Raw genomic sequence first — 72089 nt, 5'->3', positions numbered from 1 at the left:
AAGTATGAGGAGGCACTGAAGCAGATGACAGTCTTCCAGCAAGAGGTTCACACTCTTCGCATAGAGCTGAATGCCTCACAACAGGAAGTCAACAGTGTCCGGATAGAGGTGGACGTATCTCAGAAAGAGGTTCAGACACTCTGCAGAGCACTGGATGCCTCACATCATGAGACCAACAGCTGCCGCACAGACCTGGAAGTTTCCAGAAAGGAACTACACAGTCTCACTGAGAAAGAAACGATTGCCAATCTTAATACAAATCTCCAAGTCTCACAGAAGGAGCTTCAGACCCTCAACCTAGAGAAGGATGTCTCACGCCAGGAGACTGTCGTTCTCAAAGCAGATGTGCGTAAATGGAAGGAGGACTGCAAAGAGGCCCTGAATAGTACAGAGACTGAAAAAGGAGAACATTTAAGATTACAAAGAAAAAACGTCAAACTCAAAGAAGAAAATTTTAATTTGACAAACAACGTCAAGGAAAAGAATGAAAAGCTACACGAGCTTAAAGAAATAGATAGACTTTTGGAAGGTGAGAAGTTTGAAGCAGAGCACCGACTGCAGAACCAACTGCAAGGTCTGTGTACGCACCTCGAGAAGGCTGAGGAGAAGCAGCGAACTCTGCAGGATGACAATCTGCAGGCTGTTAAAGAAATTCAAGTGCTGCAGGAAAGTCTGATGACCCAGTATGTCCCCGCAAAGCAGCATGAGAAACTGAAGGCTACCCTGAGCATCACCAAAGCAACGCTAAAAGCCAAGCTTAGAACCCAGGTGACGCGGCACAAAAGGGAGCACAAGATGGTCCAGAAACTGAAACAAGTAACTGTGGCCCAAGCAAAGAAGTTCATAGTGCTTCACAATGCAATAAAAATGTGGAAGCAAGCTCAGAGAAAGCAAAGCATGCAGATAAATTACCTGAGAAGAGACTTGCAAGACGCACTCAAAAAACAGGGATCTCTCGCGGATGAGATTACAGTCCTACAAGGACAAGTATTGACCCTGACTAAGCGTCAGTATCCCACACCCTCAAAAACCCATGAAGACAAGGGTACAGTGAGAGCTGGGAATACCGCTCATCTGAAAGACAAGGTTGCAAAATGTAAACCACCTAAACAAGCACTAGCAAAACCTTCAGCCACCCAGCAGGCAACAAAAGAAGGTACACGTGCTGAATTAAAACCAGAAGAATCCTTAGCTGATGAAGCTGAAAAGATGGGACATTCTCTGGAAGTGGGTGTGGAATTGCAACTTAATCTCAAAGAGGCTGAACTAGCAACCCCATTGAGTGGGAAAAGGGCAGAGAGACAGCTTCAAGAGCAGAAAACTGAAAGGGCTGTTTTTAAACGCTCTGCAACTGCTGCCATACAGTATGCCTACAATAAGACGAGCACCCGACGCGAGGGAAATCTCATGACCGCGCACGTAGAAAAAAGACTATACTTGGAAAAAGTCCTCCTCGAGCGACTGAGGGGTGCTGATCTCAAGCACCTTCAGGAGGAGACACGAATAAACTGGAGAAAGGGCTCCAATCCCAGCAGGACTGAAGGTTCTCTTCCTCCATCCACTCTCATTCAAGTCACTGAGATATCTAGAACGAGTGGAAGGATGGGCTTTGGCCGTGGCAAGCCCGAGCTTCCCACAAACAGGGGAGGTATGTAACAGGGGAGTAATCCCTGTTCAAGTAATGTGCCTTTAATCTAGCAGTGTGGTGGTTAACTGCTGGTAATAAACACCACCTGCCTGATTTAGATTGCTTACAAAAGCCTGTCTTGTGAGACAGGAAATGTGACTCCTTAGCTCACGTGTGAGTTGAACTTTGGAGACAGAGCTGAGGTTCTTGAGTCTCCCAGGAGAGACTGACCAAGAGAACACAGATCTCTGGAGCTGACCATGTCTTGAGCTCTGCCAGAAGACACAGCAGAGCTGCTTCCAAGACACAGGGGAATCTTCTAAACCTGAATGCTGACAAACCCTGAAGAAAAGGTAGCAACCAGGGACAGAGAAGATTTTCCCTCCATACTACAAGGAACAGATACGACTTTTATTACAAGACTTTTTATATCTGTTCATTTCATGCTATGTGTTTGGGGCTGGGAGACATGCTTAACTAAGGGAGTTGTGAATTGCATATTATTTCACTAGAACCACTCCCAAGTGAATAGAAGCTGTGTTTCCGCCTTGTTTGGATGGTTTCCTGATGTTAAGGAAAAGGCACAATAAAGCCTCGTTATAATTTCACCTTATAAAGTCTCCAATTGTGTACCTCTGTGAACGTCCATCTACAGTGCCTCACAGGGGCTGATTGAGCTGTGTCTGGGCAGAACTTGTCTTCTGTGCCTCACATGGGCTGATTGAGCTGTCTGGGCATAACTTGTCTCCTGTGCCTCACACGGGCTGATTGAGCTGTATCTGGGCAGAACTTGTCTTCTGTGCCTCACACGGGCTGATTGAGCTGTGTCTGGGCAGAACGTGTCTTCTGTGCCTCACACGGGCTGATTGAGCTGTGTCTGGGCAGAACTTGAGTCAGGTGACTGGTTAGGCCTACATCGCTAGGGACAGACTAGGGGAGCAGTCGGCACGCAAGTGGGGGCCACATTCTACTAAAGGCTAACTCCGGTCCTAGGGCAGGTAGCGGTCCAGTTCTTTTTGCCCCTAGCACAGGGGAACCCCCTTACTCGACCCCAACCGGGTCCGACGGTCGATGGCCATGGGAAAAGGTCACGGCCGCCACACTGCTCGCCGCCATTGACCACAATGGCGGAGGAAAGCCACGAGGCGGTGAAAAACCCTAAGTGTAAAACTGCATAAACTGGGAACCCATATCACCGGTTCGGTAAGGACTACAGTGCTGGGATTTGGCCACCATGCAGTCACTGCTCTGGCATGATTGCATGGCAATTTCCAACCCTCTCCGATCAACCGAACGGAGTATGGTTAATTGTTTAAATTGTGTTTCTGCCATTGACTCCAATGGTGGAGAAATGCAACTTGTGCAACATGAGGTTTTAAAGTCCATTATTGTATCTCCGGTTCGGTGTGTCCCAGCGAGCTGAAACTTGGCCACCATGTAGAGTCCCCTCCGGCATGAGGGGCTGGCAAGTTTTAGCCCACTCGGCCTAACCGAACGGAATATTTTGATATATATAAAATATTGTAAATGTACTGTATTTTATGCCTAGTGTAAAGCCCGCGAAAATTCCTGACCCATACGGTATGTTAATAGTCAGGGGGCGACAGTGTGTCTACACAAAGGTCACTGATGAAAGGCTCATCCCCCCGGTTTGTATATACACGGTGTAGAGAAAGCAGGACATGGCCTTTCACATGAAGTGCCATAATTTACCCCTTTAGTCAGATTTCCCCGGCCCAGAGCCCCATGTGGCAGACTTGGCGACACCAACTCTTTTGAGTGGGGTTAGGAAAATGGGAGCCTGACTAAGGGATTGTGCGCATGTGCAAGCTACCTGGGGGCAGGTACCAAAGTGCTTCCCACGTTAGCTGGCAAAAGGTAATTGGGTACGGATAATTGTTAACCAATATCTGAGACCCAATTTTAGGGAGAGAGCCCAAATCCTATATAACCGATTGTCAGCTCTATGCCCAATGTGGTTCGTGACTTTACCTGACTGATACCTGATGTCTGATGAATTGCTAATCCGAATCCTGATAACTTCATTGTCCCTTCCCTAGGTAAGAGTAAATATCTTATTTGTTATTTGTCCAATATTGTGTGTCCACTTTACTTTTAAGGAATAAAATCTCTTTATGATATCACAGTTGTATTCAATTCAACCCAGTTATTTGGCATATATTATAACCCTGTGAGCTATCATGACAGCCCTTCCCCCCGATATCCGACTAGCCCCATCTCTATCCACCTTTAAGACCCACTTTAAGACACACTTGCTTAAAGAAGCATCCATGGCTAATACTATACACGATACATGAAGCTTGGCCCCCTGCAGATGCAATTACCTGAATGCCCTCCTACTGTCTCTGTATGTTCCTTCTACCAATTAGATTGTAAGCTCCTCGGAGCAGGGACTCCTCTTCCGAAATGTTACTTTTATGACTGAAGCGCTTATTCCCATGATCTGTTATTTGTATTATTTGCTATTTATATGATTGTCACATGTATTACTAATGTGAAGCGCTATGTACATTAATGGCGCTATATAAATAAAGACATACACACATACATACATAATTGTCAGAAGGGCCGCCAGAGTACTTGTCCTGAAGAAGTCCCGAGGATGTCAGTACGACACTATAAAGGTTAGTTTAGTCAGCAGGAATGGTTCATATCAACGTTAATGAGATTGTTAAAATGGAGATTAGGTTTGATATACTTTGGCAATATGAATATACAAACCCTTCACCTGAGCAAAAACATTAGCGAAAGCAATATGTTTGGGGGAAATGAATGATTTAAATGTAAATGCTGTGACAGGGAGTGTGATTTCATATTGTCTTGTTTACCTTTGAAGGAAATGCTGAAAACCCCATTAGTGCGTCTCATAATGTTAAGAAGATTTAAAACAATACAATAAAGGTCACTGAGAGAACATCCCTTACCTGAATCCTTCCTTATATCTGCCCTTCCTAATGCACCACTGATATTAATGTATACAGTGCTTCCTCTTGTTCACCTTGTCTACACATCACTCAGGCGGAGTCCCCTCTGTGTCAGGATGAGCTCACCACAAACGAGGCGGGACCGCGGTGCTGAGGTGGGATAGGATATAACGCCACCCACAGCCACAAGGGCACGTCTTGAGAGTAGAGTGGTCCGGGGGTCCGAGTCGGGGCAGGAGAGGTACGGATGGTAGAGGGTGCTGTTTGCCAAGTTCGGGGTGCCAGAGGTGCGGGTAGTCGTAGAGGAAGCCGGTTCGGTACACGAGGAAGACTGCAAAACAAGACAGGATAGGACAGAACTAGGGAGGCAGAGAGTGATGAGACCCACTGGTTCTATGCTCAGCCGATGAGTTAATGAAGTTGCAGGGTATATATAGGCAAGAGGGTCCAATGGCCGAGTAGCAAGTTGGGGGTGTGTGAATGGGCCAGACTGAGGCAGGGATAGGTCCAGAGGAACTCCTGGAGGAGGGAGTAGATGAACGGATGCATTTGATTGCAGCATTACAAATGGGAGATATGCATTTAAGAGGCTGGCGCTCCTCTATGTGGGCGTGCCCCCGTGTGGCCGTCCCTGCGGGTGCGTGACCGGACACACGCCCAGACCCAACACTAGAAGGGAAGTGCTGGCGTGCGTGCGTCTAGGCAAGATGGCGACCGGCGTCCTGGAGGGAGGATCGCTACGAGGCGCTGGAGAGCCGGGAGGGACCGCGGGTAAGTGAGGAGCACGCCGAGGGCGGCGTGACTCCCAGGTCGTGACAGTACCCCCCCCCCCCCCTTCAGGGGCGACCTCTGGGCGTCCATGACAAGGCTTGGAGGGATTCTTACGATGGAAAGCCTGGACGAGTCGAAGTGCGTGAAGATCCCGGTGGGGAATCCATGAACGTTCTTCTGGTCCGAACCCCCTCCAGTGGACCAGGTATTTTACTCCTCCACTGGAAATCCTAGAATCCAGGATATACTGAACCTCGTACTCCTGTTGACCTTGGATCAGAAGAGGAAGTGGAGGAGAAGTCGTCTTAGAAAAGCGAGGACTCTGCAATGCTGGTTTAAGGAAAGATACATGGAAGACTGAAGGCATCTTCATCGAGGGTGGAAGGCTCAGGCGATAAACCACAGGATTAATCCTCCTGACCACGGGAAAGGGACCAAGGAACTTGGGTGCTAGCTTCATGGTAGGAACCTTTAGTCGGATATTCCTGGAAGAAAGCCAAACCCTGTCTCCTGGGGCATACTCCGGAACCTGGCGTCGAAGGCGATCTGCCTGGAGTTTCTGTCTCCCTGTGGCCACCTTTAAGTTCTCCTGGATCCTAGTCCATAAGTCTTTCAGCCGGGAGATACGTTTGTCAACCGCTGGTACTCCTGAGGATAGAGAGGAGAAAGGTAAATGGGAAGGATGAAAGCCACAATTTATGAAGAAGGGAGATTCCTGAGTGGAGTCATTGTGAAGGGAGTTTAGAGCAAACTCGGCCCAAGGAAGCAGATCCACCCAGTCATCCTGTGTATCGGTTATAAAACATCGGAGGTATTGTTCCAGGTTTTGGTTGGCCCTCTCCGTCTGCCCATTGGTCTGTGGGTGGTATCCCGAGGAGAATTGTAGTGAAATACCCAATTTTCGGGAAAAAGCTCGCCAAAATCTTGACACAAATTGGGACCCCCGATCAGAGACGATGGTTGCAGGCACTCCGTGAAGACGAAAAATGTCCTGAACGAAAACATCCGCAAGCCTGGAGGAATTCGGAAGACCCCTCAAGGGAACAAGGTGCGTCTGTTTGGAAAAACGATCAATTACCACAAGAATCGTATTCATCCCTTTGGAGTTTGGGAGCTCTACGATTAAGTCCATAGAAATATGGTTCCAGGGCCGGTCTGGAATGGGTAAAGGAAGGAGAAGGCCTGCTGGTCTGACTCGGGGTACTTTGTTGCGAGCGCATGTGCCACATGCTTTTACAAACTCCTCCACATCCTTAGCCCTCTCTGGCCACCAGAAGGTACGTTGAACAAGGTCGTTGGTTTTCCGTATCCCTGGATGTCCTGCCGATTTAGAGGAATGGCACCACTCGAGAACTCTCTTGCGGTGTTGGGGTGCTGTGTAGAGTCTTCCCTCCGGAACCTTGAACCCCATCGGAGCCTGTGATTGCTCGGATTGAATCTTGTCCATGATGTCAAAAGAGTTGGCGGACAGAATACATTTAGAGGGAATTATCGTCTCTAGCTGCTCTTCAGACTTGTCCTCTGCAAGGAACTGTCGAGACAGGGCGTCCGCCTCCAGATTCTTGGAGCCTGGAATGAAGGAGATGAGGAAATTGAACCGTGAAAAGAATAGTGCCCAGCGGGCTTGACGAGAGCTCAAACGACGTGCCCCTTCTAAGTAGAGAAGGTTCTTATGGTCTGTGAGTATGGTTATGGGTGTCTCCGTACCTTCTAAGAGGTGTCTCCACTCCTCTAATGCCAACTTGATAGCCAAAAGCTCCCGGTTCCCGGCATCGTAATTCCGTTCTGCGGACGAGAATTTTTTTGAAAAGAAGGCACATGGGTGTAGTCTGGCTAAGGGAGAAGTCCTTTGGGACAGGACAGCCCCAGTCCCGATGTCAGAGGCATCTACCTCCAGGGTAAATGGAAGTTTAGGGTCCGGGTGGATGAGGATAGGGGCAGACACAAAAGTCTCTTTTAGAAGATTAAATGCCCGTATGGCGGTCTCAGACCATGATGAAGGATCTGCACCCTTCTTGGATAGAGCAGTTATGGGAGATACCGTAGAAGAAAAATTGCGAATAAAGCGCCGGTAGTAGTTTGCAAAACCTAGAAAGCGTTGCACGGCTTTGAGGGTGGTCGGGCGGGGCCAGTCCGCAATGGCCTTAAGTTTTTCTGGATCCATATTGAAGCCGGAGTCAGAGATAACATATCCCAAAAATGCCACGGACGTCAGATGGAACTGGCATTTCTCCAATTTCGCAAAGAGATGGTTCTCACGGAGGCGTAACAGCACTTGTTTGCACGTGTTTGATGTGTTCTAGAGTGGATTTAGAAAAAATTAGGATGTCATCTAGGTAGACGATAAGGAATTTGTTAAGAATGTCCCGAAAAATCTCATTGACGAAATCCTGAAAGACTGCTGGTGCGTTGCACAGACCGAACGGCATGACCAGGTATTCATATTGGCCGTCATGGGTGTTAAAAGCAGTCTTCCACTCGTCCCCCTCACGTATCCTTACTAAATTGTAGGCACCTCTTAAATCCAGTTTAGAAAAGATAGTAGCTCCCTGAAGACGGTCGAAGAGTTCCGGTATCAAGGGCAGCGGGTAGCGGTTCTTGCGCGTGATGTTATTCAAACCCCGGTAGTCGATGCACGGATGAAGAGAACCATCCTTCTTTTTTACAAAAAAGAAGCCTGCTCCGACTGGGGAGGAAGACTTTCGGATGAAACCCCTCTCTAAATTCTCTGCAATGTAGGTGTTCATGGCTTTAGTCTCTGGGAGAGAGAGAGGATAGGACCGTCCTCTAGGAAGAGGTGCCCCGGGCAGTAGGTCAATCGGGCAGTCAAAAGGACGGTGCGGAGGTAGAACCTCGAAACGTGCTTTGTCGAACACATCGCGGAATTCCAAATACACAGATGGTAGGGAGTCAACCTTCTCTGGCAGGGTAGTCAACCCACCAACCTTCTGGAAAATCCTGGTACACGTCTTGGCACATGGAACACCCCACTGAATGGGTTCCCGATCCGTCCTGTCGATGCGAGGATTATGGACTTGGAGCCAAGGAAGTCCCAAAATTAGCTCAACAGAGGGAGTGTGGATAGCATCGAGGGTAATGATCTCCGTATGAAGGTCAACGAACTGCAGTAGGAGAGGCACCGTCTGTAGCGTGATGAATGCCGGCTGTAGGGGTCGACCGTCAATGGCCTCCAAACCTACTGGCGTCCTTTTACTGATAAGTTGAATATTGTTCCGTCTAGCAAGGCTTTGATCGATGAAATTGCCTGCGGAACCGGAGTCAATAAATGCCCGTGCTTGAGTCTGAAACCCCTCTCCAGACAGTGTTACTGGCAACAGTATCCTCGTGGGAAGGACATCTTTGATGATGGGAGAAAGGGTCAGTATTCCCAACCAGACTCTCCGGGATCTCATTGGGAGTTGGCATTTCCCAGCTTGTGGGGACACTGGATTACTATGTGACCGGAATTGCCACAATACATGCAGAGGCCGGCATTGCGCCGACGTTGTTTCTCGGCAGAAGACAGCTTGTTACCTCCCAACTGCATTGGTTCTGGAGCGTCCCAGGATGTAGGTGTTGGAGACACGAATGATGGAGCAAGAGGCCTTGAAACCCGCTGACGGTAACTAGAACGTTCAGTCCTCCGCTCCTGCAGACGCTGGTCCACCCGAACACACAGATCGATCAAATCCTCTAGGTCAGTGGGACGTTCCCGCGCCGCGAGCTCATCCTTTAGGGATTCGGACAGACCTTGCCAAAACGCTGAAGATAGTGCTTCATTATTCCATCCCATCTCAGCAGCAAGTGTGCGGAACTCCACAGCGTACCGGGCTACGGAACGATCTGCCTGGGTTATGTGATGAAGAGAAGATGCTGCCGTTAATTGCCGTGCAGGGGTGTCGAAGACTCTTCGGAACTCATGGACGAAGAGGTCGATGTCCTGTGTGATGGGCCCTTGTTGTTCCCAGATGGGAGAAGCCCAGGCCAGCGCCTCGTCGGTGAAAAGAGCCACGATATAGCCGACCTTAGAGACGGAAGAGACGAAACGAGAGGGCGAGTGTCGGAATTGGATGAGGCATTGATTAAGGAAGCCCCTACATCCTTGGGGATCCCCAGCGTAGTGTTTGGGAGCAGGAATACGGGGTTCCAAAGCAAACGGAGGTGCTGGAAAGGCTGTTGCAGCGGCTGTGGGTGAAGGTTCCCGACTGGAAGCTCGGACTTGAATGGTAAGGGAATGAAGACTCTGCTGAAATATATCCATCCGCCAATCAGCTTGTTCCAGATAAGTCTCTAGCCTGGTGAAGAGATTCGTGTGGGAATTTAAAATACGCTCCACCTCAACGGGGTCCATGTTTGTAAGGCTGAGCATAATGTCAGGACGAGCTCACCACAAACGAGGCGGGACCGCGGTGCTGAGGTGGGATAGGATATAACGCAACCCACAGCCACGAGGGCACGTCTTGAGAGTAGAGTGGTCCGGAGGTCCGAGTCGGGGCAGGAGAGGTACGGATGGTAGAGGGTGCTGTTTGCCAAGTCCGGGGTGCCAGAGGTGCGGGTAGTCGTAGAGGAAGCCGGTTCGGTACACGAGGAAGACTGCAAAACAAGACAGGATAGGACAGAACTAGGGAGGCAGAGAGTGATGAGACCAACTGGTTCTATGCTCAGCCAATGAGTTAATGAAGTTGCAGGGTATATATAGGCAAGAGGGTCCAATGGCCGAGTAGCAAGGTGGGGGGGTGTGAATGGGCCAGACTGAGGCAGGGATAGGTCCAGAGGAACTCCTGGAGGAGGGAGTAGACGAACGGATGCATTTGATTGCAGCATTACAAATGGGAGATATGCCTTTAAGAGGCTGGCGCTCCTCTATGTGGGCGCGCCCCCGTGTGGCCGTCCCTGCGGGCGCGTGACCGGACACATGCCCAGACCCTACACTAGAAGGGAAGTGCTGGCGTGCGCGCGCGCGTCTAGGCAAGATGGCGACCGGCGTCCTGGAGGGAGGATCGCTACGAGACGGGGGAGAGCCCGGCGGGACCGCGGGTAAGTGAGGGGCACGCGAGGGCGGCGTGACTCCCAGGTCGTGACACTCTGCTGCTGACCGCTCTATGTGCTTGGCGCCGTTACCTGTTTTAATGTCCACGCTCCCGTGCTCATGTGGGGGCGCGCACGCTCTCCCAAGCTTGGTGCTTGAGGAGACAGGTGAAAGAGAATGTTGAGCTCAGACCAGGGTCACATGGCCCTGCTCTGACCAATGGGAGAAGAGAGAAGCAGGATAGGCTGAGAGAGGGTGGGGGAGGGGTCTGAGATGTGAATGGGGGGGGGGGGAACCAGAGAGATGTGAACGGGGGGAGGGGGGAGCGGAGAGATGGGAAGGGGGGGCGGAGAGATGTGAATGGGGAGAGGGGGGGAGCGGAGAGGTGTGAACGGGGTGAGAGAAAGAGAGGGGGAAAGAGGGGGAGAGGAGGGGAGGGAGAGAGGAGGGAAGGGGGGAGATAATGGAGGGGATAGGGGAAGGAGGGAGAGAGGGAGAGAGGAGGGAAGGGGGGAGATAATGGAGGGGATAGGGGAAGGAGGGAGAGAGGGAGGGATAGAGAGAGAGAGAGAGGGAAGGGAGAGAGGGAAGGGGGAGAGGGAAGGGGAAGAGAGAGAGGAGCGGGGGGGAGGTGAGGGGGAAAGAATGGAGAAAGGAGAGAAGAGGTGGAGATAGAGGTGGGGGGAGGGGAGAATGAATGGGAGAGGGAGAGAATGGAAAGTCACAAACACAGACACACAAAAACAGAGACAGATAGAGACACACACAGCCCCTATCCAGCCAATGACACGCCCCCTCCCTAAGTAGCCACGCCCCCTGTTCCTGCTCTAAAATGATTGCAGGACACCCGATCGCTCAGCTCGGAGAGATGGTGACGTCAGCGCTCTCAAGCATGAGCGCGCTCAGCGGCACAGGGGACTCAGCCTCAGATTGTAAGCGCTTCAGGGCAGGACTCCTTATCCTAGTAAAAAACAGAGAAAATACTGTGCGCTACTATCTAACCCAAAATTTAGAATATAAATATAGTGCAGTGACTAAACCACATAAATAAGTGACCAAGAAATAAATCACAATAACCACAGTGAGGGTGTATATATGAAGAAATTATATCACATAACCGTGTATTTGTAGAGGCGTCTGCTGCTATAAACACATAGGGTGGCTCAGCACCCCCCACACTTTAAGAAATGGAAACAAAAGAAACAGCGCACAAAGCCAAATAGTGAAGCAAGTAATGCTATATATTAGTAATTACAGGGTAATAAATCTGCGTACATCAAAACAGTGGAATAGGTGCATTTAGTGTGTTTCACACAAGTTACCACTCAGCAACTGTTGTCAGAAGAGTCTGGAGCTTGCTTCTCTCAGCGGGGGCGCTACGTTGGTTCAGGAGCAGGATTAATGTCCAAAGCCCCTCATCCCGCAGTACATCGCTCCCAAGGGGAATTTCCCTTTACAGCAACCACGCTCCGTTGCAGGTATTGGTGCTTGGTGGGACCGCTCGCGCTTCCAAGCCGTCTGGTGCAGCTCGTGTAGCTCAGCGAGCAGATCCACTGTGCGGGGGTGAGACCTCAGCTCTGCAAGGGTACACTCGGCGTGCCACGTTGTCGCTCCGTCACGGGATACTGCGTGATGACGTCACAGTCTCCGCAGCAGCGAGGGAACCGGCAGGGAGGCAGTCAAAGTCTCTCAAAGTCTCTCAAAGTCTCTCATATGCCCAAAATTACCACTGGGAGTAATACTAGCAGGGTGAAGCCAATGGAGGCAATGGCAATATTAAGGCACTAGATAAAAATCATCCAACATGTTTCGTAGAATAAACCCCCTGAAGAACCTTGTACCTCCCGCTTATTATTTATTTTATTTATTTATAAAATATTTTACCAGGAAGTAATACATTGAGAGTTGGAATATTCTCTGCCCTACGCCCTGTTCAGAAATAATTGTTTTCCGAGGAAATGGGGATATATTTAACATCTGACCTTTATCTTTGTTGTCGCTGTTTTTCTTTTTCAAGTTATGTACTGAACACAACGGGGATTATTCATGAACCCACAATAGTGCCGATCTGGGCATGGTGACAGAGAAACTGAGGCAGAGTGGGTGTGGTTGGTTAATTGGCTGGCCTAACACACCTGCAGTGGGTGGGGTTAGTTAATTGATAACCTAACACACCTGGTGGGTGTCCCTATTTAAACAGAGGCTTCTAACGAACCCTGAGCTTGCGTGTACTGATTGATTTGTGTGGTTGATTGAAGTGCTGGTTGGTTAAAGTGTGTGCAGTTAGAACCAGAAGAAGTTTGAACAAGGAAGCAGTTAAACAAGGTATAGTATAGTGAAGTACAATTTACTGTTAGTACTTATAAACTTCATAGTTGCTAGAATGAGCAGGATTGAAAATGCCACTCAACGCATATCTTGCCACATGTATGTGCACTTGGAGCAGCTGTTCCAAGGAGCATACCGCTGTGAGAGGTGTGAGCGGGGGGTCTCTTTAGAATCAGAGATTGCTGATCTGAAGAGGCAACTTGCAATATTGAGGGACATTGGCAATATTGAAAGGGAATTAGAGCTCACTGAACAGGCCCTTGCTTCAACTAGTGGTGCAGATGGTGGCGCTTTTAGTGAGGAGCAGGTAGGTAGCTTAGTTGCTGTTAGTGAGGAGCAGGTAGGTAGCTGGGTGAAAGTTGAAGGGGAAGCAGGGGCAATAGTGAGAGGCAGGTAATTTCTGAGCTGACACATCTCAATAGATTTGCCATGTTAAGTGAAGATATTGGGAATGTCGGGGCAGAAATGGCAAGGCTGGGGGAGACTAATTCCTCTAGCAGCCAGGGGAATAGTTCCTCCAGCACAGTGGGGACTCAGGATGCTCAGATGCAAAGAAAGATTGTGGTGGTAGGGGACTCCATCATTAGGAAGGTAGATAGGGCAATCTGTTGCCAGGACTGCATGAACCGAACAGTTTGTTGTCTCCCGGGTGCTCGGGTTCTGCACATTGTGGATCTGGTAGACAGATTGGGGGGGGCTGGGATTGACCCGGTGGTCTTGGTACATGTTGGCACCAATGACAAAGTTAGAGAAAGATGAAGGGTCCTAAAAAATGATTACAGGGATCTAGGCCAAAAGCTTAAGGCAAGGACCTCCAAGGTAGTATTTTCTGAAATACTACCAGTGCCATGCGCTACCGCAGAGAGAGAGTCAGAGATCAGGGAGGTTAATGCATGGCTAAGAAAGTGGTGCAGGAAGGAGGGGGTTGGGTTTTTAGAGCACTGGGACTCCTTTTCTGAGAGGTGCCATCTATATTCTAGGGATGGATAGCACCTCAATGAAGAGGGATCTTCTGTGCTAGGGGGGAGAATGCTAAAAAGGTTGGAGGATATTTTAAACTAGGATGGAGGGGTGAGGGGAATGAAACAGATAATGAAATAAATAGAATAGATGAGGAAACAAGGTGGTATGGAGGTAGAATGGGGGCAAGTGCGAGTTTGACAAGCAGTGAGATACCCATAGTAAATAGAGATAATACTAGAAAACTTCTAAAGACTAAACCAAGTGGGAGCAGAAAGGAAGGAGCAGATAAGATAATAGTACAGGCTGAAAAAAAACTTAAATGCATGCTTGCTAATGCAAGAAGCCTGACAGATAAAATGGGGGAGGTTGAATTAATAGCTACAAGGGAGCAGTATGATATCATAGGCATTACTGAAACATGGTGGGATGAAACTCATGACTGGACAGTTAATTTAGAGGGTTATTCTCTTTTTCGGAAGGATCGAACAAATAGAAGGGGAGATGGAGTATGTTTATATGTTAAACCGGATCTAAAACCTATTATAAGGGATGATGTCTATGAAGGGAATGATGAAAATGTAGAGACTTTGTGGATAGAAATTAGCAGTGGAGGTAAAAGTATAAAGAAAATGTTTGTGGGAATATGCTATAAACCACCAAATATCTGTGAGATTGAGGAAGCTAAAATACATTTGCAAATGGAGAAGGCATCAAAACTGGGTCATGTTTGCATAATGGGGGATTTTAATTATCCAGACATAGACTGGGGCAATGAGATTAGCGTTACAACAAAAGGAAACAGGTTTTTGGGGGTGCTTAAAGATAATTATATGACCCAAATTATTGAGGAACCAACCAGGAGAGGGGCAGTTCTGGATTTGGTCATATCAAACAATGTAGAAGTAATAACAAATATTCAAGTCCTGGAACATTTGGGTAACAGTGATCATAACATGGTCTCATTTGAAATAAATGATCAAATAACAGATTACTTGGGTTCAACAAAGACTTTAAACTTTAGAAAGGCAGATTTTAATAAACTGAGGTCTAATCTAGTAGTAATACATTGGGATGATGTTTTTGCAGGGAAAAATGTAGAAGATAAATGGGCAGTCTTTAAAACATTGTTAGAAAAGCACACTTATCAGTGTATACCCTTGGGTAATAAGTATAAAAGAAATAAGTCAAAACCAATGTGGCTAAATAAACAGGTAGGGGAGGAAATGACAAGAAGAGGAAGGCGTTTAGATTCTTTAAGTCAGAAGGAACGGAGACATCGTATCAGAATTATAAGGAATGTAACAAAAATTGCAAAAGGGCAATTAAATGAGCAAAAATGGATAATGAAAAAAGGATTGCAATAGAAAGTAAGGTCAACCCTAAAAATGTTCTTTAAGTACCTTAATAACAAAAAAATGAGAAAAGAAAATATAGGACCCTTTGTTACGCCGGTGCTGCCCGCAGACCAGACCCGTCCCCTGTGCTGAGGTGGGACGTAGGGATACACGCACCCGCAGCAAAGGGAGCGCGTCCGGAGTGTGGTGTTATTGTTGCCAGGCCAGGTATAGTAGTGACGGCAATACTTGCCGGTACCGGTAGTAGAGAAGGAGTGCTTATTGCCGTTGCCAAGATCAGGGATGCCAGAAGTCACGAAGTCCAAGTAGAGCCAAAGTCGAGAGCCAGAGGGGGTAGTCGTCCAATCCGCGTCAATACCTGAGGAGTCACTGATAGAAAAGTCAAATGCTTCCTGTGAGGATTCTGGAGTAGCGCCGCTCACGGCGTGCTCCTCACTTACCTGCAGCTCCGTCTGGGTTCCCCGCGGCTCACATGGACTCCGGAAGCAAGCCGTCGATCCCCATTGCTCCTATGCGCGCGCACGTTTGCTTCCCTCTTCTGCCCTCGGATCAAGGCGTGGGTCCGCGCACGCAGCCACTGGCGCTGCTACATGGAGGCGCGGCCACACAGAGGCGCACCCGCCTCTTAAAGGTACAGCAACCCAAACTATTGCTACGATTAAATGCAGTCAGACTACTGGCCTTTATGGCTCCTCCCCTGGGACTCATGCTGGACCTATCCCTGCTGTAGCCTGGCCCTTCCACACACCCCTACCTTGCTGCACTGCTATTGGACCCTCTCTCCTATATATACCTTGCAGGGTCACTAACTCATTGGCTGAGCATAGAACCAGTTGTTCTCATCACTCTCTGCCTCCCTAGTTCTATTTTGCAGACTTCCTCGTGAACCGAACCGGCTTCCGCTACGTCTTCCTGTACCTCTGGCAACCTGAACTCGGCATACGGCTACACGACTCTCCGCACCTCTGGCATCCCGATCCTGGCTTACGGTAAACGACAACGTCCCTCTCTCTAACCCTGGACTTGGCAAACGGCCTCCACTACCAACCATACCTCTCCTACCCCGATCCGGAACCCCAGACCAATCTACTCTCAAGACGTGTCCTCGTGGCTGTGGGTGGCGTTCTAACCTTTCCCACCTCAGCACCGCGGTCCCGTCTCGTTTGTGGTGAGCACATGCTTACACTTCCATACAGAACTATGTCGAGCGACGAGTGATGGGAAGCACAGGCATAATAAAGCTGGGCAGTCCAATGAGAAAAGGGGGCAGGCCTGGAGGACTGCAAGGAGTCCTCCCTGATAGGAGAGAGGTGTTACAGCCCAGCTGAGTGTAATCATTGATTTGCCTTGAACTGTGTGATGCTTGGGGGCGATGCCTCACTGCAGCAGCAGTGGTTAAAAGTGCTCTGTTAGGCGTGTGCTCTGTAAACTGAGAATGCATGCACATAACGTCTGGGGCTGGCGTGCGTATAGGAGGGCATGGGTGCGACCGGCGCTGAGCAGAGGAATCACCGAGGGGAGTGATCCCGCGATGGCGGCAGGGGCGAGGAGCCGTGGAGACCGGTAAGGCAGGATTGTTTAGTGTGTCCAGGGACTCCTTGCGGAGAGGGAGTGCTTTGTGTGAGAAGCGAGGAGAACGCCGATTCCTGACAGTACCCCCCTCTTCAGGAACGGCCTCAGGATGGTCCAAGAACGGTTTCTCTGGAAACTTTTTCCTGAAGGACTTAAGAAGGGCCGGGGCATGAATGTCCTTTGAAGGTACCCAGGCTCTCTCTTCAGGGCCAAAGCCCTTCCACTGAACCAAGAACTGAAGCTGACCCCTGGATAGGCGAGAATCCAAAAGAGAGTGAACTTCGTATTCCTCGTTATTTTGTACAGTAATGGGATCCGGTTTACGAGTCTGATCCGGAAAGAAGTGACTGGAGATAAATGGTTTTAAGAGGGACACATGGAAGACATTGGGAATCTTCATACTGGGTGGTAGTTGGAGCCGGAATGCCACGGGATTGATTTGTTCACAAATAGGGAAGGGACCCAGGAACTTAGGTGCCCAGTTTAGGAGATGGTCGCTTGAGGTGGATATTCCTAGAGGAGAGCCATACCAAATCCCCTGGTTTGTAACTGGGCGCCGAACGACGACGACGATCGGCCTGTAGTTTCGATCTGCGGGAGGAGTTGAGAAGGGTAGACTGAATCCTGGACCATGCGGTTTGGAGGGAAGAAATGCGTTCATCTACGGCTGGTACTCCAGAAGGAATGTTGGGGATGGGAAGGCAGGGAGGGTGGAACCCATAATTTATAAAGAAGGGAGACTCCCGGGTAGACTCGTTTTTTGCAGAATTGACAGCATACTCTGCACAAGAGAGGAGTTGAGCCCAATCATCCTGGAAATCGGATATAAAAAATCTCAGGTACTTCTCCAGGGATTGATTGATTCTCACCGTTTGTCCATTGGACTGAGGATGATAGGCGGAGGAGAAGGAAGAAGAGATGCCCAATCTCTTTGTGAAAGCTCTACAAAATTTGGATACGAACTGAGAACCTCTGTCAGAGACAATGGACGAAGGAATCCCATGAATCCGGAAAATCAGCAAGTGTGGGGGAGGTGGGTAATCCTTTAAGTGGAATGAAATGGGACATCTTCGAGAACCTGTCCACGACCACCAAGATAGTGTTCATTCCTCTGGACCTGGGCAACTCCACGATGAAGTCCATAGAAAAATGTGGGACCAGGGGTGGTCGGGAACTGGAAGGGGTAACAGAAAACCCTGAGGCTTTTGACGGAGAGTCTTGCTTTGAGCGCACGTGGGGCATGCGCAGGTAAACTCCAGAATATCTTGAGACATCCTTGGCCACCAGAAATTCCGACGAATGAGATCAGTAGTCTTCTTAAAACCTGGATGACCTGAAGATTTAGAGGAGTGACCCCAAGACAGGACCTCTGGAACAAATTTGGATGGTACAAAGAGTTTGTTGTCGGGAACGACCAAGTCCTTGGGAATGCGTGTCTGGGAGTGCAAAATCTTGTCAAGATTCTTGAAAGTAGACGTGGCGAGAATCCTCTCATGTGGAAGGATAGTCTCCAACGATTCCTCTGGCCTCTCCTCAGAAGAATGTATTCGAGAGAGTGCGTCTGCCTTTACGTTCTTGGTCCCGGGGATATAGGACAAGTGAAAATCGAATCGAGAAAAAAAAAAGGAGCCCAACAAGCCTGTCGTGGACCAAGGCGTCGAGCATGCTCTATGTAAAGAAGATTCTTGTGGTCCGTGAGAATAGTAAACGGCTCTTTCGACCCCTCCAGCAGGTGTCTCCACTCTTAAAGAGCCATCTTCACGGCCAGAAGTTCCCTGTTACCCACGTCATAGTTCCTCTTGGCAGACGAGAATTTCTTGGAAAAATATGCACAGGGATGTAACTTATCTTGGGACGTGGGTCTCTGAGACAGAACGGCACCAGCGCCGCAATCAGAAGCGTCGACCTCCAGTACAAAGGGAAGTTCAATGTCGGGATGACGGAGAATAGGTGCGGATATAAAGGCTTCCTTGAGTGTCTCGAAGGCGGAGATGGCCTCGGATGACCAAGCAGAAGGATCAGCTCCTTTTTTGGTGAGCGCAGTAAGGGGTGCCACAATGGTGGAAAAACTCCGTATAAACTTACGATAGTAATAAGCGAACCCTAAAAAACGTTGTATGGCCTTGAGAGAGTTGGGTCTTGGCCATTCAGTGACCGCTTGAAGTTTACCGGATTCCATCATAAACTCCTCATCGGAAATGATATACCCAAGGAACGGAGTAGAGGTCGTGTGAAAGGTGCACTTCTCCAGTTTAGCGTATAAATGGTGTTCACAGAGACAGGAAAGGACGTAGGAGGTGTGGCGTATATGGTCCTGGAGATCTTTGGAAAAAATCAGGATATCATCCAAGTATACAATAACAAAAATATTGAGTACCTTACGAAAGACATCGTTGATGAAATCCTGGAAGACAGCAGGAGCATTACATAAGTCGAAAGGCATTACCAGATATTCATAGTGTCCACTAAGCGTGTTGAAGGCCGTCTTCCATTCATCCCCCTTCCTGATGCGCACCAGGTTATAGGCACCACGTAGATCCAACTTGGAAAAAATCTTGGCCCCCTGTAATATATCGAACAGTTCGATAATAAGGGGAAGGGGGTAACGATTTTTAATAGTGATGTGGTTTAAACCCCTGTAGTCTATGCAAGGCCTCAACGACCCATCCTTTTTCTTGACGAAGAAAGACCCAGCCCCTGCTGGGGAATTGGAGTGACGAATAAAGCCTTTCTTGAGATTCTCCTGGATATATTCATCCATAGCGTGAGATTCTGGTAACGACAAGGGGTAGGTCTTGGTCTTGGGTAGGGAGTAACCAGGAACTAGATCGATTGGACAATCGTAAGTCCTGTGTGGCGGCAAGAGGTCTGACTGTACCTTATTGAAAACGTCCCGGAATTGATGGTAAACGGAAGGTAGAATAACTTCAGGAACAGAGGTATTGGCCAGCAGTTGATGAGTCTCGCCTGACCTCGGCCTCCAGGAAATGGGAGCGGAGGAAGTCCAGTCAATGAGAGGATTGTTAAGCTGTAGCCAAGGAAGACCAAGGGTGATGGGTATCCCAGGAGCGTGAATGGCATCGAGAACTAAGGTCTCCTTGTGTAGATGTGAAGACAGAAGCAAGGGAGCCGTCTCTAAGGAGATGTGGGCCGGGGTAAGAGGACGTCCATCGATACCGACAAGTGCGATGGGAACCTTCTTTCTCACTAGTGGTATGCGGTTAACCCTGGCGAATTCTAGATCCACAAAGTTTCCTCCAGCTCCTGAGTCAATGAAAGCGGCGGTAGAAGTCTTGAACTTATCGCCTGAAAGGAAGACTGGAAATGTAAGTTTCTTAGGGAGTTCACCTTTAGAAAGGGGACGTGGAGACATTACACCCAGAGAGAGCCCCTCTGTACTCACTGGGTGTTCCCGTTTCCCGGACACAATGGACACTCCCGAACCCGATGTTCCATGGATCCGCAGTAAAAAGACAATCCCCCGGCGTGGCGGAACTGCCGTATCGGTGTGCGGATGCGTTGTACCCCCAATTGCATTGGCTCTGGCAACTCCAGTGCAGGACGAAGAGGTGTGGTAGCACTTGGGGGAGCAGGAGTGCTGCTGAGAGTACTGGAGAACGGAACTTGAAAGTTATGGAAGCGAGCGCGCTGACGCTCTGAGCGGCGTACCTGGATGTGTTGATCCACTCGGATGGCCAAATCAATCAGGACCTCCAGTTGATCCGGCCTGGATTGGCGAGAGAGTTCGTCCTTGATGGGATCTGCCAGGCCTTGCCAGAATACGGAGACGAGAGCCTCTTGTTCCCAGTTAGTCTCGGCTGCAAGAGTCCGGAATTCCACAGCCTACTGCGTCACCGTTCGCCGTCCCTGCGTGATCTGGAGGAGAGAAACAGATGCCATCTCCCGACGAGCGGGGGAATCGAATACCCGTTGAAACTCGGCTTTAAATGCCAGGTAATCTTGGGTAAGGTCAGAACGTCGCTCCCAAACCGGGGAAGCCCAAGCCAGGGCGCTGCCAGTGAGGAGGTTATAAATGTAAGCTACCTTCTTGCGATCAGTATTGTAGAGATGGGGGGTCATTTCAAACTGCACCTCACACTGGTTAAGGAAACCCCTACAATCTTGCGGTTCACCTGCATAAGGCTTGGGGGGAGGAATCCTTACATCTGAGCTGCTAACTGCGCTTGCGGAGTGGGGGCTTACATCTGGCGGGGTCGCGGTCGGTACCCTGTCTGAGAGTACTGCGACCTGGCGTGCAAGTGCCACAATTTGATCCGCCATGGCCTGGTTTTGCTGAAGCAGATTAGAGAGAAACTGCTGTAGTTCGGTCTGGTCTGCGTCTTGTGGGCTCGACATAATGTTACGCCGGTGCTGCCCGCAGACCAGACCCGTCCCCTGTGCTGAGGTGGGACGTAGGGATACACGCACCCGCAGCAAAGGGAGCGTGTCCGGAGTGTGGTGTTAGTGTTGCCAGGCCAGGTATAGTAGTGAAGACAATACTTGCCGGTACCAGTAGTAGAGAAGGAGTAGTTATTGCCGTTGCCAAGATCAGGGATGCCAGAAGTCACGAAGTCCAAGTAGAGCCAAAGTCGAGAGCCAGAGTGGGTAGTCGTCCAATCCGCGTCAATACCTGAGGAGTCACTGATAGAAAAGTCAAATGCTTCCATACAGAACTATGTCGAGCGACGAGTGATGGGAAGCACAGGCATAATAAAGCTGGGCAGGCCAATGGGAAAAGGGGGCAGGCCTGGAGGACTGCAAGGGGTCCTCCCTGATAGGAGGGAGGTGTTACAGCCCAGCTGAGTGTAATCCTTGATTTGCATGGAACTGTGTGATGCTTGGGGGCGACGCCTCACTGCAGGAGCAGTGGTTAAAAGTGCTCTGTTAGGCGTGTGCTCTGTAAACTGAGAATGCATGCACATAACATCTGGGGCTGTCGTGCGTGTAGGAGGGCGTAGGCGCGACCGGCGCTGAGCAGAGGAATCGCCGAGGGGAGTGATCCCGCGACGGCGGCAGGGGCGAGGAGCCGTGGAGACCGGTAAGGCAGGATTGTTTAGTGTGTCCAGGGACTCCTTGCGGAGAGGGAGTGCTTTGTGTGAGATGCGAGGAGAACGCCGATTCCTGACACTCTTTCAGTGTGAGATGGGTAGTCAGATTATTGGAGATAAGGAAAAAGCAGAGGTATTAAACAAATTCTTTGCCTCTGTGTTTACCAGGGAAGAATCAAGTTCAATAGTAGCGCCACAGGAGGAAGCCACAACCTCCATATTAATGACCAATTGGTTAACTGAGGAAGAAGTTCATAAGCGACTTGAAAAAATTAAAGTAAATAAGGCACCTGGCCCCGATGGCATACATCCAAGAGTTCTCAAGGAGTTAAGCTCAGTAATAGCAAAACCATTATATTTAATATTCAAGGACTCCATTTCCACAGATTGGCGTAAAGCAGATGTGGTGCCTATATTTAAAAAGGGAGCTAGATCACAACCGGGGAATTACAGACCTGTAAGCCTGACTTCAATAGTAGGGAAACTACTTGAAGGTTTAATACGGGATAATATTCAGGAATACCTAATGGAAAACAAAATTATTAGTAATAGTCAGCATGGATTTATGAAGGATAGATCTTGCCAAACTAACCTTATTTGTTTCTTTGAGGAGGTAAGTAGGAATTTAGACCAGGGTAATGCAGTTGATGTGGTCTACTTAGATTTTGCAAAGGCTTTTGATACGGTTTCACACAAGAGGTTGGTGTACAAAATAAAGAAAACTGGACTTAGTGATAATATATGCACCTGGATTGAAAACTGGTTAAAGGACAGACAACATAGGGTTGTCATAAATGGAACTTTTTCAGGTTGGGCTAAAGTCGTGAGTGGAGTACCTCAGGGATCGGTACTGGGACCCCTGCTTTTTAACTTGTTTATTTATGACCTTGAGGTTGGAATCGAGAGCAAAGTCTCCATCTTTACTGATGATACTAAATTGTGTAAGGTAATAGAATCAGAACAGGATGTAATTTCTCTTCAGAAGGACTTGGAGAGACTGGAAACGTGGGCAGGTAAATGGCAAATGAGGTTTAATACAGATAAATGTAAGGTTATGCATTTGGGATGCAAGAATAAAAAGGCGACTTACAAATTAAATGGAGATATATTGGGGGAATCCTTGATGGAGAAGGATTTAGGAGTGCTTGTAGACAGCAGGCTTAGCAATAGTGCCCAATGTCATGCAGTAGCTGCAAAGGCAAACAAGATCTTATCTTACATCAAACGGGCAATGGATGGAAGGGAAGTAAACATAATTATGCCCCTTTACAAAGCATTAGTAAGACCACACCTTGAATATGGAGTACAATTTTGGGCACCAATCCTAAGAAAATACATTATTTAGCTAGAGAGCGTACAGAGAAGAGCCACCAAATTAATAAAGGGGATGGACAATCTAACTTATGAGGAGAGGCTAGCTAAATTAGATTTATTTACATTAGAAAAGAGGCGTCTAAGAGGGGATAAAATATATACACTGGCGACACACTTTATTCGAGCTCGGCTAGTCCCACGAATTCGGGTATACCCGGGTGTATTGAGGTTTGTGACTGTTTTCTGCCCGAGTACATTGAGTTATTTTCCAGGCAGGGATTGAAGCATTTTATTCCCGCTGGCTGCAATACTGCACAGTATATATATATATACTGCATTACAATTCATGAATTTATGCCATCTGGTAGACACGCGAAGCATTGCAGCCTATTAAATCCTAATCATTATCATTTAACAGATCAGCCGCCCATCAGCCAGGCATGAACCCAGGCTGGGAAGGCAAATGCAACGGGGCTTGTCAGAGGTGAGGAACGGCGCATTCCAGGTATCTGCCAGGTACATACTGGGTATTTGCTCGAATAAAGTGTGCGCAGCAGTACAGGGACAAAACAAAGAGCTTTCAAAAGAACTATTCATCCCACGGGCAGTACAAAGGACTCAGGGCCATCCCTTAAGGTTGGAGGAAAATAAATTTCACCAGCAACAAAGGAAAGGGTTCTTTACAGTAAGGGCAGTTAAAATGTGGGATTCATTACCCATGGAGACTGTGATGGCAGATACAATAGATTTGTTCAAAAAAAGGTTGGACATCTTTTTAGATGGGAAAGGTATACAGGCATATACCAAATAAGTAAACACGGGAAGAATCTTGATCCAGGGATTAATCCGATTGCCAATTCTTGGAGTCAGGAAGGAATTAATTTTTCCCCTTAATGGGGTTTTTTGTTTGCCTTCCTCTGGATCAATAAGTAAGTATAGATATAGGATAAAGTATTTGTTGTCTAAATTTAGCATAGGTTGAACTTGAGGTTGAAAAAAGACGTACCTCTATCATCTACTATGTAACTATGTAACTATGTAACTATGTAACTATGTAACTATGTAACTCCTATGCAAGTTTTCAGGCAATAGTGCCCCAATCTGCACTGTGGCAATGTAATTAATAACCCCCGATGAGTTCAGATTACAAAGTGTTGGTTCAATAAATACTTTATGACCTGCGTTAGTAACTCAGGCTGAGGCCCCGCTGCGGTCGGCGTCGGCGCGCGCGCCACCAGCCCCTTAGCTGATATGGTATTTGTCCCCGCTGCCTCCTACAGACAGGGCTGACTGCGTGCTGTGACGCGTCAGCCTGCAGGAGCTACCAGCGGCTTGTATTCTGCAGGTCTGACGTGTCACGTGGTGCACGTGTCAGCCAATGAGGAGGAGGGAGGAGGTTGGAGCTATGGGAGGGAAGTCTGTTAGTTAGGCAGCCGTGCATACCGTGCATAGCTCTCCCTCTCCCCCCTCCCGTGCATAGCTCTCCCTCTCCCCCCTCCCATGCATAGCTGTCCCTCTCCCCCCCTCCCGTGCATAGCTCTCCCTCTCCCCCCTCCCGTGCATAGCTGTCCCTCTCCCCCCCTCCCGTGCATAGCTCTCCCTCTCCCCCCTCCCGTGCATAGCTCTCCCTCTCCCCCCTCCCATGCATAGCTCTCCCTCTCCCCCCACTCCCGTGCATAGCTCTCCCTCTCCCCCCTCCCATGCATAGCTCTCCCTCTCCCCCCACTCCCATGCATGGCTCTCCCTCCCCCCCTCCCGTGCATAGCTCTCCCTCTCCCCCCCTCCCGTGCATAGCTCTCCCTCTCCCCCACTCCCGTGCATAGCTCTCCCTCTCCCCCCCTCCTGTGCATAGCTCTCCCTCTCCCCCTCCCATGCATAGCTCTCCCACTCCCCCCACTCCCGTGCATAGCTCTCCCTCTCCCCCCTCCCATGCATAGCTCTCCCTCTCCCCCCACTCCCGTGCATGGCTCTCCCTCCCCCCTCCCGTGCATAGCTCTCCCTCTCCCCCCCTCCCGTGCATAGCTCTCCCTCTCCCCCCCTCCCGTGCATAGCTCTCCCTCTCCCCCCAATCCCGTGCATGGCTCTCCCTCTTCTCCACCCCCATCTCCGTCCGGTGACCGCTTTGCAGCTGCTCCGTGTTTTGACCCGCCCCCCTGGCCCGTTTGACACGCCCCCCTGGCCCGTTTGACACGCCCCCCTGGCCCGTTTGACACGCCCCTGACCCATTTGACAGGCCCCTCCCTGCACCGAAAAAAGTTATCTGCAGACCGCAAATCGCGATGCAGTAACTTGCACGCGACGCCGGCAAGCAAGGCGGCTGTGCGGGCGCGTGCAGCGGGGCCTCGGCCCCATTCTATACAGCATGCGGCCGCGCGTGCCTATGCGAAAGCGCGTGCATGTGCCGCATGCTGTTCGTGTATATACTGTGTGAGTATAGTGTTTATGTGTGTTTGTGTGTGTTTATGTGTATATGTATATGTGTGTATGTGTATGTATATGGGTGTGCGTGTGTGTTTATGTGTATATGTATGTGTGTGTATGTGTATGTATATGGGTGTGCGTGTGTGTTTATGTGTATATGTATGTGTGTGTATGTATGTATATGGGTGTGCGTGTGTGTTTATGTGTATATGTATGTGTGTGTATGTATGTATATGGGTGTGCGTGTGTGTTTATGTGTATATGTATGTGTGTGTATGTATGTATATGGGTGTGCGTGTGTGTTTATGTGTATATGTATGTGTGTGTATGTGTATGTGTATGGGTGTGCGTGTGTGTTTATGTGTATATGTATGTGTGTGTATGTATGTATATGGGTGTGCGTGTGTGTTTATGTGTATATGTATGTGTGTGTATGTGTATGTGTATGGGTGTGCGTGTGTGTTTATGTGTAATTTATTATTTATTAAAAAAAAAACATTAATAACATTTTTATTTTTACCACACTTGTGTAGACACACAAATACATACACACATACACACACACATATACATACATACATACACATGTAAACATATACACACACATACATATACATACATTGAGCACAGGCAGCGGCGCGAAAAGATACATTTCTTCATCTTCACCGCTGTCTGTCGGCTCCCCTCTCCCTGCCGGGCGCGCGCGCGGCCCTTGTATAGAAAGGCTGACTGACGTCAGCCAACTAATAATCCACGCGCGCGCCCGGCACTATAGAACGTGTCTTAGAAGAAAAGAAGACACAGGGACAGTGTCACGGTAGCTAGTGATAGGTTATAATATACACCAAATATCTGGGTTGAATGGAACACGACTTAGATATAATAAATATAGTTTATTCCTTAAAGAAGGAGAACACACAAGATGATAAAAATAACAGACAAGAAATAGCACTTACTTAAGGGTTGGACAATGAAGCAATCAGGTACAGGATTGGCAATTCATTCAGCAATACAGGTTCAAATGAAGACATCATGAAAAGACACTGGGTATAGGGCTTACACTCGTTTATATGGAGTTTCAGCCCCATAACCTAACCTTGGGCGCCTGAAAGTCTACCAGACTTGTATTTAGTCAGGAAACCCTTTTGTCTGTAAGTGTGAATTATGGCACTTACAGACCACTCAGGCTCTGCGTTTCTCCGCCCTATTGTACACAATCAGAGTGGTCAAGTCTTTGATCAGGGGGGCTGTTGTAGACAAAGAGTTGCCCCCCTGAACATTAACATAAAGCAGAGCCAGTAACTTTCCCGGGCTTTTATATCAGCCTTGCAGTATATTCTTTAATATCTACACATATTAAAATAATCCGTTCTGTGGGTCTGAGTGGGCTGAAATTTGCCAGGTCCTCATGCCGGAGGACCCTTGCCACAGTGGCCAAATATCAGCCTTCCACGACCCCCAGAACCGGAGATACAAAAAACAAGTTAAAATCCCCTATTAACTTAAATGCAGGATTCTCCGCTATAAACTAAAAGAAATCTCTGCGTTTCACTCTCCCATTGAAATCAATGGGCTCCACCACTATAGGCTTTTAATTGAGCAACTCTGCCATTGAAGTCAATGGGGAAATCACAATTTTCACATTTGCCCATACTCCGTCTGGTTGATCGGAGAGGGCTGGAAATGGCCATGCTGTCATGCCGGAGCAGTGACTACATGCGACCCAAATCCCAGCCCTCTGGTACTCACAGAACCGGGGATATGGGTTTTACCTTTACACACTTTCTGACTTAGCCGTTTCAAAGCCACGCGGCTTTCCTCCATTAGAATCAATATGGCCGGCGCCTCCATAGGAAATGCATGGGCCGGCGCCACCATAGGATTCAATGGGACCTCCGCTACCATTAGAGTCAATGGCACAACCCTCGTGGCGAGCGCGACCCTTTACGGGGGTCCTTAATTCTTGGACCCGGTGGTGGTCGAGTGTGGTGCTTCCTAGGGTCTAGGGGCAAAAATAATTTTATTCCTGGGTGCCCTAGAACCTAAGTTTCCCATGCAAATTGTATTTGAACTTGACCTAGTGTTATCAAAAGCTCTTTTTTGGATATTGTATCCGCTTCTGCGGTCTGCGGTTTGGATGGCTGCCAACTCGTTCCTGGAGGTCGTCGTCGAGGAATCCCCATTGAACTGAATGGCTCCATTGACTTACAATGGGAGACCGCCGCTCCTCCTCTCGGGCGCCACCTGCAGGTCTTCTATGAGAACGGGCCCAAATCGCCGGAATCTCCATAGGGGTTACATGGGCTGTAATGGCGACCTACCGTATGGAAAGACTGCAAAATGGAGCCTGCAAAGGCGGGAAAAGGGACAAAGGGCCATAAACATAAAATTAACGTTAACCCTTTCCCTCCCGCATAGATCCCAGTGTATGTGTTGGTGCAGAATGTCTTGTTTCATGACACCTACATTTATTTGGTGGGAGGGTTGAGGCTAAATTGGAAGCTCCCCTGGTTTCTGTCCCTCAGATTTTGGATTAAATATGGAAGACGGGTTTAAATTCTTTCAACTCCGAACTAATTGTGTCCAATGGCCGGTTCTGATGTATCCGCTTGGATTTGTTTGTACTTGATCCATGGATTTGGTCTGAAAAATCCAGAAATGGTTACGGGCCAGTTCGCCTACAGTATCTCTAATTATTAGAGAACACTATATATAGAAAAAGGAAACCCAGTTATGGTCACTCTGTCCCTTAAGTGGATGTGTTTATGACATATTTAAAAATAACTCCACTATGCATCTGTGCCAATAAAGTTTTTTGTATCATCCGGGACTTCGAGCAATTCTGTCATGCGCAGTAGCGCCTTCACCAAACACAAACCTACATTCAGAAACTTTGGTCTGTACAGCAGGTGTAAGGTCAGGGGTTGAAAAGTAGATGTGTGTGTCGTCAGCATAGAGGTGATATTTGAACCCAAGAGATGTGAGTAGGTATACGCTCTTTGACAAAGCGCCGTGAGCGTGAAATGCGTCAGAGGTACCCACATGCCACCCTCCATGCTGTCACCCACCTAATAAATTGTTTTTAATCTTCAACATTTGTGCATAGCCCCATATTTGCCTGCAGTGCTCCACTTTTTTCTCCATTTCTGGATCCTCCTCCTTTATTGTGGACGGATCGACACTGTCAATGCATCCACAATAAAGTTTCTATTTTTATATCGAAAAGACATGACATGTTTTTTTCCGCTGCAGGATTCTCCTTACACCAATTACCCCCATGGGGTGTAACCGTGCCCCATGGCATTATTACATGCTGTGAGTGCTCCTACCTCTGCCTGCAATCTCCCTGATTGGGACAGGGGTATAACTACTCCTTGTGACGGGAGGGGGGTAACCAGGCTCTAATAAAGGTCAAGCCCGATTTGGTTACCCCTGTTCCGTTTATAAGGGACGCAGAGAGTCAGCACTTGGACCCAGTAACATTGTATCACTGTGTTATACTGTATGTATTAAAAGTATTTTTCCCTTTCCGGGCGTGCCAGCGAGCAGGGATTGCTAGGGGCTGAGTTTTAAGGGGGGTTTTGAGGAAGAACTGTTGACAGAATGTGCCTTGGAGGTTGGGGTCCGGAGTTGTCGGTTCCCCTATAAATGTACCCGGGAATAATGCTTGATCCTCGGATACATGTAGGCACATTGTCCCAGAAATACCTCTGGAAGGAACCGGGGAACACATCCCTCGCGGCGTGTTCCCTGCTTACCTTCTGCTCCACACACCTGCGCGCCGCTTACAGAGTGCGCGCGCACACAGAGGTTTTCTGACATCTCTGCGGAACTTGGTCCCGCCCCCCGCTCACGTCACGCATCACTCACGCGACAGTCGTGCACAGCTCCCCCATGGGCCATGACTCTGCTCCGCCTCTCATTCTCATTGCTCCAGTCCTCCTATTTAATTCCTGCTTGATCACTCACTCATTGCTGAGCATAGTTCATTGTACCTTGCATTCTCACGTTCCTTGCTTTGCCTTGTTTGTTCCTGCCTTTTCTTACTTTCCAGTTTGACCCTGCGTGTACCGACCCGGCTTGACTATTTGACCCTCTCTGGATAATGATCCCGGCTTGCCTTTGACCACCCGCTCTTCTCCATCCCTGACCACGGATAACGGACACTCTACCAATCTACTGGCTCCAAACCCTGACCATGGCACAACGGACACTGACTACTCTACTGGCTCCTCCCCACGACCTCGGCAAGTATCAGGACTAACCCACTCTCTCCAACCCAGACCCGGCTACGCTGACAATCCACTTTCCAGGCGTGGCTCCGCTGCTCTGGGTGCGCAGTTCTATACTTTCCCACCTCAGTACCGGGGTCCCACCTTGTTCGTGGTGAGCGCCAGCGTTACAACCTCCCCTTAAAAACGCAAGCACAACTCCCCACTAGGGTACCCTGCTTCAGCATAGCCCTGAAAGGAGAATGAGGCACAGGGATAAAACCTGTAATTACATAGTTACATACAGTAGTTACATAGTAAATGAGGTTGAAAAAAGACGTACGTCCATCAAGTTCAACCTATGCTAAATTTAGACGACAGATACTTTATCCTATATCTATACTTACTTATTGATCCAGAGGAAGCAAACAAAAAACCCCAGAGTCATATCATCCAATGATATCTCATAAGGGGAAAAATAAATTCTTTCCTGACTCCAAGAATTGGCAATCGGATTAATCCCTGGATCAGCATCCTTCCCATGTATATTTATTTGGTATATCCCTGTATACCTTTCCCATCTAAAAAGATGTCCAACCTTTTTTTTAACAAATCTATTGTATCTGCCATCACAGTCTCCATGGGTAATGTATTCCACATTGTAACTGCCCTTACTGTAAAGAACCCTTTCCTTTGTTGCTGGTGAAATTTCCTTTCCTCCAACCTTAAGGGATGCCCCGAGTCCTTTGTACTGCCCGTGGGATGAACAGTTCTTGTGAAAGCTCCTTGTATTGTCCCTGAATATATTTGTATATAGTTATCATATCCCCTCTTAGGCGCCTCTTTTCTAATGTAAATAAATCTAATTTAGCTGCCTCTCCTCATAAGTTAGAATGTCCATCCCCTTTAATAATTGGTCGGCTCTTCTCTGCACTCTCTCTAGTTCCATAATGTCTTTTCTTAGGATTGGTGCCCAAAATTGTATTCCATATTCAAGATGTGGTCTTACTAATGCTTTGTAAAGGGGCATAATTATGTCTACTTCCCTTCCATCCATTGCCCGTTTGATGCCAGATAAGATCTTGTTTGCCTTTGCAGCGACTGATGCAGCCACCAGTATTAGAACACGTACCTGGGAAATTCTGGGAGATTCTGGGGCAGTCTCACAGTAAATGCCTCAACATTGCTGCAACATTTCTGTGAGATTCATAATGGCCCATCGGATTAACACAGTGGGAGGTCCCTGCAGTCCCAGTCAAACTGAATGGGACTGCAGGGACCCCTGCTATGTTAATCCGATAGGACATTTAGAATCTCACAGAAATGTTGAGGCAATTTTGCGACATTTACTGTGAGACTGCCCCAGAATCTCGCAGGCAAGAGTTCTAATACTCGTTGCTGCATCTGTACTGCCTGACTTTGGGCACTATTGCTACGCCTGCTGTCTACCAGCACTCCTAAATCCTTCTCCATCAAGCATTGCCCCATTTTATCCCCATTTAACTTGTAAGTCGCCTTTTTATTCTTGCATCCCAAATGCATAACCTTACATTTATCTGTATTAAACCTCATCTGCCATTTACCTGCCCACGTTTCCAGTCTCTCCAAGTCCTTCTGAAGAGAAATTACATCCTGCTCTAATTCTACTACCTTACACAATTTAATGTGCTTTTTATATTCTGAACCCGATGTCCAAACAGGCTGCCTGGGCTAACCCATAAGCGCCAGTAAGTCTGCTGGACATTGGAGTTCAAAGCAACCAGAGGATGCCCAGAGGTGAGAATAGCATTTGGTCAGCGGGGAAAGGCGGAGTACCAGGTCCGGAGATCATTGGCAGTCCTCCAGGAGTCCCACTTGCTCTGCCAGACCTGGTGTCCCAGCGGGTGGCATTGAGATAGCCAGGGAGAGACGGGGCAGGCTTGCGCATGTCTCTTGGCTATTTCAGATTTCCCGCTGACCGTGCTTTTCTAGCCGACTTGGCTCTGATTGGCTGCTTGGGAAAGTTCCGACGCGTTGATTGGCTGCTCAGTTTTGTGAATGAAACTGAAAATACTATAAGATTCAGATTCGCAGTCTCCGGTAGTAAGAGCGCGGGCAGCTTTTCAAAGCTGCTTCTGTGCAAATAGCAGAGCAACCGGATTCGATTTTGAGTCTGAGAAGCCTGCCCGCCAGAGCCTAAGTCCAGCTTTTTGGGACCAAGTTCTCCTAAACGAATGTAGCGGACGTGGCTGAGATTTTATGCCAATTTGAGTTCCAGGAGATTTGGAGTAACGCGCGGTGGCGTATGGAATTTTATGCCGATTTCGGTTCCAGGAGATTCCGGGCTATGTCCCGGTCAGGGTAAAATGCTCCCATAGAGTTCCCTGCACCTAGGAAGTCTAGTTTTCGACCCCAGTCCCAAAGTAAGGGTGTCCTTTTGTCTGTATTTTGTGTTCCATTGTGTGTCAGCGAATTTATGCTGAATAAATTACAATTTATTTCATAACCTTGTTTTGCTCAATGAATGATCCAGGTAATAAGGTGTAAATAACCTGGTCTCCCGTGACAATCTCCTCCCCAGCCTCAGTTTGATATCCGTGAGAGAGCTCAGTGTTCAGACAGGGGACTTGCAGAGCTTGGTAAAGAGAGAGCAGCTGATAAGGGAATCAGCAGAAAGGGACAGAGGAGACCCAGTGCAGGGGTCTGGAGCATCCGGCTGAGCTGCAGTCTGTATGTGCAGTGTGAACCTGTTTGGAGTGAGAGATTATAGGCGTGAGCCACATCGGTGGGAGACCCCCAGGGAACGATCCCAGCACCAGTGCATAGAAGACCAGCCACCCATCATCACTTGAAGGAATGTATCAAGCTGTGGTGGTCCCTCCCTCCTCCCCCCCCCCCCCCCCCATACCAAGCAAGTAGCCCGGAGGCTATTAGCCACTTCCAGTACTTTGTTCTGTGGAACTGCTGGGAAGATACCCAAGGCTTTGTGGTGTGTTTGGTGGACCTTTCAGGCTCACCTGGCACCATCACAAAGACTGTGATAACTCTTTCTGTGAGTATTTTTTCCCCATGCCATTCCCCTGTATTTTATATCTGAATATAGGGTGTATCTGTATATACAGTAGGGTGTTGGAATCCCTTTTCTTGTGTCCCCATATAATAAACCTAAAACGTATTATACTCCAAGTCTGGCTAGTGTAACCTGTGTATCAGATAGCCCTAAGGGGTATGTATAGGACGGAGCCTCCCCTCAGAGGCTCTGGTGGCAGCAGATACCCAAAGTTCGGGGTACTTATCGGGGACCTCTGGTCGTGAGGCCCCCCTGTTATGTGACATTGGGAGAAAAGGTTAACATCTATCTAAAGGCTGATTGCTATGACGTGCGGATCTGCGATGCTTGTTACTGTATAGCAGGACATGAGTTGTTACCATATAGTGAGTGTATAGCATAGCCCAGATCCAGCAGCCAGTCTGCAGTGATCCCATCGCCCTCTTCCTGAAACGATCTGTCTTTATTCCCATTGCCGAGTTAAGATGCAGAAGGCTTCACACACCGCAGCGAGTGTAGAAAAGCTTTATTATACAGGGTGGCCTTTATACATGGATTAGTTACAGTACATATTTTTACATTCATGTCAGGTTATATATATACATACCATATCAGAGGTGCATACATTGTCCCCACCCCACCCATTCAGTGCGTGCATAAGGATGGAAATGTCCACCAGGAATTGCTATTAAAAAAAACCCTGTTGAGTTTCGATTTTTTTTGTCTGACAGGCAAAGAATTTGATGCAAAAAGCTGTGAATCTAAAGCCTGAGGATGCCAAATGTTTGTAATAATGGAAACCCCCTACTTCGTGGCAGTCGCTGCCAGAAATTCTCATTGAAACAATGTCTGCGCGCAACCTAGAACATACAGCATAGAAACCATCCCGTTATGGAGGCACCATTCTCCATCACAGGAGCTCCCATAAGGCAGAAGACGGGGGATATGGGAGAGGGGAAGTTTGGCTCAAGAAGATGGTTGATGACTGGCACAAGTCACAGGGCTCCGCACAATAGTGGCCCATAAGATATTTACTAAATGCCATGATATTTCTGGGCATCGGCTTTGCCCTACACTCCCACAATTGGCCATGGGAAAAAAAATTTCTTTTGGGCTCCAGCCATGGGACCCCCACCGCAGTAGTTCCATAACTCGAGCTAGAGATAGGCTGAAAGGGACATTAGAATTCCCCAGCAAGAAAGGCACAGGGGCACACGCATGATCCTGACCAAAATAGAAACTTTCCTAATTACTCGTTCCAGTGCAATACATTTCAAGTCGTATCAAAATTATGATATTGGTAAAGCAGCTTTTAAGTCCACATAAGTCTTATAATTTCAATGGTGTGCCATAAGGTCCCATTACCAGACCCCAGCAAACACACATCCATACAGCAATATGTACTTAATAGTTTCAATGCCATTTTGAAGATAAGAGCCTATGAATAATGGTGCGGCCTGGTAATCCTGGACTATGCTGGGACTATACAAATAATGCAGATTTAACCACTCTTATTCCAATAACACAGCTTTGATGCTGATTGAAATGTATTGGACATGGATACATTACAGATACTGTTTTCTCTATCCTGGTCATGATCGTGTCTGTCCCTGGTCATTTGTTGCTGGGGATCAAATGATTCTGGAGACCAAAAGTCTCTGGCGCTCCAGCCACTTGACCCCCGGGGCTCTCAGCAAGTTGTGGGCATCGAGTCTCACACAGCAGTTCTAGTTATGAAACTCTCTTCTCCATGTGCTGTGATCAACCTTCAGTATTTAATTCCGGACAGCACCGAGACAGATCAGCAATGGACCATTTTCCACGCCCGCTTGTTCTTGCAGATGGGGGTATCTTGGAGACCCAAGGAATGTTTGGAGAAGCACATTGAGTTCTGTGTTCCCTCTGTCAGTCTCCGCTGTGTATAACACAGGTGGGCACCTGCGCAGTTTTAGGGGCTGCAGCTCTCAGGAACATTCAATAGCTTTAATATTCAACTAACCCTATTTCAGCCTACGGATAAATCTAATCCCACTCTACAGTGTGTGTGAAGCTCCATCATTTCTAAGACATGTACCACATAACTACAGGTTACAATGAGGGCTAGAACACGCAGATACACAGATATGAGCTCATGGGACAGGATTCCCGCTGAATGTGAGCTGCTCTCTCCGGCACAGCGCACATTAATAATATAATCTGCTCCTCGTGTTCTTCTTGTCTTTATTTTTGCTCTTTGAAGTTGCTCTCTGAAATAATACAAATTCTGCTGGCGCACAATGGAAACTGCTAATCGGTGAGGACTCATTATCTCCTCAGCCCTTTTTGCATTTGTGAGGTCACTGGGACACTCGGTGAGTGTGTGTGTGACACACACACAATCTCGCTGGAAGGCTGCAGTGCATTGAGATTCATTATTTTTTATCATTCAGAATTTGATAAAAGTTTTGTACTTGCACATTTCAAAACAAGTGGCGTACAATATATATATGTTTATGTGTATACCATCACGTTTTATGTTATGGTGGGTGAAAAAGGCAACAAGAAACCTCCACCATATTGCATATAGCAAATAAAAAGACCACTTGTGAGCACATTCACATGTCTTAGGCAGGTCTGCAACCCCCGCCTTTCACCATTGGCCCCTGCAGCAGTGGGAGCTTTGTATGCTACGTGGTAATGGTGAAAGGCGGGTGTGCAGACCTGCCTAAGGCCTGGGACATAGTCATTTTGCCCGTGCGGAGGCGCGCTGAGGCTCAGGGAAAGCGGTGCTTTCCCTGGCCTTACACAGCGTGCCGTCCGTGGGCGTGTCGGGGGCGGGCCAGTGACGTCACGGAGCTGGTTCTCCCTCATTGGGCGAACCGCTCACGTGACCGGCCCTGCGCTCCAGCGAGCGCCAAATCTGAAAACTTGGTGAGACACACGCTTCCCCAAGCGTGCGCACGCGTGCGCGAGCCCCTGCTAAAGCCGCTCTCATTGCGGCTGCAGGGGCTCAGTGCCGAGCGTGAGCGCGGCGCAGCACCACTGAGCCTTGCTCACACTACTATGTCCCAGGCCTAAGACATGTGAACGTGCTCACAAGTGGTCTTTTTATTATATATATATATATATATATATATATAGATTCATGAGTAACTGTAAGAAAGAGAGAAAAAGGCAGGGTACACAACAGAAAAGAGGGGGGGTTGACATTACATTCATATACAGTGAGGTGTATACACATCCACTGTTATATCACTACATATTGGAGGTTTTCAAACAATACAGTACAGTACATTCATGTATACCAGCGTGATATTGCTGATTTCTGATCCCAGATCACGTCAGTAGAGGTTCCCGTGTTCTACAAAGGTTGGACATTGTGACACTAACATAACCTGCCAAACTCTCCACCACAAAATCATCTGGTTTTTAACACTGGTGAAAGTCGAGGGGTGACGCCGCTCCCGAAACCTGATGAGGTCAGCACGGAGTTGATCTGTCTCGAGTTATATGGAGGCCTGACACGCCCATTTCATCTCATTTCAAGTACTACTGTATTCTGGTCCGGCCAGGAGTGCTGTTCAATTCTTACTGATTCAATATAAAGGACCGTCGTGTCGTCTGTTAAAATGTGGTAAATTCTGGAGAAGTCCTTGTGAACACTGGAGAAAAATGTATATTAACGGTCACAGGACTGTAATGTTCTCCAACTATAAATTCCCTCATTAATTTAAGAATAGCTTTAGATGATGAAACCCGTTCGCTAAAACCTGAATTATTTGCCCATCTTTGCATTTAAATCTGTATTAAAACCCCCACAATAAAGGTTGTGCCTGGTCTAAAATCTTCTATAGCTTCAAACAGGGCTTTGAAAAAGAAGTATCCCCTTTTATGTAGCGCGTGTACATTAATTAAGGTGCTAGTTTATTAATCTAGTTTGCATGTTACCATAATGTGTCGACCATTGCTATCCGTCTTAACAGAACTTGTATTTAATGTAAATTCAACACTGTATCAGGATAGCATCTCTGCCATTTTTACTAGGAGCTGAAGCCTGGTATATTTGGAGGAACAACTTGCTTCTGAGATGGTCAGACACCTTTTCTGGGGCGAGCTTAGCTCCTTCACATTCTGGGAAATGATACAAATGGGCATATTAAGGTATATGGAGGTGCAGTGTACTGGGAACCATTAGGGCAATATTCATGTAAGAGCAGTTTGTATAGAAAAAAAACAGTCTAACAGTGTTAGCTGTGTGTTGGTCCACAGCTCTTCATCTCGTTGTATCATCAGGAAAGAACGGGGAGAGAGAGGACCATGTCCCGGCCAGTGGGATTGGTGAAACAGAGGCGTGCATTATGAGAGGGGAACATAACAGCTGCTTGGCACTCAGAAGGGGGCATGTCTAACGTTTTTGTAGGCAACAGATTTACCTTGTAGTGTGATGCTTATATCTGACCAGAAAAACCCGAAGACAAAATACACTTTTTATATAGAACATATATTTGTATACTTAGGTTCCTTTTGGTATCTAGGGGGTTACGGCGCACCCTCGGACCCGGAATGGGGGCGAAACTTCATAACCTTTGGTGTGCTAGTTATTCACCGCGACAGGTTATCCATCTAACTTAAGCTTATGTACACTTTCTCGTCATGAGCCTCAAGATGACCCACGATGAGAAGAATCATATTGACATTAATAACAAGAACAGTACCAGATTCCACATAATAATAAAAAAACAACAACTCAGTATTAAATGGCCATTGGCCAATCCTAGAAAGTGAACGGGGTTTCTACATAACAGGAGGGAGACAATAACATAACAGGACGGAGACAATAACATAACAGGAGGGAGACAATAACATACAGTAACAGGAGGGAGACAATAACATAACTAAACCTGGTATACATTTTATAGTTTACGAACTGTCCTTCAGGGATTGGGGCAGCGTCTTTTTGTGGTGTGGGGTGTCTTGTGCTGTGCTGTCTCCCTTCTCTCCCCATGCTATGGCCCAGTCAGCACATGGTGGCAGAGGCCACTGCCCAGGTTTCCGGTTTCCCAGGCTCAGGGATCAGTAGGTTAAGACCTTTTTGCAGTCGCTGATCCTCCTCAAATGTTGCCACTGACCGATTAACCCCATTCTAGAGGGTTAGAATTCTGCAGGGAAGTCCTCACCGATAACGGATCTGATGATCTCCCAGGACTTTAGTGATTGCACTCAGGCGTCATTTCTTCCATAAGGTAGCTGGGGAAAGGTCGGTAAATATCTGCAGCACTGCATCGTTGATCGTTGTAGCTTCTCTGGCAGCCTTTAGAATTGTCTCCTTGCTTTTATAGAAGTGTAGCCACATAATGACACTGTGACACCATATCGGGATTTTAGAGCTCTGTACCCTATCTATAGCTAGGAGTTCTACCTTTAACTTTGGCGTTGGGTCTTGGAAGAGACGGGGGAAGTAGTCCTCGATCTGTGCTGGAGAGACCGATTCCAGGATATGTTTAATTCTTCAATGATTTTTCCTTGCTCAGTTCTTGGCATACTCCGCTTTCTTTACCAGATAGTCGAACGTTTGGCTCCTGATCTGGTACGGCTTGAAACGGCATCACCTCATCAAGGCCCCGTTCACATGATATCCTCTCTCCCAACGAGGTAAGCAAATGCTTTTAATGAGTCCATCAATCTTCGTAATTCTCTGCGGAAGGTATCCTTTACATCTTGGACAACCCAGGACAGGTCTCTTTGTGAGTATGGACCCTTGGGAAGCCACCTCCACGTTCAGAAGGTAGGACCGCTTTGAATGGAGTAACCTCCTGCGAATTGCGTTATTCTCCTTTAGGCTTCATGGCCAGCTACTTGAACACTGAATTGTTCAGTTAGGTCTGACTTGTGTATGGTTTCAGGTCTATTTTCATATAGATTTTCCCAGCGGGACCGAGCTCATCGTTTCTGCGTCCATGCTCACTAGCACCGCGCCTGCGATATTCATTATTAATCTTCTCTCTCTTCTTGCACAGACCTGCACATTTCCTTAACCCATCCACCCTTCCTCCTATGGTTTAATTAGCAGCACAGGTAATGGTAGAGGTGGCTTAAAATAAATTAGTACTGTGATACCAAAAATGTCTAATTATATGAAACACTGTGGAATACCTCAAACTGCCTTAGAGAGATTTTCCACAAAATGTATGCTATAAAAACAGAAAGGGAGAGATTATCTAAAAATACATCTTATTTTCTGTACAAGGAAAGTAGAACCAAGCAAATAAGAAGTAGTTGGAGTTCGAGTGATAAGTAATGAATCTCACTGCATTGCAGCCTTCAAGTGTCAGTAATAAAGTCACAATAACGCTGCCTCCACAACTGTGACCAGACAAAATGTCAGTGTGTTATTTTACAGGTCATTCTGTGAAACTTTTAGAACAAACTCAATGATCAACATTCCCGCCACTTTGATACTGACACGGCCTTCTTATCCTGTGATTACTTCCTGGTGTTTAAAGGGGATTTACATGGCTGTCCAATAGGACGCCACAACCGATGATGTGGCGGTTTCCTATTGGCCTGATATTTGGCAGCAATTTTGTTTCCCATTGGTGTGTATCTCGGAAACCAGGGGGGGCGGGGGGACGAGAGGGTCTCTGGAGCTGAAAATAGCATGGTGCCAAGGGACCCCATCCGGAAAACACAATGGGGGGGGGAGGGGAGGGGATTATTGCTTAAGGTTTGCTCCCCACTCTTCGGATCTCTTATGAGAACAATGCCATTGAGTCGCACTGAGAGTGAGTCATAACAACCCCCCACAAAGCGCAGAACCGCGGGGAACCAGGCTTCCGTCATGAATAAAAGTACAATGATGTATTTATACAGAGCCATCAACCCCCAAATCACCTTACAATTCTAGGTATACATGCAGGCACCTCTGGGGTGGAGTCCTGGAAGCACGTTTGCGGCATTCCCATCTGTACGGCAGCTGCCCAAGTCGAGTGGGCAGAAAGGGACAATTATATTATTATTGCCCCTTTAGAGGTGGGTAACTGGAGTGAGCATAAATGGTTGAAACTGGAATGAAACCCCCGTACATTTGAGTATTCAACACCCACACTGTGTTTATTACATCATAGCAGGAATCGCAGAGAATTGCATTACTGGCCCTTCTGTCAGTGAAAGTGTTAATGCAACAGTGCACCTAAAAGTTGGGTTATCATTAAGTAATACTATCTGCACTGTTACCACCGTCCCAGCAGTGAGGTGATGCAGCCCCTTCTGTTTTCTTAATGCATTTAAAACCGCTGCGGGGTGGACAGAATCAGATGCTGCTTCTTATGTGACGGATCCTGAGATAAGTGGAAGACCGCTTGCATTACTTGGCAGAAATCCCGTCCTGTACGGCTTGCACGTGGCTCATTGTGTTGTACCCACTGGTGGCATCCCGCTGGGCTGGGTGAGGCACAGGGTCTGAAGAAGCCGATCAGTGAGAATCTTGCAAGTGATGGGAAGCAGACCGATGGGTCTGTAGTTCTTGAGGTCTTCTTTCTTGCGGATGAGGATGACTTTGGCATTGCTCCATTGTTCTGACATCTTCTGTTCTTCAAGCAACATGTAAAGAGATTCGTAAGGATTTTTTCTACGACTTCCCCAACTTGTATTAAAATGTCAGTTGTAACTCCATCTTCCTCGGGAGCCTTCCCATTCTTCATGGATTTTATTGCTTTGACTTCTTCTAGAAGGAGCGTGGTATATCGTGGGCAGTTTCTTCTCACTATATACAGGACACACGTAGATATCGGGATAGAATTGGATTCTGTCGGCTGGTTTAAATGGGTTAAGAAGATCAAATGTTGAAGACGGGTGTGTTACTCTTATAAGGAACATTTACGAGAATGCCATTTCCTCCATTAGATGAAGATACAAGTAAGAATCAGCAACACCCGAACAATGACAGAGAACTCCGGCTGCTTCTGGGAAGGGCCTGTGCCGGGGCCCAGGGAATAAAGCCAGCAAAGGGACTGGGATAGGAAGCCACTTTTACGTCTCTTCGAGACAGAAAACTGCAGGAGGATTTTACACGGGATCAGGTGACCAGGATGGGAGCGAATAAAGAGACGCGGCGTGTACAACACTTCTTACCGGCGCCGGCGGCGGCAGCCAGGTGAGCCAGCATCTTTCTCCCTGAGAATCATGGCTGCCCAGATCATGTGCTTTGTGTTCTCTCGCGCTCTCTCTCCTGTCACCGGCTGGGGCTTTCTTCCCCTCCCTCTCATCACCCTATTTCCATCTCCTTCCTCCTCTTCCATGAACTTGTGTTTTGTGGTGTACATGTCCACCCCTCTCTCCTCCTCACTCCTCTTGTCCTGCACTTGTCTCTTATACGCACGCGCTCTATAACACTACTCTTCCTTTCTCCACTGCCTCTCTCCTCTCTTCTTGCATTCATCCGTCATACCCACTCCCTCTGTATAACACTACACCTCTTTACTACCTTGCTCCTGTCTTCATCCTTTGTATACACTAAATCTGTCTTTCTATAGTATATCTCCACGACCCCACCTCTCCTTCACTTTCTCTCTCCTCCCTTCTTGCACTTCTCCTGCCTCAGACATACACTCTACATCATTATAACCTTTCTTTGTCCCTTTCTCATTCCTTCTTTCACTTGCTAATTCCATCCTCCCATTCTCTCTCTCCACCTTCCTGCCTTACTTCCATTATCCCCCCTTTGCCGTTCTCTTCCCCCTCTCTATTCTCTTACTTTCTTCACTCAATGACTCCACTAATTTGTGACGTTTCCACTGTCTCCTTTCATATTTTCCCTTTCTCGTTGCTATATTCCCCTCTTCTCTCCCTCTTTGTTCTCACCACTTATTCTTCCACCTCCCGATGATTTCCAAGTCTCCCCCTCCCTCTATACATTATCTTCTCTCTCCAACTCCCATGTGTGATCTTACGTTTGCCAACATGCGTTCTCTCTCCGTGACTCACACTCTCCTTTACTCACATTTACTCGGATCTGTGAGTGCAGAAGATAATACAAAGAGTTTCCAAACCTCACAGGTCTCTCCTTCCAGCTTACATTGAAAGGTATCACAAACGACACTGGTGTCTGTGCGTCACGGCAGAGAACAGTGTATTGTGACGCACAGCGCTGTGTTTTGGACCAGAGCTGCGGGATATGTGAAAACAGATTCGTACGTCTGATATAGAGTTTAAGACTTGCGCCAGATATAAAGGATTATAATGTGCGCACCATGTAACTCTCCCCCTCCCCCCCCCCCCCCAACTCCTCCTACTGACTCTCCCCAAGGTGCAAGCTGGGGCAGACGGGGCTAAATTGGAGCAGAGAACCTGGATGATGAAAATGGGCACATTTTGCGACAAATTTGCCTTGATACACAGACCCCACTATGTGTCCACTTCTCCAAGACCAATGGGGGGGGGGGGCTGCACCTCCATTTTTCAGTTTCCATTCCTATTTATTCTCTTTCCCCTTTATTCACTACCTTTCCTTCTCATTTATTGACACATTAGTCTCCGTCATGTCCTCCCTCCTGTCACTTTCTCTCTCCTCTTCATTCGTTCCTATTATTTTGCATCCATTATCTCCCTCTTGACTCGTGTTCTGTTTCTTCCTCTCGTTTGTTCCCTCACTGCTCTCCTTCACTTTCTCTCCCCCGCATTATCTCCCATTCATTGGCCCCCCATCCCCCTCGCAGTGTTCCCCGCATGCAGGCACCATGTGTTATCGGATTCCAGGTGGGTATAATACACCTGCAGCTGTCCTGTGTGCATGGGCTGTGGCCCCAAATGTCCTGAGTGCTGGTCACTGTTGTGTCCAGTGGCCGATGACTTGTCCGGAGGCAGATTCCAGACACATGGCTGCTAAAACCTGCATGTGATGGGTCAGCTGGCGAGAGAGCTTTCTTCTCCTCTTATCAGGGCTCATGGTGAGCTTAGAGGGTCAGAGGTCAGACAAGGTCATGTAGGGGGTGTCTCAGCGTTCTCTGAAATCCAAACAGCGACAAAGAAAGGTCAGAACAACTAATGCCTCATCTACCTACTAATGAGTTACACGGGGGGCTCAGAGCGCTCTCTGTATGGGGGTGTAGGAGCGCTGGGTGTGGGGGAGATCAGAACTCTGTATGGGGGGTGTAGGAGCGCTGGGTGTGGGGGAGGTCAGAGCTCTGTATGGGGGGTGTAGGAGCGCTGGGTGTGGGGGAGGTCAAAGCGCTGTATGGGGGGGTGTAGGAGCGCTGGGTGTGGGTGAGATCAGAGCACTGTATGGGGGGTGTAGGAGCGCTGGGTGTGAGGGGATCAGAGTTCTGTATGGGGGGGTGTAGGAGTGCTGGGAGTGGGGGAGGTCAGAGCGCTGTATGGGGGGTGTAGGAGCGCTGGGTGTGGGGGAGGTCAGAGTGCTGTATGGGGGGTGTAGGAGCGCTGGGAGTGGGGGAGGTCAGAGCGCTGTATGGGGGGTGTAGGAATGCTGGGTGTGGGGGAGATCAGAGCGCTGTATGGGGGGTGTAGGAGCGCTGGATGTGGGGGAGGTCAGAGCGCTGTATGGGGGGTGTAGGAGCGCTGGGTGTGGGGGAGATCAGAGCGCTGTATGGGGGGTGTAGGAGAGCTGGGTGTGGGGGAGATCAGAGCGCTGTATGGGGGGTGTCGGAGCGCTGGGTGTGGGGGATATCAGAGCGCTGTATGGGGGGGTGTAGGAGCGCTGGGTGTGGAGGAGATCAGATCTCTGTATGGAGGGGTGTAGGAGCACTGGGTGTGGGGGATGTCAGAGCGCTGTATGGGGGGGTGTAGGAGCGCTGGGTGTTGGGGAGATCAGAGCACTGTATGGGGGGGTGTAGGAGCGCTGTGTGTGGGGGAGGTAAGAGCGCTGTATGGGGGGGGGGGGTGTAGGAACGCTGGGTGTGGGGGAGGTCAGAGCACTGTATGGGGGGGTGTAGGAGCGCTGGGTGTGGGGGAGATCAGAGCGCTGTATGGGGGGTGTAGGAGCGCTGGGTGTGGGGGAGGTCAGATCACTGTATGGGGGGTGTAGGAGCGCTGGGTGTGGGGGAGGTCAGAGCGCTGTATGGGGGGGTGTAGGATCGCTGGGTGTGGGGGAGATCAGAGCACTGTATGGGGGGTGTAGGAGCGCTGGGTGTGGGGGAGATCAGAGCGCTGTATGGGGGGGTGTAGGAGCGCTGGGTGTGGGTGAGGTCAGAGCTCTGTATGGGGGGGGGGTGTAGGAGCGCTGGGTGTGGGGGAGATCAGAGCTCTGTATGGGGGGTGTAGGAGCGCTGGGTGTGGGTGAGGTCAGAGCTCTGTATGGGGGGTGTAGGAGCGCTGGGTGTGGGGGGAGATCAGAGCTCTGTATGGGGGGTGTAGGAGCGCTGGGTGTGGGGGAGATCAGAGCGCTGTATGGGGGGGTGTAGGAGCGCTGGGTGTGGGTGAGGTCAGAGCTCTGTATGGGGGGTGTAGGAGCGCTGGGTGTGGGGGAGATCAGAGCTCTGTATGGGGGGTGTAGGAGTGCTGGGTGTGGGGGAGATCAGAGCGCTGTATGGGGGGGGGGGGTGTAGGAACGCTGGGTGTGGGGGAGGTCAGAGCTCTGTATGGGGGGTGTAGGAGCGCTGGGTGTGGGGGAGGTCAGAGCTCTGTATGGGGGGGTGTAGGAGCGCTGGGTGTGGGTGAGATCAGAGCACTGTATGGGGGGTGTAGGAGCGCTGGGTGTGAGGGGATCAGAGCTCTGTATGGGGGGGTGTAGGAGTGCTGGGAGTGGGGGAGGTCAGAGCGCTGTATGGGGGGTGTAGGAGCGCTGGGTGTGGGGGAGGTCAGAGTGCTGTATGGGGGGTGTAGGAGCGCTGGGTGTGGGGGAGGTCAGAGCGCTGTATGGGGGGTGTAGGAATGCTGGGTGTGGGGGAGATCAGAGCGCTGTATGGGGGGTGTAGGAGCGCTGGATGTGGGGGAGGTCAGAGCGCTGTATGGGGGGTGTAGGAGCGCTGGGTGTGGGGGAGATCAGAGCGCTGTATGGGGGGTGTAGGAGAGCTGTGTGTGGGGGAGATCAGAGCGCTGTATGGGGGGTGTAGGAGCACTGGGTGTGGGGGATGTCAGAGCGCTGTATGGGGGGGTGTAGGAGCGCTGGGTGTTGGGGAGATCAGAGCACTGTATGGGGGGGTGTAGGAGCGCTGTGTGTGGGGGAGGTAAGAGCGCTGTATGGGGGGGGGGTGTAGGAACGCTGGGTGTGGGGGAGGTCAGAGCACTGTATGGGGGGGTGTAGGAGCGCTGGGTGTGGGGGAGATCAGAGCGCTGTATGGGGGGTGTAGGAGCGCTGGGTGTGGGGGAGGTCAGATCACTGTATGGGGGGTGTAGGAGCGCTGGGTGTGGGGGAGGTCAGAGCGCTGTATGGGGGGGTGTAGGATCGCTGGGTGTGGGGGAGATCAGAGCACTGTATGGGGGGTGTAGGAGCGCTGGGTGTGGGGGAGATCAGAGCTCTGTATGGGGGGTGTAGGAGCGCTGGGTGTGAGGGGATCAGAGCTCTGTATGGGGGGGTGTAGGAGTGCTGGGAGTGGGGGAGGTCAGAGCGCTGTATGGGGGGTGTAGGAGCGCTGGGTGTGGGGGAGGTCAGAGTGCTGTATGGGGGGTGTAGGAGCGCTGGGAGTGGGGGAGGTCAGAGCGCTGTATGGGGGGTGTAGGAATGCTGGGTGTGGGGGAGATCAGAGCGCTGTATGGGGGGTGTAGGAGCGCTGGATGTGGGGGAGGTCAGATCACTGTATGGGGGGTGTAGGAGCGCTGGGTGTGGGGGAGGTCAGAGCGCTGTATGGGGGGGTGTAGGATCGCTGGGTGTGGGGGAGATCAGAGCACTGTATGGGGGGTGTAGGAGCGCTGGGTGTGGGGGAGATCAGAGCTCTGTATGGGGGGTGTAGGAGCGCTGGGTGTGAGGGGATCAGAGCTCTGTATGGGGGGGTGTAGGAGTGCTGGGAGTGGGGGAGGTCAGAGCGCTGTATGGGGGGTGTAGGAGCGCTGGGTGTGGGGGAGGTCAGAGTGCTGTATGGGGGGTGTAGGAGCGCTGGGAGTGGGGGAGGTCAGAGCGCTGTATGGGGGGTGTAGGAATGCTGGGTGTGGGGGAGATCAGAGCGCTGTATGGGGGGTGTAGGAGCGCTGGATGTGGGGGAGGTCAGAGCGCTGTATGGGGGGTGTAGGAGCGCTGGGTGTGGGGGAGATCAGAGCGCTGTATGGGGGGTGTAGGAGAGCTGGGTGTGGGGGAGATCAGAGTGCTGTATGGGGGGTGTCGGAGCGCTGGGTGTGGGGGATATCAGAGCGCTGTATGGGGGGGTGTAGGAGCGCTGGGTGTGGAGGAGATCAGATCTCTGTATGGAGGGGTGTAGGAGCACTGGGTGTGGGGGATGTCAGAGCGCTGTATGGGGGGGTGTAGGAGCGCTGGGTGTTGGGGAGATCAGAGCACTGTATGGGGGGGTGTAGGAGCGCTGTGTGTGGGGGAGGTAAGAGCGCTGTATGGGGGGTGTAGGAGCGCTGGGTGTGGGGGAGGTCAGAGCGCTGTATGGGGGGTGTAGGAGCGCTGGGTGTGGGGGAGATCAGAGCGCTGTTTGGGGGGTGTAGGAGAGCTGGGTGTGGGGGAGATCAGAGCGCTGTATGGGGGGTGTCGGAGCGCTGGGTGTGGGGGATATCAGAGCGCTGTATGGGGGGGTGTAGGAGCGCTGGGTGTGGAGGAGATCAGATCTCTGTATGGAGGGTTGTAGGAGCACTGGGTGTGGGGGATGTCAGAGCGCTGTATGGGGGGGTGTAGGAGCGCTGGGTGTGGGGGAGGTCAGAGCGCTGTATGGGGGGTGTAGGAGCGTTGGGTGTGGGGGAGATCAGAGCGCTGTATGGGGGGTGTAGGAGCGCTGGGTGTGGGGGAGGTCAGAGCTCTGTATGGGGGGTGTAGGAGCGCTGGGTGTGGGTGAGGTCAGAGCTCTGTATGGGGGGTGTAGGAGCGCTGGGTGTGGGGGGAGATCAGAGCTCTGTATGGGGGGTGTAGGAGCGCTGGGTGTGGGGGAGATCAGAGCGCTGTATGGGGGGGTGTAGGAGCGCTGGGTGTGGGTGAGGTCAGAGCTCTGTATGGGGGGGGTGTAGGAGCGCTGGGTGTGGGGGAGATCAGAGCTCTGTATGGGGGGTGTAGGAGCGCTGGGTGTGGGTGAGGTCAGAGCTCTGTATGGGGGGTGTAGGAGCGCTGGGTGTGGGGGGAGATCAGAGCTCTGTATGGGGGGTGTAGGAGCGCTGGGTGTGGGGGAGATCAGAGCGCTGTATGGGGGGGTGTAGGAGCGCTGGGTGTGGGTGAGGTCAGAGCTCTGTATGGGGGGTGTAGGAGCGCTGGGTGTGGGGGAGATCAGAGCTCTGTATGGGGGGTGTAGGAGTGCTGGGTGTGGGGGAGATCAGAGCGCTGTATGGGGGGTGTAGGAGCGCTGGGAGTGGGGGAGGTCAGAGCGCTGTATGGGGCGGTGTAGGAGTGCTGGGTGTGGGGGAGGTCAGAGCGCTGTATGGGGCGGTGTAGGAGTGCTGGGTGTGGGGGAGGTCAGAGCGCTGTATGGGGGGGTGTAGGAGTGCTGGGTGTAGGGGAGCTATGAGATCTGTATGGGGGGGTGTAGGAGCGCTGGGTGTAGGGGAGCTATGAGATCTGTATGGGGGGGTGTAGGAGTGCTGGGTGTAGGGGAGCTATGAGATCTGTATGGGGGGGTGTAGGAGTGCTGGGTGTAGGGGAGCTATGAGATCTGTATGGGGGGTGTAGGAGTGCTGGGTGTGGGGGAGATCAGAGCGCTGTATGGGGGGTGTAGGAGCGCTGGGTGTGGGGGAGATCAGAGCTCTGTATGGGGGGTGTAGGAGCGCTGGGAGTGGGGGAGGTCAGAGCGCTGTATGGGGCGGTGTAGGAGTGCTGGGTGTAGGGGAGCTATGAGATCTGTATGGGGGGTTGTAGGAGCGCTGGGTGTAGGGGAGCTATGAGCTCTGTATGGGGGGTGTAGGAGCGCTGGGTGTGGGGGGAGATCAGAGCTCTGTATGGGGGGTGTAGGAGCGCTGGGTGTGGGGGAGATCAGAGCGCTGTATGGGGGGGTGTAGAAGCGCTGGGTGTGGGGGAGATCAGAGCGCTGTATGGGGGGGTGTAGGAGCGCTGGGTGTGGGTGAGGTCAGAGCTCTGTATGGGGGGTGTAGGAGCGCTGGGTGTGGGGGAGATCAGAGCTCTGTATGGGGGGTGTAGGAGCGCTGGGTGTGGGGGAGGTCAGAGCGCTGTATGGGGGGTGTAGGGGAGCTATGAGATCTGTATGGGGGGTGTAGGAACGCTGGGTGTAGGGGAGCTATGAGCTCTGTATGGGGGGTGTAGGAGCGCTTATTAACTCACAGCAGTGGGGAATGTCCTGTGTTGTCACTCACCAGTTGAAGTGGATGTTGTGCTGTCATCGGCTGCCGTGAACTTTAACTCCACCACATCGGGAATCAGGGACGTCCTGGATCTGTGGCATCTGTCCCCTGAGCGAGTCCTGCGTAGGATAGTCTGGCATGGAGACAGGCACAGGGAAGAGAAGCAGAGTGACGGGTGGTACCCTACACGTGCCATGTGAAACCCGCGCTGTATACACTGGCACTATACGGGCATGGGCAGATCATGCCTATCCCCCTCTACACATACTGCCCTGCTACACACACAGCCCTATTACAGAGAGACCTCCCCCCCACACACATACACTGCCAAACCCCCACCTTCCTGCTCTGCGGGCTGCTCGGAGCGCAGGTAACCAAGCTCCTATCACATACCTGTCTCCTTCCCGTACTCACCTTCCTGCTCTGCGGGCTGCTCGGAGCGCAGGTAACCAAGCTCCTATCACATACCTGTCTCTCCGTACTCACCTTCCTGCTCTGTGGGCTGCTCAGAGCGCAGGTAACCAAGCTCCTATCACATACCTGTCTCCCCGTACTCACCTTCCTGCTCTGTGCGCTGCTCGTAGCGCAGGTAACCAAGCTCCTATCACATACCTGTCTCCCCGTACTCACCTTCCTGCTCTGCGGGCTGCTCGGAGCGCAGGTAACCAAGCTCCTATCACATACCTGTCTCCTTCCCGTACTCACCTTCCTGCTCTGCGGGCTGCTCGGAGCGCAGGTAACCAAGCTCCTATCACATACCTGTCTCCCCGTACTCACCTTCCTGCTCTGCGGGCTGCTCGGAGCGCAGGTAACCAAGCTCCTATCACATACCTGTCTCCCCGTACTCACCTTCCTGCTCTGCGGGCTGCTCGGAGCGCAGGTAACCAAGCTCCTATCACATACCTGTCTCCCCGTACTCACCTTCCTGCTCTGCGGGCTGCTCGGAGCGCAGGTAACCAAGCTCCTATCACATACCTGTCTCCTTCCCGTACTCACCTTCCTGCTCTGCGGGCTGCTCGGAGCGCAGGTAACCAAGCTCCTATCACATACCTGTCTCCCCGTACTCACCTTCCTGCTCTGTGCGCTGCTCGGAGCGCAGGTAACCAAGCTCCTATCACATACCTGTCTCCCCGTACTCACCTTCCTGCTCTGTGGGCTGCTTGGAGCGCAGGTAACCAAGCTCCTATCACATACCTGTCTCCCCGTACTCACCTTCCTGCTCTGTGGGCTGCTCGGAGCGCAGGTAACCAAGCTCCTATCACATACCTGTCTCCTTCCCGTACTCACCTCCCTGCTCTGTGGGCTGCTCGGAGCGCAGGTAACCAAGCTCCTATCACATACCTGTCTCCCCGTACTCACCTTCCTGCTCTGTGCGCTGCTCGGAGCGCAGGTAACCAAGCTCCTATCACATACCTGTCTCCTTCCCGTACTCACCTTCCTGCTCTGTGGGCTGCTCGGAGCGCAGGTAACCAAGCTCCTATCACATACCTGTCTCCCCCAGTACTCACCTTCCTGCTCTGTGGGCTGCTCGGAGCGCAGGTAACCAAGCTCCTATCACATACCTGTCTCCCCGTACTCACCTTCCTGCTCTGTGGGCTGCTCGGAGCGCAGGTAACCAAGCTCCTATCACATACCTGTCTCCCCGTACTCACATTCTTGCTCTGTGGGCTGCTCGGAGCGCAGGTAACCAAGCTCCTATCACATACCTGTCTCCCCGTACTCACATTCCTGCTCTGTGGGCTGCTCGGAGCGCAGGTAACCAAGCTCCTATCACATACCTGTCTCCCCGTACTCACCTTCCTGCTCTGTGGGCTGCTCGGAGCGCAGGTAACCAAGCTCCTATCACATACCTGTCTCCCCGTACTCACCTTCCTGCTCTGTGGGCTGCTCGGAGCGCAGGTAACCAAGCTCCTATCACATACCTGTCTCCCCGTACTCACCTTCCTGCTCTGTGGGCTGCTCGGAGCGCAGGTAACCAAGCTCCTATCACATACCTGTCTCCCCGTACTCACCTTCCTGCTCTGTGGGCTGCTCGGAGCGCAGGTAACCAAGCTCCTATCACATACCTGTCTCCCCGTACTCACCTTCCTGCTCTGTGCGCTGCTCGGAGCGCAGGTAACCAAGCTCCTATCACATACCTGTCTCCCCCAGTACTCACCTTCCTGCTCTGCGGGCTGCTCGGAGCGCAGGTAACCAAGCTCCTATCACATACCTGTCTCCCCGTACTCACCTTCCTGCTCTGTGGGCTGCTCGGAGCGCAGGTAACCAAGCTCCTATCACATACCTGTCTCCCCCAGTACTCACCTTCCTGCTCTGCGGGCTGCTCGGAGCGCAGGTAACCAAGCTCCTATCACATACCTGTCTCCCCCAGTACTCACCTTCCTGCTCTGTGCACTGCTCGGAGCGCAGGTAACCAAGCTCCTATCACATACCTGTCTCCTTCCCGTACTCACCTTCCTGCTCTGTGCGCTGCTCGGAGCGCAGGTAACCAAGCTCCTATCACATACCTGTCTCCCCCAGTACTCACCTTCCTGCTCTGTGGGCTGCTCGGAGCGCAGGTAACCAAGCTCCTATCACATACCTGTCTCCTTCCCGTACTCACCTTCCTGCTCTGTGCGCTGCTCGGAGCGCAGGTAACCAAGCTCCTATCACATACCTGTCTCCCCGTACTCACCTTCCTGCTCTGTGGGCTGCTCGGAGCGCAGGTAACCAAGCTCCTATCACATACCTGTCTCCCCGTACTCACCTTCCTGCTCTGTGGGCTGCTCGGAGCGCAGGTAACCAAGCTCCTATCACATACCTGTCTCCTTCCCGTACTCACCTTCCTGCTCTGCGGGTTGCTCGGAGCGCAGGTAACCAAGCTCCTATCATATACCTGTCTCCTTCCCGTACTCACCTTCCTGCTCTGCGGGTTGCTCGGAGCGCAGGTAACCAAGCTCCTATCACATACCTGTCTCCTTCCCGTACTCATCTTCCTGCTCTGCGGGCTGCTCGGAGCGCAGGTAACCAAGCTCCTATCACATACCTGTCTCCTTCCCGTACTCACCTTCCTGCTCTGTGGGCTGCTCGGAACGCAGGTAACCAAGCTCCTATCACATACCTGTCTCCTTCCCGTACTCACCTTCCTGCTCTGCGGGCTGCTCGGAGCGCAGGTAACCAAGCTCCTATCACATACCTGTCTCCTTCCCGTACTCACCTTCCTGCTCTGCGGGCTGCTCGGAGAGCAGGTAACCAAGCTCCTATCACATACCTGTCTCCTTCCCGTACTCACCTTCCTGCTCTGTGGGCTGCTCAGAGCGCAGGTAACCAAGCTCCTATCACATACCTGTCTCCTTCCCGTACTCACCTTCCTGCTCTGCGGGCTGCTCGGAGCACAGGTAACCAAGCTCCTATCACATACCTATCTCCTTCCCGTACTCACCTTCCTGCTCTGTGGGCTGCTCGGAACGCAGGTAACCAAGCTCCTATCACATACCTGTCTCCTTCCCGTACTCACCTTCCTACTCTGTGGGCTGCTCGGTGCGCAGGTAACCAAGCTCCTTTCACATACCTGTCTCCTTCCCGTACTCACCTTCCTGCTCTGCGGGCTGCTCGGAGCGCAGGTAACCAAGCTCCTATCACATACCTGTCTCTCCGTACTCACCTTCCTACTCTGTGGGCTGCTCGGTGCGCAGGTAACCAAGCTCCTATCACATACCTGTCTCCTTCCCGTACTCACCTTCCTGCTCTGCGGGCTGCTCGGAGCGCAGGTAACCAAGCTCCTATCACATACCTGTCTCCCCGTACTCACCTTCCTGCTCTGCGGGCTGCTCGGAGCGCAGGTAACCAAGCTCCTATCACATACCTGTCTCTCCGTACTCACCTTCCTGCTCTGCGGGCTGCTCGGAGCGCAGGTAACCAAGCTCCTATCACATACCTGTCTCTCCGTACTCACCTTCCTACTCTGTGCGCTGCTCGGAGCGCAGGTAACCAAGCTCCTATCACATACCTGTCTCCTTCCCGTACTCACCTTCCTGCTCTGCGGGTTGCTCGGAGCGCAGGTAACCAAGCTCCTATCACATACCTGTCTCTCCGTACTCACCTTCCTACTCTGTGCGCTGCTCGGAGCGCAGGTAACCAAGCTCCTATCACATACCTGTCTCCTTCCCGTACTCACCTTCCTGCTCTGCGGGCTGCTCGGAGCGCAGGTAACCAAGCTCCTATCACATACCTGTCTTCCCGTACTCACCTTCCTGCTCTGTGCGCTGCTCAGAGCGCAGGTAACCAAGCTCCTATCACATACCTGTCTCCCCGTACTCACCTTCCTGCTCTGTGGGCTGCTCAGAGCGCAGGTAACCAAGCTCCTATCACATACCTGTCTCCCCGTACTCACCTTCCTGCTCTGTGGGCTGCTCAGAGCGCAGGTAACCAAGCTCCTATCACATACCTGTCTCCCCGTACTCACCTTCCTACTCTGCGGGCTGCTCGGAGCGCAGGTAACCAAGCTCCTATCACATACCTGTCTCCTTCCCGTACTCACCTTCCTGCTCTGCGGGCTGCTCGGAGCGCAGGTAACCAAGCTCCTATCACATACCTGTCTCCCCGTACTCACCTTCCTGCTCTGCGGGCTGCTCGGAGCGCAGGTAACCAAGCTCCTATCACATACCTGTCTCCTTCCCGTACTCACCTTCCTGCTCTGTGGGCTGCTCAGAGCGCAGGTAACCAAGCTCCTATCACATACCTGTCTCCTTCCCGTACTCACCTTCCTGCTCTGCGGGTTGCTCGGAGCGCAGGTAACCAAGCTCCTATCACATACCTGTCTCCTTCCCGTACTCACCTTCCTGCTCTGCGGGCTGCTCGGTGCGCAGGTAACCAAGCTCCTATCACATACCTGTCTCCTTCCTGTACTCACCTTCCTGCTCTGCGGGCTGCTCGGAGTGCAGGTAACCAAGCTCCTATCACATACCTGTCTCCTTCCCGTACTCACCTTCCTGCTCTGTGGGCTGCTCGGAGCGCAGGTAACCAAGCTCCTATCACATACCTGTCTCTCCGTACTCACCTTCCTGCTCTGTGCGCTGCTCGGTGCGCAGGTAACCAAGCTCCTATCACATACCTGTCTCCTTCCCGTACTCACCTTCCTGCTCTGCGGGCTGCTCGGAGAGCAGGTAACCAAGCTCCTATCACATACCTGTCTCTCCGTACTCACCTTCCTGCTCTGTGCGCTGCTCGGAGCGCAGGTAACCAAGCTCCTATCACATACCTGTCTCCTTCCCGTACTCACCTTCCTGCTCTGTGGGCTGCTCAGAGCGCAGGTAACCAAGCTCCTATCACATACCTGTCTCTCCGTACTCACCTTCCTGCTCTGTGCGTTGCTCGGTGCGCAGGTAACCAAGCTCCTATCATATACCTGTCTCCCCGTACTCACCTTCCTGCTCTGTGGGCTGCTCGGAGCGCAGGTAACCAAGCTCCTATCACATACCTGTCTCTCCGTACTCACCTTCCTGCTCTGTGCGCTGCTCGGTGCGCAGGTAACCAAGCTCCTATCATATACCTGTCTCCTTCCCGTACTCACCTTCCTGCTCTGTGGGCTGCTCAGAGCGCAGGTAACCAAGCTCCTATCACATACCTGTCTCCTTCCCGTACTCACCTTCCTGCTCTGCGGGCTGCTCGGAGCGCAGGTAACCAAGCTCCTATCACATACCTGTCTCCCCGTACTCACCTTCCTGCTCTGTGGGCTGCTCGGAGCGCAGGTAACCAAGCTCCTATCACATACCTGTCTCCCCGTACTCACCTTCCTGCTCTGTGCGCTGCTCGGTGCGCAGGTAACCAAGCTCCTATCACATACCTGTCTCCTTCCCGTACTCACCTTCCTGCTCTGTGGGCTGCTCAGAGCGCAGGTAACCAAGCTCCTATCACATACCTGTCTCCTTCCCGTACTCACCTTCCTGCTCTGTGGGCTGCTCAGAGCGCAGGTAACCAAGCTCCTATCATATACCTGTCTCCTTCCCGTACTCACCTTCCTGCTCTGCGGGCTGCTCAGAGCGCAGGTAACCAAGCTCCTATCACATACCTGTCTCCCCGTACTCACCTTCCTGCTCTGTGGGCTGCTCGGTGCGCAGGTAACCAAGCTCCTATCACATACCTGTCTCCTTCCCGTACTCACCTTCCTGCTCTGTGGGCTGCTCGGAGCGCAGGTAACCAAGCTCCTATCACATACCTGTCTCCCCGTACTCACCTTCCTGCTCTGTGGGCTGCTCGGTGCGCAGGTAACCAAGCTCCTATCACATACCTGTCTCCCCGTACTCACCTTCCTGCTCTGCGGGCTGCTCGGAGCGCAGGTAACCAAGCTCCTATCACATACCTGTCTCCCCGTACTCACCTTCCTGCTCTGTGGGCTGCTCGGTGCGCAGGTAACCAAGCTCCTATCACATACCTGTCTCCTTCCCGTACTCACCTTCCTGCTCTGCGGGCTGCTCAGAGCGCAGGTAACCAAGCTCCTATCACATACCTGTCTCCTTCCCGTACTCACCTTCCTGCTCTGTGGGCTGCTCGGAGCGCAGGTAACCAAGCTCCTATCACATACCTGTCTCCCCGTACTCACCTTCCTGCTCTGTGGGCTGCTCGGTGCGCAGGTAACCAAGCTCCTATCACATACCTGTCTCCTTCCCGTACTCACCTTCCTGCTCTGCGGGCTGCTCGGAGCGCAGGTAACCAAGCTCCTATCACATACCTGTCTCCTTCCCGTACTCACCTTCCTGCTCTGCGGGCTGCTCGGAGCGCAGGTAACCAAGCTCCTATCACATACCTGTCTCCTTCCCGTACTCACCTTCCTGCTCTGCGGGCTGCTCGGAGCTGATGCGCTGGTGTAGAGGCTCAGGGTGGAGTTGGACCTGCTGGGTGACATCCCTTTGGCTGTGAGATTGGTCTGGTTTCCGGCGCACTTCAGCGGGGAGGAGAATGAATCCGGGGAGAGGTATTTCTCATTGATTTTGAGGTTGGTCCGGCCTTTCACTGCCACAGAAACACAACGAGGAACATGTATCAAGGCCGCAAATTTACCGCAAAACTGACGCAAACGGCTTCATTCCCATCTTGCTCAAGATTGGGTGAGATGGAAAGGGGAGTGAGCACATGACATATGGGGAGAGAGAGAGAGCAACAAGGGAGAGAAAGAGCGAAATGGGGGGGGAGGGAGAGCATGAGATGGGGGGTGGGAAGAGAGTGTGACATGGGGGAGAGAGAGTGAGAGCGCGACGGGGGGGAGAGAGGGTGCGACATATGAGGAGGGACAGCATGACAATGGGGGGACACAGAGCACGACAACCGGGGGACAGAGAGCGTGACATTTGGGGGGTACAGAGAGTGTGACATATGGGAGGGGGGAGTGAGAACGACATACAGTATGGGGGTGGGAAAGAGTGTCACATGAAGGGGGAGAGAGCGACACAGAGTTGGGAGAGAGCAACATGGGTGGAGAGCGCATGAAAAAAAGTGGAAGAAAGCAGAAGAGTGGAAGAAAGCAGAAGAGTGGAAGAAAGAGAATGAAATGGGGGGGAGAGAGAGCACACGACATGGGGGGAAAGAGAGCGCGACAATGGGGAGAGACATCAGGAAGTAGAGAGTCACATAGGGAGGGAACTTACTGGGGAAAGAGAGCGGCGGGGTGGAGCGAGTGAGACATGAAAAGGGATTGACTAATAATGGGGGAGTGGGTGACATGGAGGGGGCGGTGAGAGATACGTGGTGTGTGGGATACGTGGGGGAGCTACCCCTCTCTCTCCCCGTAGAGGCGCACAGAGGAGACCAGTTCAGGTCCAGAGCTTGTAGGAACTAGAATCTCCCATGAGGCCAGCGGTCATCTTCGCTTAGAGTATATAACCCCCCCCAGCCTGCCAGTTGTTGCTTGTAACTTTGTGTTCCTGGGCGGAAGTCCGGCCATTCTCTTGCCCCCTGCTCTTTTACCGGTCCTTGGCTACTATTCCTCTAGCTCTGCAGACTTTGTACCTTGTTGTCTTGCCTTGCATCCCCCTTGCACTCTTGACCACTGCTCTTTGTCTTTCCCTGGCTACCATTGCTTTTATATGTAGTTCAGCTGATTTCACAGTGTGACGGTGAAGGGGTTAACCAGGCTCACCAATAAAGGTTAAGCCCACTTGGTTACCTCCTGATCCGTGTGTTGAGGTCCGAAAGTGTCAGCTCTTGGACCTAGATGTCAGAAAAGCATTACTGTGACTGTGTGCAAATTATGTGACATTAAAGATTTTTCTGTGTTTTGCCTTTCCTGGGGTGCTGGGACCGGGAGATATCTAGGCTGTAAGTTTCAGGGTGGGTTTGTCAGAGAAAGTCTTTACAGAATGTGTCTATGTATCGGGGTTCCAGAGTTATGGGACACCCCAAAAGTTGTATCCGGGAATCGAGTGAGATTCTCTGATATATCAAAGCGCATTGCTCCGGGCAAACTCCGACCCCGAAAACGTTCTTGCGACTCAACGCCAGGATTCCTGCTGCAGCATCATCCAGACAAGGTAAACAGAGCATGAAGGGGTTAATGTATACCTGCAACTATACAGGGGGTCCCTAGTGTAAGGAGGGATGCCCAGGTACATGCCCAGGTTCCCTGAACCTAGTATAGGGGTTCAGGGGATGCTCCAGCTATATGATAAAGCTGAGAGTGATTGCTTGTGTGTAAAAAGTTTAAAATTTATTTCTAGAGTGTGCCAAGAATGAGGCTAGTGAGTGTAGGCAGTATATCCCCTCACTCCATCCCTGACACCAGAACAGGGACTCACACATTTTATCACACAAGATACAGGACACAGTATATTTTATTAAAGAGTTATATTTAATAGGTGTATGTACTGATAACCTGTGACTGAGCTGTGGGATTTCCATGTCCTGGATTCCGAGGGTCCCGATGGCTCCCAAGCTCGGTGCCTCTGTGTCTGTGCGGAGTCCGGACTTGAAACCCTCAGGGATACCAAGGAGTTAGACAGGAGGGTACTGCAGTTCTGCCTGAGTACCCACGTCCTGGGCTAACACAAGGCTATATGGCAACCATTTGCCAGAGCCCAAACTCTGTGGAGCCTGGACAGCGGGTGGGCTCAGTATGCAAAGAGGCAGAGGGGCCATGTTGGCGCATGCCCCTTTCCAGAATGAGAAAAGGTGCCCACCCGGCTTTACAATACCGGCAAATTGGTGATTGGCTGGCAGGAGAATTCCCACGCTCTGATAGGCTGCCCAAGTTTGTGAATGGGACACTAAAACCCATAAGAAACCTTGCAGCCAATCAGGAGCGCAGATTCTAAGCGCCGAACCAACAGTGGCAAATTCAAAGATGCTCTGTACTGAATGGGAGCGAGCCGGCTTCAGAGATTTTGAGTGAGAACATTTTCTAAGTCCCGCTTTTGAGAACGCAGTGGTCACGGCTGGCATTGCGCCGAAATCAGTTCCAGGTCTTTCATGAGTACCTACCGGTCATTGGAAAGGGCTCCTACAGAGGTCATTTTTGTGAATTTCGTATAAAGGATACTGTACATTTATTATTTACTGTAGCGCCGTTCCCAATGAGTGTTTTAACTGTGTTACATTGTGTGTATGTTTTTTCCTGAAATAAATTACCATTTATTTTACCTCCTTGCTTTGCTCAATGATCCCGGTATAAAAAGGTGTTGATAAACCTGGTCTCCCGTGACACAGACACAGTTTTGTTTAACCACCTTGGTGTGAGCATTAAACACGATCTATTTAACTTATTCCAGTCCAGTTGTTCTTTTGGGGTTTTAGTGTTACCCCAGAGGGTTCCATACTCCTGATATGGCGTTAGCAGGGGGAGACCCCATCTGTGTCACTCTGTCACCCTGAAGTAGGAGAGGGGGACTCCTTTTGTATTTGCGTCACGGTCACCCTGAGAGAAGGGATGGGGGAGAGCGAAAGAGAGAGGAGGGATGGGGGAGAGAGGAGGGATAGGGAGAGAGAAAGGCTCTGGGAGAGTGAGGGATGGGGAGAGAGGAGTGATGGGGAAGAGAGAGAGAAAAGGGATGTGGGAGAGGGAGAGAAGGGATCGGGGGGAGAGGGAGAGAATGGATGGGGGGTAGAAGGAGAGAAGGGATGGTGGGGAGAGGGAGATACAGTACCAGCGACGTTTACATATTTTTACAAAGGAAAACGCAAGGAAAAGTATATATGTGGGTTACAATATAGTGACTTAATAAAGAAAATTCCCCATGCTAGTCTGAGTTTGACGGGCCTGCCCTACAGTTACCATCATGTAGCGGGACAGAGACTTAATGAGCTATAGGTTCCTTGGTTTCATGTGCCCCATACAGTATGTCATCCTGTGGTGGAAAAAACTGACTCAATGGACTATTACTGTAGGTCCCTTCTGTACCTGTGTCATTATGTCACCCTTTGGTGGGACACAGACCCAAAGGAACAAAGGTCACTCCTGTGTTTTTGTCACATTAAATGATAAGGTTTAGCCTCCAAAAGACATAGGTTCCTTTTGTCTGTGTCACTCTCCAGTGGGAGGACCAGACTCAATGGGCCACATGTCCCTTCTGTCACATTGTCACTCTCCAGTGGGAGGACCAGACTCAATGGGCCCCACGTCCCTTTCTGTCACAATGTCACTCTCCAGTGGGAGGACCAGACTCAATGGGCCCCACGTCCCTTTCTGTAACATTGTCACTCTCCAGTGGGAGGACCAGACTCAATGGGCCACACGTCCCTTCTGTCACTGTGTCACTCTCCAGTGGGAGGACCAGACTCAATGGGCCCCACGTCCCTTTCTGTAACATTGTCACTCTCCAGTGGGAGGACCAGACTCAATGGGCCACACGTCCCTTCTGTCACTGTGTCACTCTCCAGTGGGAGGACCAGACTCAATGGGCCCCACGTCCCTTTCTGTCACATTGTCACTCTCCAGTGGGAGGACCAGACTCAATGGGCCACACGTCCCTTCTGTCACTGTGTCACTCTCCAGTGGGAGGACCAGACTCAATGTCACTGACTGTCACTGTCACTGTGTCACACGGTCAGTTTGCAGAGTAGAAGATTCCACACACACCTCGACATGGATCATTTTTCACCAGAAACTCATCCAGAGCGATCCAGCCGCCTCCAACTCGCACCATGAGAGAACTACGCAGGATCCGCACCATACGTAGCAGCTGGGACTCGCCAAACTGCGGGAGGGAGACATTGTGATTCCAACAGAGCAAGGGAGGTAGGGCCGGAGGCGGGGAGGTAGGGCCAGAGACGGGGAGGTAGGGCCGGAGGCGGGGAGGTAGGGCCAGAGACGGGGAGGTAGGGCCAGAGACGGGGAGGTAGGGCCAGAGATGGGGAGGTAGGGCCGGAGGCGGGGAGGTAAGGCCGGAGACGGGGAGGTAGAGCCAGAGACGGGGAGGTAGGGCCAGAGACGGGGAGGTAGGGCCGGAGACGGGGAGGTAGAGCCAGAGACGGGGAGGTAGGGCCGGAGGTGGGGAGGTAGGGCCGGAGGCGGGGAGGTAGGGCCAGAGACGGGGAGGTAGAGCCAGGGACGGGGAGGTAGAGCCAGAGACGGGGAGGTAGAGCCAGAGACGGGGAGGTAGGGCCGGAGACGGGGAGGTAGAGCCAGAGACGGGGAGGTAGGGCCGGAGGTGGGGAGGTAGGGCCGGAGGCGGGGAGGTAGGGCCAGAGACGGGGAGGTAGAGCCAGGGACGGGGAGGTAGAGCCAGAGACGGGGAGGTAGAGCCAGAGACGGGGAGGTAGAGACAGAGACGGGGAGGTAGAGCCAGAGACGGGTAAGTACAGCCAGAGACGGGGAGGTAGGGCCAGAGACGGGGAGGTAGGGCCGGAGACGGGGAGGTAGGGCCGGAGACGGGTAAGTACAGCCAGAGACGGGGAGGTAGAGGCAGAGACAGGGAGGTAGGGCCGGAGACGGGTAAGTACAGCCAGAGACGGGGAGGTAGAGCCAGAGATGGGGAGGTAGGGCCGGTGACGGGGATGTAGGGCCGGAGACGGGTAAGTACAGCCAGAGACGGGGAGGTAGGGCCGGTGATGGGGAGGTAGAGCCAGAGACGGGGAGGTAGGACCGGTGATGGGGAGGTAGAGCCAGAGACGGGGAGGTAGGGCTGGAGACGGGGAGGTAGGGCCGGTGACGGGGAGGTAGAGCCAGAGACGGAGAGGTAGAGCCAGAGACGGGGAGGTAAAGCGAGAGACGGGGAGGTAGGGCCGGAGACGGGGAGGTAGAGCCAGAGACGGGGAGGTAGGGCTGGTGACGGGGAGGTAGGGCCGGAGACGGGGAGGTAGAGCCAGAGATGGGGAGGTAGCTCCGGTGACGGGGAGGTAGGGCCGGTGATGGGGAGGTAGAGCCAGAGACGGGGAGGAAGGGCCGGTGACAGGGAGGTAGGGCCGGAGACGGGGAGGTAGAGCCAGAGACGGGGAGGTAGGGCCGGTGAAAGGGAGGTAGAGCCAGAGACAGGGAAGACTCTTTTGGCCTTAGATATTTTCTCTATGCAGATGATATGCAGATATAGCTATCTCTGATTGCCTCCTAACTATAGCCTCGTGGATGGCGTACATCACCTTAAACTTAATAAGGCTAAAACGGAACTCCACGTATTTCCCCCTAAACCTGGCCCAATATCCCCATTTTCCATCACCGTTAATGGTACTACCATCTATCCTGTCACCAAAGCATATTGCCTAGGAGAGACATTTGACCCCTCCCTTCCCTCACTTTTACTCAGTAGCATTGCCAAGATCCGCCCTTTCCTCTGTCTCTTCTCTAATGCCTGCCCTTACCCTCTCCCGTCTGGGTTACTGTAACATATTGCTAACAGGTCTCCCAGCCTCACAACTTTCTCTTTTGCAATTTATCCAACTTTCGGCTGCTAGAATAATTACACTTTCTCACAAAACAGTCTCTGCTAATCTCCTCCTGCGCCCCTCTCCTGGCTTCCCATCAGGTTTCAGATCACCCACAAAGTTCTCCTCCTTACCTTTAAGGTTCTCCCACCACATGCCCCTCCCTACATATCAGCTCTGATCTCTCGCTCTGCCCGTCTCCTGCGCTCTACCCATAACTGTCTCCTGTCCACCTCTTTCACCTCTACTGCTCTCTCTCACCTTAAATCTTTTCCCCTCACTGCCCCTTACCTGTGGGACTCCCCCACACTCGGTATACACTGAGCACCTTCTCTCCCTCGCTGCTCCTTACCTGTGGGACTCCTTCACACTCAGTATACACCGAGCATCTTCTCTCCCTCGCTGCCCCTTACCTGTGGGCCTCCCTCACACTCATGGAAAGGAAAGAAAAAAAGCGGAGCACTGCCAGGGAATAAAAAATTAAGGCTGGGGCAAAAATTGAAATAAAGATTATTTATTGGGCATAATGGCCAAAAAAAACAAACACACAAGGGGTTAAAAAAACTCTGACGCGTTTCCCGCCGTGGAGGCGCTTTATAAAGATTATAAGGATTGCGCGCCGTTCCATCCACGCTGACCAGTGCCCCCCAGATCCCGTCTAGCTGAAACATCGCGGCACACCACCAGGCACCCGGTAAGGCGGCGGGAGACTCTGCTTGCAGATCTCTACTACCAACAGCCAGTCCTTTACACCGGGGAGCCAGAACCGCTTGCTGGATTGAGGAGGGTCAAATTTCTATCCTATGGGGGACTGGTGCCATTGATCTGATCGGAGGACACCCCGAGATCCTACAGGTGAGGTGGGTGTCACACAGACCCACACATTACATCAGATATCTATGTGAGACACTCTCTGCCTTCATATTTTTATACCGGGTTTTACAGCACTTGCCATATTTGTAGCTTCCACGTGGGGACCCATCCCCGTTTTCCACTCCCTCACCAAGCACCTTCTCTCCCTCACTGCCCCTTACCTGTGGGACTCCCTCACACTCAGTATACGCCGAGCACCTTCTCTCCCTCACTGCCCCTTACCTGTGGGACTCCCTCACACTCAGTATACACCGAGCACCTTCTCTCCCTCGCTGCCCCTTACCTGTGGGACTCCCTCACACTCGGTATACACCGAGCACCTTCTCTCCCTCACTGCCCCTTACCTGTGGAACTCCCTCACACTTAGTAGTATACACCGAGCACCTTCTCTCCCTCACTGCCCCTTACCTGTGGGACTCCCTCACACTCAGTATACGCCGAGCACCTTCTCTCCCTCACTGCCCCTTACCTGTGGGACTCCCTCACACTCAGTATACACCGAGCACCTTCTCTCCCTCGCTGCCCCTTACCTGTGGGACTCCCTCACACTCGGTATACACCGAGCACCTTCTCTCCCTCACTGCCCCTTACCTGTGGAACTCCCTCACACTTAGTAGTATACACCGAGCACCTTCTCTCCCTCACTGCCCCTTACCTGTGGGACTCCCTCACACTCAGTATACGCCGAGCACCTTCTCTCCCTCACTGCCCCTTACCTGTGGGACTCCCTCACACTCAGTATACACCGAGCACCTTCTCTCCCTCGCTGCCCCTTACCTGTGGGACTCCCTCACACTCGGTATACACCGAGCACCTTCTCTCCCTCACTGCCCCTTACCTGTGGAACTCCCTCACACTTAGTAGTATACACCGAGCACCTTCTCTCCCTCACTGCCCCTTACCTGTGGGACTCCCTCACACTCAGTATACGCCGAGCACCTTCTCTCCCTCACTGCCCCTTACCTGTGGGACTCCCTCACACTCAGTATACACCGAGCACCTTCTCTCCCTCGCTGCCCCTTACCTGTGGGACTCCCTCACACTCAGTATACACCGAGCACCTTCTCTCCCTCGCTGCCCCTTACCTGTGGGACTCTCTCACACTCAGTATACACCAAGCACCTTCTCTCCCTCGCTGCCCCTTACCTGTGGGACTCTCTCACACTCAGTATACACCGAGCACCTTCTCTCCCTCGCTGCCCCTTACCTGTGGGACTCCCTCACACTCGGTATACACCGAGCACCTTCTCTCCCTCGCTGCCACTTTCCTGTGGGACTCCCTCACACTCAGTATACACTGAGCACCTTCTCTCCCCTTACCTTTAACAGAAACCTTAAAACATATCTCTTAAATGAAGCGCTCCAGTAGCCTGGACTCATGGACACTCTCCAGTAGAGAGAGGAGGTGGGGCAGAGACAGGGTGACCAGGAGTGAGGGGGGGAGAAGAAGGAAGTGGGGACTGGAAAGCAGGGAGTGCAGTAGCAGGGGGAGTAAGGTGCAGTGAATGGGCTGCAGGGAAGGTGAGCTTTGGGTGGGGGGAGAAGCTGGGAGATGGGGGGAGAAGCTGGGAGATGGGGAGAGGAGGCTGGAAGCATACCCCCAGCACAGTAGGGCAAGCTGCTGATACTCACCCGATACCTGTTGGCACTGATCTGTTGCACCTGAAAGCGCTTTGCACAGTTACACTGAGCCACCTGTCTGTTTACCTGCAGCAGAAGTACAAGCATGTGACAGGGACCCCCAATGTACAGGCATGTGACAAGGACCCCCAATGTACAGACATGTGACAGGGACCCCCAATGTACAGGCATGTGACTGGGACCCCCCAATGTACAGGCATGTGACAGGGACCCCCCAATGTACAGGCATGTGACAGGGACCCCCCAATGTACAGACATGTGACAGGGACCCCCTAATGTACAGACATGTGACAGGGACCCCCCAATGTACAGACATGTGACAGGGACCCCCCAATGTACAGACATGTGACAGGGTTCCCTCAATGTACAGACATGTGACAGGGACCCCCTAATGTACAGACATGTGACAGGGACCCCCCAATGTACAGACATGTGACAGGGACCCCCCCAATGTACAGACATGTGACAGGGACCCCCCCAATGTACAGGCATGTGACAGGGACACCCAATGTACAGGCATGTGACAGGGACACCCAATGTACAGGTATGTGACAGGGACCCCCAATGTACAGGCATGTGACAGGGACCCCCCAATACACAGGGATGTGACAGGGGACCCCCAATGTACAGGCATGTGACTGGGACTCCCAATGTACAGGCATGTTACAGGGACCCACAATGTACAGGCATGTGACAGGGACCCCCCAATGTACAGACATGTGACAGGGACCCCCCCAAGGTACAGGCATGTGACAGGGACCCCCAATGTACAGGCATGTGACAGGGACCCCCAATGTACAGACATGTGACAGGGACCCCCTAATATACAGGTATGTGACAGGGACCCCCCAATGTACAGGCATGTCACTTTCACAGTGACATATCCTTCTGTCACTTAACTGTCACACACCAATTATCTGTCATAGTGACACGTACAGTCATCACTCATACTCACTGTGAGACACACACACATCTATCTCTCATACTCACCGTGACATGCACAGCTATCTCTCATACTCACTCACCGTGACATGCACAGCTATCTCTCATACTCACTCACCGTGACATGCACAGCTATCTCTCATACTCACTCACCGTGACATGCACAGCTATCTCTCATACTCACTCACCGTGACATGCACAGCTATCTCTCATACTCACTCACCGTGACATGCACAGCTATCTCTCATACTCACTCACCGTGACATGCACAGCTATCTCTCATACTCACTCACCGTGACATGCACAGCTATCTCTCATACTCACTCACCGTGACATGCACAGCTATCTCTCATACTCACTCACCGTGACATGCGCAGCTATCTCTCATACTCACTCACCGTTACATGCGCAGCTATCTCTCATACTCACTCACCGTGACATGCACAGCTATCTCTCATACTCACTCACCGTGACATGCGCAGCTATCTCTCATACTCACTCACCGTGACATGCACAGCTATCTCTCATACTCACTCACCGTGACATGCACAGCTATCTCTCATACTCACTCACCGTGACATGCGCAGCTATCTCTCATACTCACTCACCGTGACATGCACAGCTATCTCTCATACTCCCTCACCGTGACATGCACAGCTATCTCTCATACTCACTCACCGTGACATGCACAGCTATCTCTCATACTCACTCACCGTGACATGCGCAGCTATCTCTCATACTCACTCACCGTGACATGCGCAGCTATCTCTCATACTCACTCACCGTGACATGCGCAGCTATCTCTCATACTCACTCACCGTGACATGCACAGCTATCTCTCATACTCACTCACCGTGACATGCACAGCTATCTCTCATACTCACTCACCGTGACATGCACAGCTATCTCTCATACTCACTCACCGTGACATGCACAGCTATCTCTCATACTCACTCACCGTTACATGCACAGCTATCTCTCATACTCACTCACCGTGACATGCGCAGCTATCTCTCATACTCACTCACCGTGACATGCGCAGCTATCTCTCATACTCACTCACCGTGACATGCACAGCTATCTCTCACACTCACTCACCGTGACATGCACAGCTATCTCTCATACTCACTCACCGTGACATGCACAGCTATCTCTCATACTCACTCACCGTGACATGCACAGCTATCTCTCATACTCACTCACCGTGACATGCGCAGCTATCTCTCATACTCACTCACCGTGACATGCACAGCTATCTCTCATACTCACTCACCGTGACATGCACAGCTATCTCTCATACTCACTCACCGTGACATGCACAGCTATCTCTCATACTCACTCACCGTGACATGCGCAGCTATCTCTCATACTCACTCACCGTGACATGCACAGCTATCTCTCATAGTCACTCACCGTGACATGCACAGCTATCTCTCATACTCACTCACCGTGACATGCACAGCTATCTCTCATACTCACTCACCGTGACATGCACAGCTATCTCTCATACTCACTCACCGTGACATGCACAGCTATCTCTCATAGTCACTCACCGTGACATGCACAGCTATCTCTCATACTCACTCACCGTGACATGCACAGCTATCTCTCATACTCACTCACCGTGACATGCACAGCTATCTCTCATACTCACTCACCGTGACATGCACAGCTATCTCTCATACTCACTCACCGTGACATGCACAGCTATCTCTCATACTCACTCACCGTGACATGCGCAGCTATCTCTCATACTCACTCACCGTGACATGCACAGCTATCTCTCATAGTCACTCACCGTGACATGCACAGCTATCTCTCATACTCACTCACCGTGACATGCACAGCTATCTCTCATACTCACTCACCGTGACATGCGCAGCTATCTCTCATACTCACTCACCGTGACATGCACAGCTATCTCTCATACTCACTCACCGTGACATGCACAGCTATCTCTCATACTCACTCACCGTGACATGCGCAGCTATCTCTCATACTCACTCACCGTGACATGCACAGCTATCTCTCATACTCACTCACCGTGACATGCGCAGCTATCTCTCATACTCACCTCACCGTGACATGCACAGCTATCTCTCATACTCACTCACCGTGACATGCACAGCTATCTCTCATACTCACTCACCGTTACATGCGCAGCTATCTCTCATACTCACTCACCGTGACATGCACAGCTATCTCTCATACTCACTCACCGTGACATGCACAGCTATCACTCATACTCACTCACCGTGACATGCACAGCTATCTCTCATACTCACTCACCGTGACATGCACAGCTATCTCTCATACGCCCTCACCGTGACATGCACAGCTATCTCTCATACTCACTCACCGTGACATGCACAGCTATCTCTCATACTCACTCACCGTGACATGCACAGCTATCTCTCATACTCACTCACCGTGACATGCACAGCTATCTCTCATACTCACTCACCGTGACATGCACAGCTATCTCTCATACTCACTCACCGTGACATGCACAGCTATCTCTCATACTCACTCACCGTGACATGCGCAGCTATCTCTCATAGTCACTCACCGTTACATGCACAGCTATCTCTCATACTCACTCACCGTGACATGCGCAGCTATCTCTCATAGTCACTCACCGTGACATGCACAGCTATCTCTCATACTCACTCACCGTGACATGCACAGCTATCTCTCATACTCACTCACCGTGACATGCGCAGCTATCTCTCATACTCACTCACCGTGACATGCACAGCTATCTCTCATACTCACTCACCGTGACATGCACAGCTATCTCTCATACTCACTCACCGTGACATGCGCAGCTATCTCTCATACTCACTCACCGTGACAAGCGCAGCTATCTCTCATACTCACTCACCGTGACATGCACAGCTATCTCTCATACTCACTCACCGTGACATGCACAGCTATCTCTCATACTCACTCACCGTGACATGCACAGCTATCTCTCATACTCACTCACCGTGACATGCACAGCTATCTCTCATACTCACTCACCGTGACATGCACAGCTATCTCTCATACTCACTTCACAGTGACATGCACAGCTATCTCTCATACTCACTCACCGTGACATGCACAGCTATCTCTCATACTCACTCACCGTGACATGCACAGCTATCTCTCATACTCACTCACCGTGACATGCACAGCTATCTCTCATACTCACTCACCGTGACATGCACAGCTATCTCTCATACTCACTCACCGTGACATGCACAGCTATCTCTCATACTCACTCACCGTGACATGCACAGCTATCTCTCATACTCACTCACCGTGACATGCACAGCTATCTCTCATACTCACTCACCGTGACATGCACAGCTATCTCTCATACTCACTCACCGTGACATGCACAGCTATCTCTCATACTCACTCACCGTGACATGCACAGCTATCTCTCATACTCACTCACCGTGACATGCACAGCTATCTCTCATACTCACTCACCGTGACATGCACAGCTATCTCTCATACTCACTCACCGTGACATGCACAGCTATCTCTCATACTCACTCACCGTGACATGCACAGCTATCTCTCATACTCACTCACCGTGACATGCACAGCTATCTCTCATACTCACTCACCGTGACATGCACAGCTATCTCTCATACTCACTCACCGTGACATGCACAGCTATCTCTCATACTCACTCACCGTGACATGCACAGCTATCTCTCATACTCACTCACCGTGACATGCACAGCTATCTCTCATACTCACTCACCGTGACATGCACAGCTATCTCTCATACTCACTCACCGTGACATGCACAGCTATCTCTCATACTCACTCACCGTGACATGCACAGCTATCTCTCATACTCACTCACCGTGACATGCACAGCTATCTCTCATACTCACTCACCGTGACATGCACAGCTATCTCTCATACTCACTCACCGTGACATGCACAGCTATCTCTCATACTCACTCACCGTGACATGCACAGCTATCTCTCATACTCACTCACCGTGACATGCACAGCTATCTCTCATACTCACTCACCGTGACATGCACAGCTATCTCTCATACTCACTCACCGTGACATGCACAGCTATCTCTCATACTCACTCACCGTGACATGCACAGCTATCTCTCATACTCACTCACCGTGACATGCACAGCTATCTCTCATACTCACTCACCGTGACATGCACAGCTATCTCTCATACTCACTCACCGTGACATGCACAGCTATCTCTCATACTCACTCACCGTGACATGCACAGCTATCTCTCATACTCACTCACCGTGACATGCACAGCTATCTCTCATACTCACTCACCGTGACATGCACAGCTATCTCTCATACTCACTCACCGTGACATGCACAGCTATCTCTCATACTCACTCACCGTGACATGCACAGCTATCTCTCATACTCACTCACCGTGACATGCACAGCTATCTCTCATACTCACTCACCGTGACATGCACAGCTATCTCTCATACTCACTCACCGTGACATGCACAGCTATCTCTCATACTCACTCACCGTGACATGCGCAGCTATCTCTCATACTCACTCACCGTGACATGCACAGCTATCTCTCATACTCACTCACCGTGACATGCACAGCTATCTCTCATACTCACTCACCGTGACATGCACAGCTATCTCTCATACTCACTCACCGTGACATGCGCAGCTATCTCTCATACTCACTCACCGTGACATGCACAGCTATCTCTCATACTCACTCACCGTGACATGCACAGCTATCTCTCATACTCACTCACCGTGACATGCACAGCTATCTCTCATACTCACTCACCGTGACATGCACAGCTATCTCTCATACTCACTCACCGTGACATGCACAGCTATCTCTCATACTCACTCACCGTGACATGCACAGCTATCTCTCATACTCACTCACCGTGACATGCACAGCTATCTCTCATACTCACTCACCGTGACATGCACAGCTATCTCTCATACTCACTCACCGTGACATGCACAGCTATCTCTCATACTCACTCACCGTGACATGCACAGCTATCTCTCATACTCACTCACCGTGACATGCACAGCTATCTCTCATACTCACTCACCGTGACATGCCAGCTATCTCAACTCACTCACCGTGACATGCACAGCTATCTCTCATACTCACTCACCGTGACATGCACAGCTATCTCATACTCAACTCACCGTGACATGCACAGCTATCTCTCATACTCACTCACCGTGACATGCACAGCTATCTCTCATACTCACTCACCGTGACATGCACAGCTATCTCTCATACTCACTCACCGTGACATGCACAGCTATCTCTCATACTCACTCACCGTGACATGCACAGCTATCTCTCATACTCACTCACCGTGACATGCACAGCTATCTCTCATACTCACTCACCGTGACATGCACAGCTATCTCTCATACTCACTCACCGTGACATGCACAGCTATCTCTCATACTCACTCACCGTGACATGCACAGCTATCTCTCATACTCACTCACCGTGACATGCACAGCTATCTCTCATACTCACTCACCGTGACATGCACAGCTATCTCTCATACTCACTCACCGTGACATGCACAGCTATCTCTCATACTCACTCACCGTGACATGCACAGCTATCTCTCATACTCACTCACCGTGACATGCACAGCTATCTCTCATACTCACTCACCGTGACATGCACAGCTATCTCTCATACTCACTCACCGTGACATGCACAGCTATCTCTCATAACTCACTCACAGTGACATGCACAGCTATCTCTCATACTCACTCACCGTGACATGCACAGCTATCTCTCATACTCACTCACCGTGACATGCACAGCTATCTCTCATACTCACTCACCGTGACATGCACAGCTATCTCTCATACTCACTCACCGTGACATGCACAGCTATCTCTCATACTCACTCACCGTGACATGCACAGCTATCTCTCATACTCACTCACCGTGACATGCACAGCTATCTCTCATACTCACTCACCGTGACATGCACAGCTATCTCTCATACTCACTCACCGTGACATGCACAGCTATCTCTCATACTCACTCACCGTGACATGCACAGCTATCTCTCATACTCACTCACCGTGACATGCACAGCTATCTCTCATACTCACTCACCGTGACATGCGCAGCTATCTCTCATACTCACTCACCGTGACATGCACAGCTATCTCTCATACTCACTCACCGTGACATGCACAGCTATCTCTCATACTCACTCACCGTGACATGCACAGCTATCTCTCATACTCACTCACCGTGACATGCACAGCTATCTCTCATACTCACTCACCGTGACATGCACAGCTATCTCTCATACTCACTCACCGTGACATGCACAGCTATCTCTCATACTCACTCACCGTGACATGCACAGCTATCTCTCATACTCACTCACCGTGACATGCACAGCTATCTCTCATACTCACTCACCGTGACATGCACAGCTATCTCTCATACTCACTCACCGTGACATGCACAGCTATCTCTCATAACTCACTCACCGTGACATGCACAGCTATCTCTCATACTCACTCACCGTGACATGCACAGCTATCTCTCATACTCACTCACCGTGACATGCACAGCTATCTCTCATACTCACCTCACCGTGACATGCACAGCTATCTCTCATACTCACTCACCGTGACATGCACAGCTATCTCTCATACTCACTCACCGTGACATGCACAGCTATCTCTCATACTCACTCACCGTGACATGCACAGCTATCTCTCATACTCACTCACCGTGACATGCACAGCTATCTCTCATACTCACTCACCGTGACATGCACAGCTATCTCTCATACTCACTCACCGTGACATGCACAGCTATCTCTCATACTCACTCACCGTGACATGCACAGCTATCTCTCATACTCACTCACCGTGACATGCACAGCTATCTCTCATACTCACTCACCGTGACATGCACAGCTATCTCTCATACTCACTCACCGTGACATGCACAGCTATCTCTCATACTCACTCACCGTGACATGCACAGCTATCTCTCATACTCACTCACCGTGACATGCACAGCTATCTCTCATACTCACTCACCGTGACATGCACAGCTATCTCTCATACTCACTCACCGTGACATGCACAGCTATCTCTCATACTCACTCACCGTGACATGCACAGCTATCTCTCATACTCACTCACCGTGACATGCACAGCTATCTCTCATACTCACTCACCGTGACATGCACAGCTATCTCTCATACTCACTCACCGTGACATGCACAGCTATCTCTCATACTCACTCACCGTGACATGCACAGCTATCTCTCATACTCACTCACCGTGACATGCACAGCTATCTCTCATACTCACTCACCGTGACATGCACAGCTATCTCTCATACTCACTCACCGTGACATGCACAGCTATCTCTCATACTCACTCACCGTGACATGCACAGCTATCTCATACTCACTCACCGTGACATGCACAGCTATCTCTCATACTCACTCACCGTGACATGCACAGCTATCTCTCATACTCACTCACCGTGACATGCACAGCTATCTCTCATACTCACTCACCGTGACATGCACAGCTATCTCTCATACTCACTCACCGTGACATGCACAGCTATCTCTCATACTCACTCACCGTGACATGCACAGCTATCTCTCATACTCACTCACCGTGACATGCACAGCTATCTCTCATACTCACTCACCGTGACATGCACAGCTATCTCTCATACTCACTCACCGTGACATGCACAGCTATCTCTCATACTCACTCACCGTGACATGCACAGCTATCTCTCATACTCACTCACCGTGACATGCACAG

General features: G+C 50.9%; 2 protein-coding genes across 3 annotated transcripts in view; one reads left to right on the top strand and one right to left on the bottom strand.

Annotated features, from left to right (window-relative positions):
* The window catches only part of LOC142475018 (uncharacterized), a 12825-nt gene extending 8266 nt beyond the window's left edge, over positions 1-4559 (top strand). The window contains exon 3 of the mRNA XM_075581118.1: positions 1-4559. This exon is cut by the window's left edge and continues 5482 nt beyond it. Coding sequence (XP_075437233.1) covers positions 1-1656 — 1656 coding nt within the window. The 3' untranslated portion in view covers positions 1657-4559.
* A 28564-nt stretch (positions 4560-33123) lies between these two features.
* On the bottom strand, positions 33124-63419 carry LOC142475017 (microtubule-actin cross-linking factor 1, isoforms 6/7-like). Of its 2 annotated transcripts, XR_012790664.1 has the most exons (6): positions 63309-63419; positions 59023-59140; positions 54784-54968; positions 47991-48111; positions 39130-42592; positions 33124-39081 (listed from the first exon to the last, which is right to left on the bottom strand). XR_012790664.1 is itself a non-coding variant. In XM_075581117.1 (5 exons), exons 1-5 carry the CDS (start codon positions 63402-63404, stop codon positions 42567-42569), a joined length of 546 nt encoding a protein of 181 aa, XP_075437232.1. In that variant the 5' UTR covers positions 63405-63419; the 3' UTR covers positions 33124-42566. The 2 variants fall into 2 exon arrangements, 1 of the variants encoding a protein (XP_075437232.1); XM_075581117.1 differs by having other exon boundaries at positions 33124-42592.
* Positions 63420-72089: the final 8670 nt, after the last annotated feature.

The sequence above is a fragment of the Ascaphus truei genome, unplaced genomic scaffold, assembly GCF_040206685.1.
Source record: "Ascaphus truei isolate aAscTru1 unplaced genomic scaffold, aAscTru1.hap1 HAP1_SCAFFOLD_1056, whole genome shotgun sequence".
Classification (NCBI taxonomy): Eukaryota; Metazoa; Chordata; class Amphibia; order Anura; family Ascaphidae; genus Ascaphus; species Ascaphus truei.
Note: the sequence above shows the minus strand (reverse complement) of the source record. Positions and strands in the feature narration are given on the sequence as shown.

Bases quoted from the DNA above. Each gene is read 5' to 3' on its own strand.
- LOC142475017 (XM_075581117.1), bottom strand. From the start codon at position 63,404: ATGCTTGTACTTCTGCTGCAGGTAAACAGACAGGTGGCTCAGTGTAAC. The intron at 48,112-54,783 runs GTGAGTACGGGA...TCTCCATGCCAG, and splicing joins GCAGCCCGCAGAGCAGGAAG to ACTATCCTACGCAGGACTCG. The intron at 42,593-47,990 runs GTGAGTGACAAC...TTTGGATTTCAG, and splicing joins CACAACATCCACTTCAACTG to AGAACGCTGAGACACCCCCT.